This window comes from Carassius gibelio, chromosome A15 (genome assembly GCF_023724105.1).
Source record: "Carassius gibelio isolate Cgi1373 ecotype wild population from Czech Republic chromosome A15, carGib1.2-hapl.c, whole genome shotgun sequence".
Lineage (NCBI taxonomy): Eukaryota > Metazoa > Chordata > Actinopteri > Cypriniformes > Cyprinidae > Carassius > Carassius gibelio.
The window spans coordinates 14229182-14299559 of NC_068385.1; the positions used below are offsets into that span (position 1 = coordinate 14229182).

At 37.5% G+C, this 70378-nt stretch overlaps 6 protein-coding genes and 1 non-coding gene across 12 annotated transcripts in view; 1 reads left to right on the forward strand and 6 right to left on the reverse strand.

Moving 5' to 3' along the window:
- The first annotated feature begins 3064 nt into the window (after positions 1–3064).
- On the forward strand, positions 3065–14986 carry LOC128029523 (autism susceptibility gene 2 protein homolog). Of its 3 annotated transcripts, none has more exons than XM_052617349.1 (15): positions 3065–3210; positions 3297–4016; positions 4328–4375; positions 9943–10230; positions 10314–10507; positions 10627–10671; positions 11377–11472; positions 11764–11835; positions 11945–11974; positions 12074–12145; positions 12254–12383; positions 12894–12974; positions 13063–13116; positions 13218–13428; positions 13705–14986. In XM_052617349.1, the coding sequence occupies exons 4-15, from the start codon at positions 10134–10136 to the stop codon at positions 14813–14815; spliced, it is 2193 nt and encodes a 730-aa protein (XP_052473309.1). In that variant the 5' UTR covers positions 3065–3210; positions 3297–4016; positions 4328–4375; positions 9943–10133; the 3' UTR covers positions 14816–14986. The 3 variants fall into 3 exon arrangements, with proteins under 3 accessions (XP_052473309.1, XP_052473307.1, XP_052473308.1); XM_052617347.1 differs by having other exon boundaries at positions 3066–3210; positions 10314–10528; XM_052617348.1 differs by lacking the exon at positions 4328–4375 and having other exon boundaries at positions 3066–3210; positions 10314–10528.
- Positions 14987–15324: 338 nt separating this feature from the next.
- Positions 15325–20710, reverse strand: LOC128029524 (histone H4 transcription factor). 2 transcript variants are annotated; one of them, XM_052617351.1, is made up of 11 exons: positions 20436–20710; positions 20255–20319; positions 20017–20173; positions 19648–19874; positions 18593–18704; positions 18361–18513; positions 18172–18246; positions 16887–17007; positions 16653–16791; positions 16033–16157; positions 15325–15944 (listed from the first exon to the last, which is right to left on the reverse strand). In XM_052617351.1, the coding sequence occupies exons 3-11, from the start codon at positions 20165–20167 to the stop codon at positions 15536–15538; spliced, it is 1512 nt and encodes a 503-aa protein (XP_052473311.1). In that variant the 5' UTR covers positions 20168–20173; positions 20255–20319; positions 20436–20710; the 3' UTR covers positions 15325–15535. The 2 variants fall into 2 exon arrangements, with proteins under 2 accessions (XP_052473311.1, XP_052473310.1); XM_052617350.1 differs by lacking the exon at positions 20255–20319.
- A 1026-nt stretch (positions 20711–21736) lies between these two features.
- On the reverse strand, positions 21737–29764 carry LOC128028604 (microtubule-associated protein 6). Its single transcript, XM_052615870.1, has 3 exons — positions 28378–29764; positions 27418–27634; positions 21737–23242 (listed from the first exon to the last, which is right to left on the reverse strand). The coding sequence occupies exons 1-3, from the start codon at positions 29097–29099 to the stop codon at positions 23036–23038; spliced, it is 1146 nt and encodes a 381-aa protein (XP_052471830.1). The 5' UTR covers positions 29100–29764; the 3' UTR covers positions 21737–23035.
- Positions 29765–31402: 1638 nt separating this feature from the next.
- On the reverse strand, positions 31403–37001 carry LOC128029404 (52 kDa repressor of the inhibitor of the protein kinase). The gene is made up of 5 exons (XM_052617183.1): positions 36758–37001; positions 34893–35013; positions 34224–34331; positions 34016–34052; positions 31403–33794 (listed from the first exon to the last, which is right to left on the reverse strand). The coding sequence occupies exons 1-5, from the start codon at positions 36844–36846 to the stop codon at positions 31906–31908; spliced, it is 2244 nt and encodes a 747-aa protein (XP_052473143.1). The 5' UTR covers positions 36847–37001; the 3' UTR covers positions 31403–31905.
- A 1850-nt stretch (positions 37002–38851) lies between these two features.
- On the reverse strand, positions 38852–38923 carry trnap-cgg (transfer RNA proline (anticodon CGG)). Its single transcript has one exon. It is a non-coding gene; the product is annotated as a tRNA-Pro (tRNA).
- A 141-nt stretch (positions 38924–39064) lies between these two features.
- Positions 39065–55487, reverse strand: LOC128029281 (dual specificity tyrosine-phosphorylation-regulated kinase 1A-like). 2 transcript variants are annotated; one of them, XR_008187327.1, is made up of 12 exons: positions 54973–55469; positions 46402–46598; positions 45986–46078; positions 45575–45763; positions 45162–45309; positions 44752–45038; positions 44518–44664; positions 43311–43451; positions 42887–43190; positions 42651–42775; positions 40900–42560; positions 39065–39241 (listed from the first exon to the last, which is right to left on the reverse strand). XR_008187327.1 is itself a non-coding variant. In XM_052616965.1 (11 exons), the coding sequence occupies exons 2-11, from the start codon at positions 46519–46521 to the stop codon at positions 41970–41972; spliced, it is 2145 nt and encodes a 714-aa protein (XP_052472925.1). In that variant the 5' UTR covers positions 46522–46598; positions 54973–55487; the 3' UTR covers positions 39065–41969. The 2 variants fall into 2 exon arrangements, 1 of the variants encoding a protein (XP_052472925.1); XM_052616965.1 differs by having other exon boundaries at positions 39065–42560; positions 54973–55487.
- Positions 55488–58958: 3471 nt separating this feature from the next.
- Positions 58959–70378, reverse strand: part of LOC128028581 (CD166 antigen homolog A-like) — a 20861-nt gene continuing 9441 nt past the window's right edge. Inside the window, exons 2-16 of one of the 2 annotated variants that reach the window (XM_052615846.1) lie at positions 67430–67536; positions 66940–67144; positions 66772–66836; positions 66485–66572; positions 65974–66147; positions 65326–65450; positions 65085–65214; positions 64885–64997; positions 64629–64755; positions 64380–64498; positions 62785–62914; positions 61722–61751; positions 60807–60924; positions 60587–60700; positions 58959–60140 (exon numbers count right to left, since the gene is read on the reverse strand). In XM_052615846.1, the coding sequence (XP_052471806.1) occupies positions 60607–60700; positions 60807–60924; positions 61722–61751; positions 62785–62914; positions 64380–64498; positions 64629–64755; positions 64885–64997; positions 65085–65214; positions 65326–65450; positions 65974–66147; positions 66485–66572; positions 66772–66836; positions 66940–67144; positions 67430–67536 (1625 nt within the window). In that variant the 3' untranslated portion in view covers positions 58959–60140; positions 60587–60606. The remainder of the gene's footprint in view (positions 60141–60586; positions 60701–60806; positions 60925–61721; positions 61752–62784; positions 62915–64379; positions 64499–64628; positions 64756–64884; positions 64998–65084; positions 65215–65325; positions 65451–65973; positions 66148–66484; positions 66573–66771; positions 66837–66939; positions 67145–67429; positions 67537–70378) is intronic. The other variant, XM_052615847.1, reaches the window with a different exon arrangement.

The following is a 70378-nucleotide window of genomic DNA, read 5'->3' on the forward strand; positions in this document are numbered from 1 at the left end:
CACATAAACAAAGCTGAAGGAATGCACTTTGCCCCGTTTGATAGCTCTTTACCCACACTCCTCCTCCATCTGCACTCACGACTGCAGTGGGAGCCCGGCGATTATGATGGAAATCTCACAAGCCATTACCATGAAGAGGCTGGGCCCGATGCAGACAGCTTAATGGACTCATTTGTAATTGGTAGGGGGCAATGGCTAAGCTACCGTGGCCTTTGTGTGATCGAGTATAGAGGCATGCATGCAAATGTGACAAATGAATAGGAATTGAGCCTCTCAGGTTTTGTGCGGCTTTCTCCAGCTCTCCGTTCAGCCAGCGTGACCTTGAGAGGCAGTGCAGTAGGTGTTAAGAATCGTATAAAGAAGTGTTAACACTGGGCGCAGTGAACGGAAAGAAACAATTCATGAAGTCTGAAGTGGCAAATTCATTAGCTGCCATATGAATTGGTTTGGAAGGAAGCTGTTGTGCGAAGCCGCGAGGTACACATTGGTTATGAGCACTTCATAAGTGGCATCCGAATGCTCCATGGGCCTATTTATCGCCCTGCTAAGCGAGTATAAAAGGGCACTTTCTGTGCTCCCTGTATGTGCCAGCTCTGCGCAAGACCTTCAATCAAATCTCAAGACTTTTCATTCAGTGGAAAACAAGTCCCCACAGGTGATCGCTGCAGTTTTGTAAGATTGAAGATGATTTGATATGCAAGTGCATGACATATTTTAGATGTTTCCCGAAGCCATCAACGTGAGCTGCATTGTCCTTGGTGTTTTTTGTGCAGCATTGGGAAGAGAGCCTGTTCGTCACAGATGTCCAGGGAAAATTACACAAGTGCCTCATTAATGGATGGCTCAACAGTCTCTGGAGGTGGTCTCAGAGGCAGCTCTTTAATGAGCTGGGAACTCAAACACTGCCAAAGTTTACCTCGACCCTGCCTCTTGCGCTCGGGTCAGTCGGAAGAGCAATTCAATTCAGGGCCACTGAAGCAGAGGGGAATGGCCTCACGCTGATTTCTCTCGCGCGGCTCCAAAGGCAGGAATAATACACTTTTGTCACACGCATCCTGGGGAATTACAGCTCCTAATTTGATTAGGGGAGATTTGATTAACTGGAAAATGGGGATTTCACTAAAACTTTCACATGCTTAATTTATCCCTTGCCGAGCAGATGCAACATTGTGTCATCCCAATGAAAGGGCGAATGGGAACCCTATTCAGTGGTTAGACACTCTTTGAAATCCAAGAATATTGGTCTTTCGCCATGGCTCTCACAAGTCAAATGCCTTTGATTATCTCTCCCTGGAAATAGCAGCGGCTGTCATGAGAGTTTGTGTACGCTCGCTTGCGAAGACTACGTCGATCTGACAGCGCGACAGCATTTCGGTTTATGGACTAAAAACTCCTGCAGTGTGGAGTCGTTCCATTCCATGAGCTAACGGATCACACATCTTCCAGTACATTAAGATTATGTATTTCATTTCAAGGCCAATTGGCCCTTAGTAATAGTCTCAGAAGGAGCTTGCCAATACAGACCGGTGGTTATGGAGGACAGAAGATCTTCCAAAGGGCAAGTATGGAGGAATCCATCCCCATTAAAAATGATCTAGTTAAATCAGCTTTCTCTCTCAGGGCCATCGGGCCAAACGTGCTCTTTGAAATTAATAGCCAGACTGGAGCTGAAGGGCTTCGGCATCAATTTACTCCTCCTTCAGACAGAAAATCAGTGAAAACAACCAGGCCAAATCTGCACTAATGACTTTGCCTTTGAGGCGAGTATGCAAGAATCTTTCGGTGTTTAAAAGAAGACAGATGAAAAACTTGGGTGTGCTAATTCTTCATTTGATTTCTTGGTGTTTTAGGGACTTGGGGTGTGGCTAAAGCTGGGACAGATGTACGTACGATATCGTAAACCGATTCTTTGTCACAATAATTACACAAAATGATTTAGAATGAGCTACGAGTTAATACAAGCCCTCGTTCCACAACTCATCTTCAGTAATCACATCTGAGTCCAATTATCTGCCTTTGATGATGATGATAATGATACAATTTAGCAGTGATTTACTATTTTGTTAGTTGTACACACTGTGCGTTGGTAATTATGGTTTATGGAAATTACTTAAACTGTAATGGGACTGTTAAAATGTTACATTTTGTCTAAATGAGATTATGACGGAAAGTCGTGTGCAGTAATTCAATGATTTAAAACCTCGTCCCGAACAAAGTCCAGTTTGGGGGAAATTAATGTTTGATGTTATTTTTTATAAAAGCTGTTAAATACTTCGATTTGGGTGAAAATGACCATTCCTAACTATTAGCACTGGTATTGAAAATATTCATTTTGTAGTTAAAAGTAGGACCTGTATAGACAGGAGTATCCCATAATCTTTTAACTTGCATGTGATACAGAAAGGTCTATGAATATCAAACATTTTGAATGACACATTGCCATAGCCAGGATAATAAAGCACATCTATAACATCAGGCTCAGCTAGAACCAGTAGGAAGTGCATTGGCTTTTACTTGGAGCTTATAAATTATGAAAAGAGACCACCCCCAATCTTCTTCTGTTTGATGATATTTGATGGCCTGCATACGATTTGAAATCTCTCGTGTAGGTCTGTATAAATTTTTTTAACTCAAGCCCACACATCTGCCTCCAGACCCACAGATTGAGACGGATAGTCTTGCTGCCACTCGCATATTCATCCTCCTATGGGCGCCCCAGCGCGTGCAGTCAGAAGAAGGAAGCAGAAACTGTTTTTCTGGCAAGCTGAAGATCCCCATCCCGCTGAGGAGTCGCAAATCACAGCCACGTCCCAGCAGGAGGACCAGCTTCAGCTTGAACAAGGCCTTGTTTTGTTCAGGGCCTGTGAAATGCAATTAGAAACTCCCTTAGGGCCAACGGGGCAACGGGTGAATGAGACCTCCCTGCGGTCCTGGCGGGCTGTGTACTTTGAAGTCTTCTGCTATCTCCCCAAGAGAGCCCATCCCCGGTTCAGAGAGGACACCGCATTAGCAACGGAAGACATGAGGCTGAAGAGAGCAGGAGCGTTCACGTGCCTCCTGCTTCTAATAAATTATGTGATACATCTGTTGTGATAATACCCCGTCTTGTGATTTATCATCTCACCATGCCCTTTTCCCGCTGACATACACAACCCTCTGTCCGACGAAGAGTTTACGATTGGCTGATCTCACCAAGAATTCCGCAGCACGGTGTGCATGACATACACATTTATGTGATGCGTTTATACAAATGCAACTACTGCATTAAATCTCATTGTCCTTTTCTCACCCTACAGAAGAAGCAGGATGGCGTACCAGCACAGAAGCATTAATTGGAGCCGACACCGTCACCCAATAAGAGTGAAGTCTCATTTTTGAGGTGGAAGTGTCTCATCAGCATTGTGAACATGTCGCCTGTTCCCTCTGGTTATCCTGGGTCTGTAATTAAGAGGATGACTGTCTGTCCGCATGGGTTGAGCAGAGAGGAGGAGAGTGTTGTAATTGTTCTGTCACCAGGGTGCCGCTCTCAGGGCTGAGGAGGCGGTGGGAGTGTCCGCTGAGGGAGGGCTCAGGGGAATGCACGGTTCGCTACTGAGGGAGCATTCTCGAGCCGAGCTGAGTGAAGCCGGACACGCTCTGGAAAGGATCTCCTGTATGATCACAAACCTGCTTTGATTGGATTTGCGCTTAATCTGTTGGAGGTGAAGCAGCTCAAAGCATCACATTTACTGTGTTTGGAGGATTTTACTGGATACCGATTCAGTCTTTGGAAAGGATTGGCTCGGGACGGACATGTTCAACATCATACATGCCCTGATATTCAAAGGGTAAAAATAAACACTCCTAGATTTTGGAGGGACCTATCTTTTTTGTTTATACATGTAAGGAAGCAACTTCTGATACTGGAGTGACTGAACTCTGAAAAGCGTTGGATAGAAAATTGCATTATTTTGGATGACACTGAGAGGGGCGAGAGAGTTTATCATCCTCTTTTTATCGTATCATTGGTGTTTTGGGTAAGTGCTTCTAAAAAATCTAATAAACAGGTCTTCACTAATGTAAGATTTGATTTTAGGTTGGTTGTTCTTGCTGTGTATTTAGATATTACAGAGACAACTGAGACATGCCTAGAAACATTCGTGTGTTTTCTTTTTGTCCATGTGTTTGTTTCATGTTATGAAGCATGGAAAAAAATGTTTGTGCATTTGCTTTTAAAAAGCATTGGGGCTTTGAAAGAGTAAAGCAGCTCGTCAGGTTCTGCAGAGGTGAAACAATGTCCTCTTGTGGTTGATGACAGAATTTTTACTGAAAATTATTAATATTACAGGTTGCTCTGACAAATAGAGACAGCCCCCATCCCTCCCTCCAAATGAAGGTCAGTAAACCTCTTCACATTTCATAACAACCCCATTACTAAATATGCCTTTAGCATTGTGTTTATTTGCTTGATTAGTAGGCATTATATATATATAACACATATTGATAGGTTTGATAGATAGACTCAATTAACCAATGATAGTGTCATCACATCACTTCCTATTCCAATGAGTCAGAATCCTCTGGGAACCTCTAATGGGCATTTGTATGTCTACTTTTCTCTTATATTGTGTGTAGCTCTTATGTATTGGAAATAAATCTACTGACTTATGCAGCTGAACTGGTGTTGCGTTCAGTTAGATCACACGTGATTTGTGGTGCATATCTAAACTTCGTCACAAGAAATATAAACTAACCTTCTGGATGTTAAAGCTTGTCATATATTTTTAGATATCTGATAGGTGCAATTCATTGCTTTCATTTTTTCTATGCTAAGAATGTTTCCACATTTAAAGATTCACAGCATTGTGACATTTGTGTTCTGATATATGATGAATCACAAAACAAAACATATAAAAGAGATGTTATACTTGCATTAGGCAGATGGCATGATGAGAAATCCTCTGGACTGAGTGTAGGATTTAAACGCAATACCCTTAGAGCCAATTAGCCTCTTAATAACTTGGGGTGGGGGGTGGATTCAGGCCAAGTACATGCGGTTGATCGTTTCCTTAACTGGATAGATTGTCGATCACTCCCGAGCCAGCCAGCCCGCCCAAAAACAAGACATTATCTGTCATGCATTTATTTTTATAGGCACACTTACACATTTCAGTCATGAAGCATTCATGAAAACCACTTTTGTTTCTCCCTATGTCACTCATCACCATTTACTTCATGCAGTTTTTGCTTCTTAAGAGTGCTGAAATCAAATTGGAGGCACTTAAGAACTTAACCAGATTACTTTCATACAGGCCCCAGCAATAGTTAATGGAATGTATTTCTTTTAAGTCAGGGCGGCTGCTTTGGAGGCTCCTGTCTAGCACCTTTTTTGAGCATGGGCCTAGGTTTGCCACCAGTTTTCTGGACCGATGGGTCACGACCTCTGTCAAACTGCTGCTGTGTACAGAGCTCCCCATGTGCAATAAAGCTTTATGTTTAAGCACTGATCTTAAATGAAGGAATTTTTAGACTTTTATTCAGCTAAATCTGCAATATGATTGGCTGTCTAAGATAACTGAAGGATGTGAACACAAAATGTAGCAATGTTTTGAGAAGCCTGTTAAGCCTTAAGCCCTAATTTCCCTCCCTGAAGAACCACCCATATGCACTCGACTGTGTTTGGCCTTCTGTTGTTATGGCTGTGTATTGTAAACGCTAATATGAGCAGGATCGCTGAGGAGCTGAGTAATCTGTTCGCCCAACACTCGGCTGTCAAAAGTTGACAGCGTCCCTCAGCACTCACAGCCATAACATGTTCCTGCCAGGAATAACTGAACTGCTCTTCACAGAGCTGTCTTTGCTTCAGCCCACGATTCTGACCGATGTGCAGTGACTGGCCTGGATAGAGGGTTTTTCACGTTCTGGGGATGCTTGTTAAGGCTGTGTTAAGATTAAATGCTATACAGGGCCTAGAATGCATTTCACAGCCATGATCACTTTCAAAGTAGAAGTGAAACTATTCAAGGCCGAAGTATAATCTGTTCATCCCCTGTCCGTTAGACATAGGTATACATGTTAGTACAACGAAGTCTGTGAGATATGCAGTCAGAACAGAGTTGGCATTGTTCGCAGGGTAACCCGAGCCGGGACGGGCCCGAGCATCGGGGGATCGTGTTTAGCCGAGATCGGCGCTGTTGAGAGATCAGCGAGACAGCTGACTGTTTGGAGCTTTCAGCACAACTCAAATAAACACTTTGACTATCCAACTTTAGCATTCACTTTGCCCCCAGCTCTCACAGACGTCACCGCCGTGACTGACCACTGTGATAAGACTCACAACAAGCCCTTTATCATCAGTGATGTTGCGTTAAGAGTCTGAAGAACCGAGTATCTACTGTCCTCCACGCCGCTGATTGTTTAACAGGGGTTTCTCGGAAGCAGGAGGAACAACACATCCCACAGACATCAGGAGACATCCCCATCACTAATACCAGACTGAACGAAACCTGAGCGCTGAATAATGAAACCGGTCTACGCCGAGCACCACCGCCTGTTGTACTGAGTGTGGGAGAACGCAGACGTTTAGCTCACAGCATTTTATACATCCTTAGCCTGTGTCCTGAACTGGCCTTCCTCGTCATCTTTTGTGAAAGCGATTACGTTATAATAACAAGAGATGACTTGCTCAAATATGGCTGGAGTCTGTCATATGCTTTATATGGCCGATGAAATGTGGTTTTGGAGGAGGAATTGCACTTTTTTTACAAGCTATTTGGATATAAAGCTTTAAAACTGAAGAGAAAAGACAGAGGGGTGGAAATATCTGAAAATATTTTCTGAAAAAAATGAGATTATTATAAAATAAATCCATGGAATCACATATTCACTAATAATTAAAAAAGTTTTCCTGTGGTAAGCTCCTAATTTGCTGTTCATTAATAGTTAGTAAGGCAGTTGTTAAGTTTATGGGGTAGGACTAAGGGATCTAAAATATGGTTTTATAGAATAAGGCATTCTATGAGCTTTATAAGTACTAATAAACAGCCAATATGCTGGTGATATGCATGCTAATTTCCAACTAGTTAATAGTGAGAATTGGTCCTTAAAATCAAGTGTTACCAATTCCATTTATCCCAGAGGAAATACACTTTTATGGGTCACGGGATGTAATGAACATCTCGGTTGCATTCCCTTTAATAAGCAAGCCCTGAACATCTATGTGCACATATTTTAATGTTTCGCTAGAAGAAACCATTGAGACGTTGCAGAGATGTCATTTTTCCTATAAAAAGCACAGAAAACACATCATTGGCATTATGGTGAACTGTTGCCAAGTAGTGTTTATTGCTTACCTTTTTTGTTAAATAAAAATACTGAAACAAAAAAGATGTGTAGGATCCCACTTTCATAGCTAAAAATTAGCCGTATTACTGATTCCATCTATAAAATCACAGTAAGCATGAAAATCCTGTGCATACCACCCCAGTTGGCTTTCTGCTTTGATGTTTTAACTGGAAGCGAGAGAGACAGACGGATAGAGAGTAAGAGAGAGAGCCCGGCCGTAGAGAAAGTGTTGGCTTAGTCCGTGAGATACCCAACACCACAGACTGTGATCCTGCAGACAGACCGGCAAGTTGAGAATACAGAGAGATACTGTTCCCCTGTGTCTTATTCAAGAGCTGTTGAACGCCTGCTGAACGCTGCACCAGAGACAGCTCTCTAAACCCGCCAGACTACAGCCTGGACCGCCTGCAACGACACATTTCTAGTTCCTACACGATTCAGAGGTGTGGACCTATTAGAGTGCAGAAACAGAGGTAGGAGCTTTTTTAGCTGTTTTCAGTTGATGACTAATACTGAATGTAGAAGTTTGAGTATTTGTCTTAGCGCACTTCAGCGATACAAACCCACACTGATGAAATCTAACCACAAAGTGGTTTTGTCGAGATTGTTGAAGTGCCAAAGAGGTGTAGCCGAACAGATGCACCTTAGCTGAGTGGGCTTCGTTCACGGCAGGCTAAAAACTGTGTGGGAACCTGTCAGCACATAAGAACAACTGTTTCTCAGTTTGAGTCATCTGCCAACTGTGCCCTAGCAATAACGCACGTGACCCTTGATGCCACCGGATGATTTATGAGACGTCTCCCACCATCTGTGAGCGCAAACCACAGCAGGACGGCTACGGTAAACATGCTCATGGTTCGAAGATTATGAGGAGTTTTTAGGAGGGCTTACCTGTGCTCCGCCTGAGCCGTGCTTGTCTACTTTTGTATGCACACAAAGCTCCCTCAAATTCTCCTTCACGAGATTTAGAGCTTTCCCCTGGCACACTGTCAAGGACAACATTTAAAGAACCCGAGTGTTTAACCTCCAGCTAATCATGTCTTTGTGAGAATGGCGGGATTAGAGCATTGGTTTCTGCATGCCTGGAAGGGTTAGGCCAGTAATGGGCTTGATGAATGACAAAAATGGCTCGGGGAAGGGATCTGCCAACTGACACTGGAAGACAAATGTGCTGGTGGCCTGACAGCTCCGAAAAGAGGCTTAGCTTAATTCCTGACCTGCATCAAAATAGAGCATTACCGTGCCATGACACTAATTGAAAACAAGCAGTTTAAGCGAAACCAATCTTATAAACACAGGCCACACGGTTTCATTTCTTCGTTGTTATTGCATCGTCTGGTGGAAGGGAACCGCAGCACACGCTGTTCACGCTTTGATTAAACAGGATGCAAATTAGATTTAAACCCCAGTGCCATTATGACCCCAGGGTCTATTAAGGACTCTGTGCTTATTATTTAGCTTTACTCAATTAGTCTGTAACCAGTTGTGCCATGTGGCCTCTACCACTCATTACCGACTAGTCTGTTCTCCTCTCTGGAGACTTAAAGTCTCCTCCAGCATTCATCTCATTACAGATCTGGAAGTTTCTGAAGCATTGCATTCTGCAAGCTCCTTTAAACTTTTTTGGGATTCATGTTTAATGCGTTTCTCCACACATTTACTGTTCCCAGCGTTTGAATGACCCCTGCAGCTGTGTCATCCTGTTCAATACAAACAGGGATTTGGAGCGAATAAGTTGCTCCTTGTGTTTCCCTCCTCCGTGGACCCCTGGTGTTCAGGAAAGGCGGTCTACCCCTTGGAGAAGCTAGCAATCCATTATGGGCTCTCAAAAGACCTTTCACTATAGATACAGCAGCACTGGAGAAAAGGCCCAAATTGACAGCTCTACACAAAAGAGATTTACAGCTTTGCTTTATGTGCATGAGTGCTGTTCAAAAGGAGGTAATTGCAGCTTGTATAGACGGGCGAATCCTTAAGGGATTTCACCCCTTTATCACATTTGCATTCACTATTAGCGCCCCCGCCTCTGGGGGATCAATAAATGTCATGGTGAATCCAACATCATTTGCAGTATGGCAGTCATGAAAAGGCTAATGCTGTAAAAGTAGAGATATCCCTACTCTAATTTTTTTTTTTTTTTTTACAAGATCTGCTTCCCTTATTTTACACTGTTGTCTTTGCTTACTGGCCCTTACTTTTGAGTGGTATCGCTCATTGCTAATCATTGCTCATAAATGTGTGAGGTAATAGTCCGAGAAAGCTTATTATTATGTTGGTGTGAACCCATTTCTTCTACAGTGTGACATATTTATGACCTAAACAGGATATTCAGCAAGAAAAAAAATAATCAGGAATTGAGCACAAAGGTGGATACCAACATAAGTTAAAATTGCATACATTTTTTCCACAAGTGACTTTTCTTTTTTTTGTGGGGTTTAATTTGTCTTCTCAGATTGAAGTGGGCACAGAGTGTAGCATTATGACAGTGAGGTTTGCCAAGGCAATTAACGTAATCTTCTTGTACTCAAAGTGACTGAAGCGCTGTTGAGTATGAGGATTCTCTAACGATCATCTGGCCTAGTCTACCGTGTGTTGACTCAGTATTTTTTTGACCTGCAGGTCTTGCTGATGTCGCTAACACCACAAAGGCGAGAGCAGAAAACAGTGAGCACAATGCCACGAGGAGGAGACATTTAGAACCCAAGAAAGACTAAAGGAAACCTGATAGAAAAAGCTGTTTGTTATCACTTTTGGGAACTTGGAGTGCATCTGGACAAGTAAAGAAGAACATTGTCTCCAAACACCTCGACATGTTTGCCCCGACGACAGCCCTGCCTCCTCCTCCTCCCCTCTTAACAGGAAGTGCTCTGCCAGTGCCCAGTGCACCATCAACTGCTCCCTACACAGGTACAGCTGCAACAAACAGTCTGAAAAAATAAATTACATATCTTCTAGCTGTGCTCTGATTTGATCTGCCGCGTGCCCTCTAGATCATGACCTACTGCGGCAGGAGTTAAACTCTCGGTTCCTGGCCTCCCAGACTGTCGATCGAGGAGGCGCACCAGGTCCCCAGGCCTACCTGCGCACGGAATTTCACCAGCACCAGCACACACACCAACACACACATCAGCACACCTTCTCTCCCTTCTCCCATTCCATCATGCCCAGCCCAGCAGCACCACTGGTGCGTACCCCTGCCAGACAAGTGAGGAGAAATACTCATAATAATCAGGGTTTCAAAATTCTACCAGTTGCAGTGTACAAAGTTGCTAAGTTAAGGTCTCTTTATCGCTTTTCTTACAGTTTGACAAATACCCCGCTAAAGTGGACACCTTCCATAGACACAGTGTAAGTTATATTTCTTGTGCACATAATGGCCTTTGATTTGAGTGGCATTTTTCTTTTACTGAATTAATAAAGAAAAAAAAAAAAAAAAAAAACAGGTAATTGACTTTTTTTCCTCACAATTCTTTTTTTTTCTTTGCAATTCTGAGAAAAGGCCAAATTGTGAGATATGAACTTGCAATTGCAAGGGGAAAATGGTGGAATTGAGAGTTGTGGCTAGGCTTTAAAAAAATAAAAAAATAATAAAAAATGAGAATTGTGGGATGTAAACTCAGAATTTTGAGGAAAAACTGTCCGAATTGCAAGCTGTGAACTGAATTTCAAGAAAAAAGTCAGAATTCTGAGTTTAGATCTCACAATTATGATTTTTCCCCTCTCAATTACGAGTTTATATTTCATAACTCTGCATCTATATCTCACAATTCTGACTTTGTTTCTCACAATTCTAAGATGAGACAAAACCTGCAATTGTAAGAAAATTATTGTGAGTCATTACTTACCATTGTAATTTTTTATTCGGTGACAGAAGCTTAAAAAAAACTGAACTGTGAGATGTAAACTTGAGTTCAACATTGTGCTTCACTGAAATAGGGCCAATTTTGATTTCACTTTAAAGGCCAGAAACAGACATTCTTTTGTGTCCTAAATTAGCATGAACAGACTTTTGTTTCCTGACATTAATGACATTTTCCCGCTGTTTCGCTACAGTTGGTCCCGTCCTATCCGTCAGTAATGACTGGAATACCTCCAATGGTTCCACCTGCTGGACCATTCAGCTCTCTCCAGGGAGCTTTTCAACCCAAGGTTAGCCTGCCACTCTGTCTCTTAGCATTCTGTTTTGTTCAAAACCCACCATTCTTAAAAGGCCTTGACAACACTGATAGAAGCCTGTGAATAACTTGATTTTTCTTGAGTTGAGATGACCTCCCACAAAGAGCGAGCAGAAAAAATAAGTATATGGTTGAACCAGCCACACTTATTATTTGCACAAGAGAGAATGTGTACTGAGGAAGAACAGCACATCTTATGGATTTGTGATGATGATAATAATTTAAATAAATATGGATGCAGTATTCACAAATGTTGTATTTGCAGGCTTCCAACCCACTAGAGGTGGTGCCAAGACCAGGATCAGTGGCACACCAACTTTTACAGAAGGACTCCAGAGTAAGTTTCCATGGGTCAAAATCTGAGCCACACAAATCTTGAAATATTTACAGCTGTTCTGTCTAACATTGTAAAAATATAAGGATAATGTGTTTTTGTTTTTTTTTAGCTTCTTGACCCCATGTGTCCTAAACCAAAGGTAATGTTTGCATGTGATTATTCAACTTCATTATTAAACTTGTAAATCAGAAACTCAATTCTTTACCCATCATTCACTGCTTTTTTATATTTTTCTCAGAAACCTGGGAAGTGGTGTGCAATGCATGTCCACATTGCATGGCAAGTTTACCATCATCAGCAAAAAATGAAGGTAAGCACAAAATAAACGACTGTTCTTTTTCAAGATGTTAAATATGTCTAGTTTTGGTCAAGTTATCTGTAATCTGCAAGTTACCATTTTCTATTCCTGGGGTTACAGAAGCAGATGGAGCCACATAAGTTTGACTTTGGGTTTAAGCCTGAGTTTCAGAACAAATCGCCTGGCTCAAGATTCATGGGATTGCAGCCACGTGATTTACCCCGTCCCTCCACCATCCTCTCTAATGCAGGTAGGAATTACAGCATGGATCAAATCCACACTAGTCACTGTAATTTAGCCAAATATGATGTTCTTGGATCGCCAAGTTGTTGGTCCAAGAAATAACATCCCATCAACCAATTAGATTATATGGTTATGGTTTAACACTAGGTATATTCTTATCAACCTGCTCCTTTCCATTGATTTGAAGGTAGTACAGTCCTCCTGCTAGAAGGCCAATGTCCTACAGAGTTCAGCTCCAGCCATGATTAAACATCTGAGCTAATCAAAGACTTCAGGATTACTTGAAGGATTACTTCCAGGTATTTTAGGGAAGGTTGGAGCTATATTGTGCAGAACGCTGGCCCTTCGGGAACAGGACTGAGTTAGGAACTACTGTCAGTGTCAACATTAATGAATGCCCATGATATAAGCAAGCAGTGTCCTCTGATTATATAAAACATCAATTTTATAAGCTTTATAAGAGGAAGTCTGACAGAAACAGGACTGTGCTCATCTGTATTTGCATCTGTCTTGTTAGGTCCCACACACCCTTCAGTTTCCCCCTATGGATCCCCACCGCATACCCCAAACAATCTCAACAGTGTAGTCCCCAATCACGGTAAGACATTAGATCAACATTATTGCTCAAAATCAAAAATGTATTCCTTGTTGTGTAGAGTCTCTTAATAAGCCACTCACCTTTGCAGGCCTAAGTATACTGAGTTCATCTGCCTTTGGAGGACTAGGAAACCCATCAATAAGTAAGGACATCATTTATCCTCTCATGAAAGGATCTGCTTCTACTGTAGGTTTTTTTAAAAAAAGTAATCTTCCTCTGACTGATGATAAAAATCATTCACAGCACCAAGTGCAGCACATGGGACTAAAGATGGTAAAACAGTGCCAACTTCAAGCGGACCACCTGAGTCCTGGAACAGACTGCAGCAGACGCCCCCATCCTTCCCGACGCCCCCTCTCTGTTCAAGGCCTTCTGAAACTGAGAGAGCTCCCTCCATACTAGACAGAGCAGCAAATAAGAAAGATTCCCTAGAGAACAAAGATGACAAGGAAAGGTACGTACCAGCTATTTTTTTCTAGTCGGACAGAGTTTATCTTAATTTTTAATTAAATGCCTAAAAGGGCTAATTAAGATCTTCAGGATTACCTTAGGATCCTCTAGGCAAGTGAGTTTGGGCAGGTTGGAGATAAACTCCATAGGACATTAGCTTCCATTAGCAGGACTGGAGACCACTGGTCCTAAATAACCTACCTCGTCAGGAATTCTTGGAGATGACCTCCTGATCAAGAGTTCAAATAGATAATGTTTTTTTGTTTTTCAATCATTGCAGGGAACCTAAAGAGAAATCAAATGGACAGCATTCGTCCCCCATCAGAAATACTGCACTGGACAACAAACAACCAACAGAGTCCTTAAAAAGTTCCATTCGAAATGATCCCAAGGAAGAGGACCAGCCAAGAGAGAAAACACAAGCCCAAGAGCTTCCACAACAAACTCAAGAAACTGAGGAGCAAAAACACAAAGAGATCCAAAGTGACAAAAGAGAAAAGGACGTGAAAAGTGAGCAGCACCCCACTGATGACAAGCCGGCAGAAAAGGAGAGTTCATCACCCAAGCAGCAGAGAGAGGATCTCAAACGGCCAAACAGTGATAGCCAACCCTGGGAGCCAGCTGAGAAGAAGATTAGAGTCGAGTATGAAACCCATGCCAAAAGCAGCAAGGTGAGAGTGAAGGAGGAGAAGAAAGACGACCAGGACCGTGAGGTTACAACACACCAGAAAGTTTTGGAAAAAACATGGCAGGATTCCAGAGCCTCTGCTATTAACCATTCACCTCTTTCAACTATTCATTTGCCATCCTTTGGAATCGCAGCTGGCCACCCTGGTCTTGACAGAACTAGGCTGGTGTCACCTTTTCTGGGAATGGGACCATTACCTGGTGCCGAAAGGCTGCCTTACTTGCCTCAACACTGGGAGTCTATGCGGAATGTTTACCGGGGTTTAGATCTTCCTCGTAGGGACTCCTTGGGCAAGGACCTCTTAATAAGAACCGACCCCCTGCAACGTACCATGATGGGGCACCCTGCGTACTCACGAGAGCCATTTCTGCAGTCCATGGTCCTGGAGCAAAGGAGTCAAATGGAGGAACGACAACGCCTGGCCTTCCTGAGAGAAGAGAGCGAGCGATGCCGCCTACTGGCTATGCATCATACTGCACTGGATCCTCAACTACTGCCTCCAGGACTCTTCGCAGCCGCTTACCCCAGCACAGGGCTCCTACATTACAGCTCGCTCAGTAGGACTCTACCTGCTGCTTACGTACACACCCAACCACACCCACTTTTCCCAATGCTGGCAGCACGTCCAGGGTCTCCGAGACGGATGACCCCTCTCACAGACAGACCTGTTTTCCACCCGCACAGAGATACTGAGACTCGGTGAACTGGACTTCATCAGAATCTGATGGACTCGTGTATGTCAAGCACTTCATGTGAAACAAAGTGTAGTCATGAAATGTACAGTGAAGGAAATGTTTTTTTGTTGAGTTTTTTTCCCCCCAAAACAAAAAATGACTTTATTAAAATGACTTCTGAGAAAAAACGACTTTACTTGTTCTTTTTGAATGTTAATGATATATTTGAAATTAAAGGGATTAAAAAAAATATATAAAAATACACAACTATTTACAAGAATAGCAAGGAAACAATGGAACAATACAGCACAATATACAAATTATTTAACAAATATCAACACAAATTAATTATATGTTAGCTATTTATGTAAAAAAAAACTCATATTGTTCTTGATAATAATAAAAAATACACGCAAATGACAATATTTTAAAACAGAGCTAGAAATATCAAAAGGTAAAAATTTTGTAAAACACTAAGAAATAAGTGCTACATAGAGCTTTCAGAAAGAACATTTTACAGATATGTATTAGACATCTGAGATCATGTAAAAAGCTAAAATAAAACACTAGCAAAATGCTAGAAATAAATTTAAAAAAAGATGATGATGCCATACATCATCCTCTAAACTTTGCATTTTAGTTTATAATAACATAGATCAAATTTAAAATGCTTAATCTACTGAGGTTAAACAGGTTGTGTATTCCTCCACAGATTATCTCTGATGAAACTGTATTTGATAGGTATGAGATTATACCACATCCATTCCTAGACCTCTAGCCACTGCAGTCAGAGCTCTAACGGCCCCTGATGGCCCACCGGGCAGGGCCTCTTCCTCTGGATCCCCACTGACTTCAGTCACAGTGTTCAACACACAATACACAGATGTTTCATCACCTTTTAATCCACTGCCGTCGGTACACTCCAGGAGCTCTGAGGTTGAGGAAGATGAGGAAGGAGACGAGGGTGAGGAAGAGTGTTGGGGAGTGCTATTCCCGCTGTCGAGATGCACTATGGGCTCCTTGGAGTGATTGGTTGAACCAGCGACCTTACGAGGGGTGCGTTTTTCAGCCATGTTTTTGATCAACTCTTCTGTAACCTCTACAGTTTCATAACGCACCATGTTGAGCCGCAGATACCCATCCTCGTCCTTCTTGTACCTGTTCAACAAGCAATTTTTAGTACACAAAGGCAAATGAATAGCTCAGAAGAAAGTAAATACACTTGAAGATACTATTAATTGAATACCTAAAACGGGAGTGTCCAGATGGCCATTTGAGTTGATGCTTCTTTCGAAGGTGGAGGGTGAGAGTGTAACACCAAGAGAAGGTCTTGTCACAAAGGTGACACTTATACCTCGGAACCATGTTGTCCTATAGCAGACAGATATCACACGTTATTTTAAGGTAAGAATAAAAAGGGAAAACCGTGAAAAACATGTTCATTACTCAAAATAAAATCTAAAATGTGTGTGTAAAAGATGATTAACACAACTGAACACATCATCACACAAAAAAGTAAACAAATGAATCATTTTTAAAATGTATAAAAGTGAAAAGGTCAGTAAGTGAAAAAAAAAAGCAGAAATGCAAAGCTTATTATTAAAGCACTAAAATAAATCAGTAAAAATATTTTGATTTGAGCTGTACAAGTGCATAAACTTGTAAATTTAAAAAACCGACGAAAGTCTTTACACAAACAAGGCCATTAAACACTATCACACTAGTTTCATACTTCGCTATGGATGTGGCTAAATTATTTCCTGTAATAATCAACATTTTGAATCAAATGCTGTCAGCAGCGCTCAAAACGGTTCCTTTAAACATGAAACATGGCTGGGGTTATGGCACCCTCTGCTGCTGGCTGACCTCATGTACTCGTCTGTAGTGCTGGCTCATGGTGTGTGCCATGCGTGAAGAGTATCCACAGCCCTCTACTGTGCAGCGGTACGCTGCTCCCTCATTGTGTGTTTCCATGTGTCTCCGCAGATCATGCTGGTTCTTGAAGCTAAAAGGAAGGAGTCAAACCATTACATGTAAGAGATCTATTCTTCAGCACTTCACTGAGTGTATGTGGACAGTGTGCGAACTCTGAGCAGCCACCTGCTCTCACAGAAGTCACATGGGAAGGGCCTCTCATCGCAGTGACGGAATTTGATGTGGATCTTTAGGGTGGAAAGAGACGTGCAGGTCATGTCACAGAGAGGACATTTGATATGATTCACTGCAAAAACACAAACAAACAAACAAAAAGGTAGAAGAAACTGAGGATTATATATAACACAACTGACACTACTGGATGTAAACAAAGCTGAGTTGTATAAAGACATTATTAATACTGTTATTTTCTATCTTTTTTTCCATGTCTATCTTTAGTATTTTCAATAATATTCAATAATTCAACTGTATTCATAACTGAGGCAGTCCATCTGTTTTGTTGTTTGTTTGTTTTTTAGTTTTTTCTGTTCATCTGTACCTTTTATTCTTTCTTTCTGTCTGTTTAACAATACTTTAAAACCATTAATAAAATAATCAAAAAAACTGTAATTTTCGTGTTCATTACTGTGAAGCTGTTTTGAATCTGTGCGGAATAAAGCACTATATAAATAAATATGACATGACATACAAAGCATCTTTAAAAAACAAAACTATTTTTCAGATGTCTATTTTTATGAAGCATCCTAAATTTAGGGATGCATGACATTCTACCTAATAATCATAAGCTGATAATTATTTTCATCCTATAACTGATATAAAAATGTCATACTTAATAAATAAAAAATAAATACAGAACATTGAAACTAAAATCTATATTTTAGAATTACATTATAAATGTACATTACATTATAATGTAATGTAAAATCAGGAAATGTGCAAGCACAACTTCATATCCAATAAATTTAAAGGGGTCATGACTTGAGAAATCTAACTTTCCTTGATCTTTTGACGTTGTTGTACTATAAAAACATCCTGTAAGTTTAAGAGCTCAAAACTCCCTCGTAAGTCCAAAAACAGCTTTTATTGAAACCAAGCTCTGAAATGAATCGTTTCAGATTTTGCCATTTTATGACGTAAGTGCAGTGAAAGACCACCTCTGACCACAGTAAACACTTTTACTGTAAAACACCAATCTGACAAGATTACCACAACATCTTAGTAACTGTGTTCATTCTAATGCTTAATCTGCGATCACTTCTATGTAATGATTCATGTACAGTCAGATGTTCTTTGTCTCAAAATCATTTATTGCTGTTTATGCGTCATCAAATCAAGCCAGTGACTACTACACACTGTTTCTCTTAGTAGCATGAAAATACTGTTATTTAAATTGAAATTAAATTATATACAGAAAACGTATCAAATAACGCTCCCTTAATAATTGCCTCACCATGCTGACGAACATGGTCTCTCAGAAGCCTCTCGTTGGCAAAAGCTTTGTCACAATGTCCACATGTAAGAGAATCTGTAATAAAATATAAAACAACTACAGACTTAAGTGATATTTAATGGACATTCTTAAACATCGGAGTTGCTATATGGTCAGTGAGTGAAGAGAAACTATCCTTAATAAACTGACCTTCTGGTTCTGCTTGTCTCTGGATATGGTCGAAAAACTTGGTATTGCTGGAGAACATACAGCCGCAGGTGGGGCAAGCGACCAGCCGCTCCTGTGTGTGACTGCGCAGATGCTCACGTAGGCGGTACTTGATTTTAAAGAAAGCATCGCAGCCTGAAAAAAAAAAAAGTAAAAATTATTGACATAGGAACATTTGAAACACTGGTGAAGCATTCCTGCTTTCAGGGCCTACCTGACCAGCTGCAGAAGAGAGCCTGCTGTCGATCAGGAAGGGGCTGGAGCTCAGTGCAGTGTGCATGCATGTCAACATGACGGTAGAACCACTCAGGGTTATTAAAGGAGCTCTGATAAAGCAAAATAAATAAATAATAGATAAACTCATTGTATAATGTCTACGTTAAAGGACTAATTCAACCAAAGATGAACATTTGCTGAAAATATAGTCAACCTCAGGCCATCCAAGATGTAGATGAGCTTGCTTCTTCATCAGAACATTTTGTAGAAATTTAGTATTATATTCAATTCAAGTTTATTTGTATAGCGCTTTTTACGATAAAAATTATTTCAAAGCAACTTTACAGAAAATTAAGTTTCTACAATATTAAGTAGTACCGTAGCTTATAAGTGGTGACTGTTAGTTTATGTGAATATGACAGGAATTTTCAGAAAAAGTAATACTTTATATTATTTTCTCACCAATGGATCCTTTGATGCGAATGGGTGCCATAGAAAATAACATGTTCATCTTTCATTTTAAACCCTCAGTTCGGGCAAAAATACCTGTACATAATCCATAATAACATTTCATCCAGTGGAGAAAGTCCATCCCCTGTTGTCCTTTCAAATTAAAATCCACTAACATATTTATTTAGGACTGATTTTGTTTGTATTCGGCACTTAAAATGTGCATATTTCTCTAATGATTCAGACATGCCTGAATTTTTTCACTTGAGAAATCAACATTATAGAAATAGGACTTGATGGATTGGAGTCGTGTTGATTACTAGTAGACTACTGTGAGGTTTTTATCAGCTGTTTGGACTCTCAATTTGACGGCACCCATTCACTGCAGAGGATACAATGCTGAGCAAGTGATTTCTCTAAATCTGTTACTATGAAAAAAAAAAAAAAAAAATATATATATATATATATATATATATATATATATATATATATATATAATTTACCTACATAATGGATGGCCTGAGCACATTTTCAGCATATTTCAATGTTTTGGTACACTATTCCTTTAACGTAAAACAGAAATCAATGTGCTACAACACTAACATCACAGTGCTGCCACTGACAGACGAATCCCTCAGAAACATCCGGGACTAGGCTGCTGCTGTGAAGGTCCTGAGTGCAACTAGGCAGTTCGGGGTGGGACTCGAGAAGCTGAGTCCCAATGTATTTCAGCTTGCTGTGGAAAATGTGGAAATGGGCATGAGCGATCAGCTCACTTTGGCTTCCCATCGCCAGGAACTCACAGCCCCTCCATAGACACGGATAATCCTCTATAACAGACAAGATATCAGACAAAATCATCCTAATACATATGCACTGACTACGATTTTAAACCAATTCAAATGTTGTCACAGACATTGCATTAAAGATCTGCCTCATTTGCCTACATATGCATGCATTACAATGTCCTACCCAGTTCCTCCATTGCATCTCCTTCCCCAAGATGCTCTTTGAGATGTAGAGACATATGATCACTCAACTCCTCCATGCTTGGACTCTTGAAAGTACATGATGCCCACTCGCATGCCACCACTATTTTGGAGACATTTCTTCTTTTTGCCATCGTTACCTTTGAGAAAGCGAACAACTACATCAATGAAAGGCTTCAGTATACTAAAGATATTGGATTTGGTAATGACAACACTCTTACCGTGCCTTTAAAACAATTAACGTGACAAGACGTCAGCTCGTACGATGTAAACAAACGTTTAATTGCTGGTGATGTAAACAAGGTCGAGTTCTTGTTGTTTACTTCACGCTACACATACTAACAAACCTCATTACAACAACGTAATACACCAGAGAGGTTATGAATGATTAAAGTCACTTACTATGATGTTAATGAGTCACAGGCTGGTTTGAGGATCAGTTGCTAGTTCAGTTTCATTTATTAACTGGTGAAGATTTAGAAGCGCGAGCACACGTTCAAGCATCAATGTAAAGGAAACTCACATAGTTTTAAAATATACTGAGAAACCGGCCTCTGTTCATTAAAACTGCTTCGTTGTTTGGAAAAGTAAATTGCCTATAACTTCACGTCCGTAGAGCGGAGAGAGGAACGCGCGTGATTTGTTTGTTTGAGAGACGCAGAAGCTCGTGACGTGTGTTTCCGTGTCAGAGACAAAATAAAAGCCTGCCTGAATTTTTTTTTTTTTTAAATTAAAAAAGCCTGCCGAATCCTTTGGCTGACATGGGGATTACAGAAATATTCGAGTAAATACAGCTTTACAACTGTGTGGCAGTGCATTGCAATGTATTTTGACAGAACAAGAAAAAACATATTATGCAATTATTAGTAGTATTACTGGAGTTCAAAGACATAAAATTAATAAAATAATGTTAATTAAAATATGATAATAAGTAGTTGGAATTAAAAATGTGACTTTTTTGTGCTGTTCTCTAACTTTAGAGCTGGGATGTTGTACATTTGAAGAGTTTTACATTAAGAGTTCAGTGGAACAACTGTGTAAGAATATTTTTTTTAATTTGGAGCTACATTGTCTCATTGTCTTCATTTTCACTAAACCACACCCAGACAGTATTGTGCAGTGACTTGAATTAGCCAACACTATGCAGAGCTGGGGACTTGAATTATTTATTGAATTTTGTGAGGATGACCGAGTAGCTGCTTGGAGTTCTGTCCATCTGCAATGTTTCTTTTCTGACAATGACAGCCGGCAGCACAACCATCCCCATCTATGTTTTTAAAGTGTAAGATTCTTACATAAACTCACATATATGATTTTATTATGTCTCTTTAATATATATATATATATATATATATATATATATATATATATATATATGTGTGTGTGTGTGTGTGTGTGTGTGTGTGTGTGTGTGTGTGTGTGTGTGTGTGTGTGTGTGTGTGTGTAGTGGATCAGTTTTTCACTAGTGTGCTTCAGCCATATGTAGAAAATTCCCTTAAGTCAAAGAAACAGTTTTTATGTGGACATATATATGTATATAGTATAGTATAGTATAGAATAGTATAGAGATATATTTATGTTTTAAATAAATAATGACAATTTCCTGTTCTTTTAAAAGATTTATATTGCATGAGGCCATTTTCCATTAAAGGATGATTTATCATCCATGAAAGTTCAAAGTCACAAACCACATTGCAAATATATTGTTTTTACGATTTTAATCAGTTTCATTCAGTGCAAGCTCACACACAACACAAGCACATCACACTTAGAATTATCACTTGGACATCTGATGGCCCTGTGTTGCTCAATGTACAGGCACTACTGTTATGGAAAGCATAGCTTGAGGATAGCACCTAGAATAGTGTGTTCAGCACGTGTAGGACAACCCAGGAGGAGCTCGGGACCAAGAGGCTGGAGATTTACACTGAGAGGGCTCTCACCGCTCCAGACCAGATTGAGTCAGAATGATGATTAACATACAGATGACTATGAAGGGCATGCTTCTGTATGTCAATCACATGGACCTCAGCTGTATGCTTAGCAGCATTCTTCCCGATTCAATCATCCATATTACAGCATATGCAAGGAAAGCAGGCAGTTTTAGGTTTACATCAGTAAATTCTCTTATTACAAAGCATGATGCATATGAGAGCACATCTGAATGTTGCTTTATTGAGAGCAGAGCAAGCTAACCTTAAATATGTCTCCATAGCATAAAGCTCTACACCACATGGTTACAATAACACTTTAAGAGAGACCATGCCTTAGTTTTTTTTTATAAATGACTGGCACTGTTGTCGAAAGATCTGAAATACTCTTTTTGATTCTTAAAAGTGAAGCTGGATCATGTTCATTTGTTGAACATGGTACTCTTGTTGACTTGTTAGGCTCCTAACTGCTAATTTCAAGTGTAACACTGTCACACAACCTTTAAACATGCAGTTTTAGATGTTAAGACATTCTAGCGTTCATTGTTGACCATTTGTGAGGAATACAACATTGTTATAATCCAAATGTGTAATGACAAATATTACATCTTAGTGTATGAGCAATGCTATTGATGCATTTAATTAGAGTGGTTCTTGTACTTTAAATACAGTCCATATCACATTGCTTGAAAGAAAATACCCTTATTTTTGCACTAAATATTTTTGAATGCAAGAAAAAGCAAAAACCTTATCTTTTATAATAAGGCATTTTGGCCGTTTGCTCAGAGGCAGCATGCAACAAGGATCCGTGAATCATCTTTGCTACAGAGAAAGCTTTTGATGTATATGGAAAGGGAGCAGACACAGGCCAAAAGCAAATATAGATTCATAACAGACTGGACAGTGGCCACACAGTCAAGACAAATCAAGCAGACAAACCTTATTCCACTACAACATGTAGGTAACAACACCATCAGAGTCGGGCCATTAGAGTAAGGTCATGAACAAGGGGATGAGAGTCCTCTATTCCATATTATAGCCTCCTCAACCCCCCCAAACACAAAAGTGCACTTAATCTTTTGTCTCAGCTAGTCTGTTGATCATTTCTTTGCTTTTCTTAGTGACCCCTCCTTCTGGCTTTGGCTCCCGGTTGCTCACTGAGGTTTTCTTCTTGTCAGCTTGACTCCCAGCGATTGGCTTCTCCTTTGATTTTTTCACTGTTTTGCTATGGCTTGTTGTCTTTTTTGGTTTGGAAAGTAATATATTATGCTTCTCCACCTACAGAAAAAAAAATTGAGACAATTGTACATTATTTCAAACTGATATATACATACATATGCTATTCCTGTTTGTTTTTAAAAAGTAAACACGAAAAATAAAAATTTACTTTACTTTTACCATATACACTACAATTCAAAAGTTTGGGGTCAGTAAAATGTATTGATTGATTGATTGACTGATTCACTGAGAGAAAACTTTTATCAAGCAAGTTGATCAAAAGTGATATTTCTATTTCAAAAATCCAAAAGATTTCTGTTTTCATTTGAACTTTCTATTTATCAAATAATCCTGATAAAATATTGCATGGAAAAATGACAACATTAGAATGATTTCTGAAGAATTGTGGAACACTGAAAACTGCAATAATTGCAGCGGAAAAGTTTTGCCATCACAGGAATAAACTGCATTTTAAATGGAAAACAGTTACTTTGAATAATAATAATTCACAATATTACTGTTTTACTGTAGTTTTTTATAAAATAAATGCAACCTTGTTGGACATAAGAGACTTAAAGTATTTGAGTTTTTGAACAGTAGTGTAATGTAATTTGTCATTTTTACCCACAAACCTTAAGCACCTTCTGACCTTCTGACGGGCCATAGAGTTAGGAAACAAATAAATAAACAGGAAAAGTGTGTAATTTACAGTCATAACACGATCACTGGCTCTCCAGTGCACACTGTACATTTACAATGTCAATAAAATAATTTAGAAAATGTGAATCATGATTCAGTTAGTACTGTGGCATCCAAGTTAGTATCTCATGACAGAAATACGTGTTAGGATGTGATTGTGGACCTTGAATGTGCTAAATGCAGATGATGTGTTTAAAACAAAATGTAATTTGTTCTACAAACTCAAAAAAAGAGATGCAGTCATTTGTGATGAAAGCTTGTGTTTAAGCCAAGTCCTTTAAAGCAAGCTATCAACATTTGTCACAAAGGTTATATAGCATATATAATATGTGACTAGTTAACCTTCACTTTCCAATTATAGAACATTTCTGTTGTTTTGCAAGGTTTCCATATTCTAGCAATGTTGTGCTTTGCACAATAGCATTACCACAGTGGTCAATGTGAGCTTAGTTTTGATACTAATGGAGTGGAGCCCTATTAGTATCTCTTGGCACTCAACCACTTCTGCTCCATGTTTCTGAAGCCAGAAACCTTGCACAAATAATTTCTATACACTTGCAATGCAAACCAAAGAGAGCCCCTCTTGATAGTGAAGATACTACCGTTTCATGCAAAAGAAAAAAAACAGTGTTCAGAAAATCCTCATTGTAAAGGGGATTTAATCAGCAATGGTCCCACTGAGGATCTCTGTGATGGGGCAGCTGTATGGTGAAATACTCTAGATCCATGCTGTCCAAAAGAATCACTGAACACACCTGACTACAGAACAGAGCTTCTGTCACTGTCAGAACAGTCCTATGAGAGTGAGAGAGGGAGGGGCTACATCAACACATTACATGCACATCAACACTAAAAGACGGTCCTAGTTTAACATATTTGGTTTTCCATTAAAAAGGAATCATTTTAACCCAAAATGAAAAATCTGTTATTTTTATTTCCAAACTAGTATTACTTTCTTCTGTGGAAGACGACTCAAGAAATTTTGAAGAATATACTACTCAGGACTAGGGCTGTAAACAAATATTCTAAATTTGAATATGTATTTAAAAAACGAATTTTGAAGGTGAAAGTTAATATTCGAATAAAAAAAAAATGTGGGAAAAAAGGCCCGCGGTAGAAGAGGCGTGGTTGTCCGCTAGCGCGCCTGAGGGTTCAGGGACAGGTCACAGCCTCAAAGGAGTTGCACTGTCTGGCACAGCATCACTGCTGAAAGTTAACGCGTCTTCATTGAAGATGCTCGCAAGTGCAGAGCCCAACTCGACCGCAGCAGAGAAAGTGAGGTAAAATTGTTGGCCCCGCGAGATAAAGTTGTATGCAAGCTATTTAAGATACAGTTAGCATACCATGCTTCGACCACTAGCAAGATGAGATCACATCTCAGAAATGTGCACCTAAATGAGCATGGCATAATGTGTGGAACTCCAGCTAAACAGTCACGTCTTGACACTTAATGTTACTTTGCATCGCCCGCCGAAAGCTCTTTGTCTGCAACATGACAAGAGGCCATAGATAAAATAATTTCGTTCATTTGTAAGGACATGAGACCGATCAGTATCACGGATGGGGCACGCTTCGGGGAGTTCTGTCAAGCAATGGATCCGAGGTTTGATTATTTATCGTTTCATGTCAAGGAAAAGTTCCATGTTTACCACAGCACAGCTCACTCGGAGCATTCAATGTCAGTTCTATATGCTGTAAAACTTCAATTAATGTTAATAATATTTGTTTCAATCACTGAATGAAGCCTGCTATATTTGGGACAACAGTCGTGACCTTAAATTGCTTGCACAAAAATTTGTTTGTTCATTTAAACCGTTATGCGCAGAGAACGTGAGGGTGAGAGAGCGTGAGGTCTGCAGTCTTGGCCATTAGTTGATTTCCTTGTTTTTGTGTAGGTAATACATTGTCATATATTTGTTTATACTTAAATACACTATCTTTACAAGTAGTAATGTCTCTTTGTATTATTTTGGCCTGTTATTGACGTAATGCGCGTCATTGACAACATGCACAACCAGATGTTCGAATAGTTTGAATATTTGTGTATTTTTTAGAGGGAATATTCGAACATCATTTTTGAGTAATTTTGACAGCCCTACTCAGGACACAAACCTTAATCTATAAATCTTAATTCTTTACTTAATGTACTGTATGTAGGATTAACACAGAGTGGTTGAACTAGGTATTGGAGTCCAAATTCAAAATATTGGAGGTTTTTTCCACCTGGCCCCTCCTCCTCATATTTGACGGAGGTTGCCAGATTGACACCAACAGGAACGAAGGCACTTGACGATGAATGAAATGAAATACACTGTGTCTTCTGCCAAATGGCAACCCGGGTGCCGAGACACAATTGGGTGAACTGCCAATGGGCGAGTTTCACAAACCAAAACAGAGACCGACTTTCAGGCCCGGAAAGCACATTTTCAAAAGAGAATAACTGCCTGTAGCATTCTTTTTCAGATAAACAAGTGTGTTAACTTAGCATGTTTCTTAAATATCTGCAAACATATTATGGTTTAGTAGAGTCAAACTTACATACAGCACCTTTAATATTCAAAATGTTTTAATGATAGAGATTCTGAATAATAAAGCCCCTGATGTCCGTTCCATGAACAAATCGTTTCTATAAAGAAATAGTTCACCCAAAAATGAACATATTTACTCAACCACAGGACATCCATGATTAAAACATAGATTTGGAGAAATTTGGAAGTTTCTTACAAACTTTTCAGTTTTTTTTTTTTTCTGAAGTTGTGGGGATTACTTGTGGATTCTTGTGATGTCTTTATCAGCTGTTTGGACTCTCATTTTGACGGCACCCATTCACTACGCCACTTTTTGTATTTTTAAGATGGAAAGTCCCATACCCATGGGAGTTAATGGCATTGCAAATAGCAACCAGTACAATTCTTCAAAATGTCTCCTAAGAAAATTAGTCATGCAGTCAGTGATGTTATTGTTAACTAAAACTATTATACATTTTTCATTAATTAAAATACAGTTTGAAATATAACAAAATTAAAGTAAAATATTAGATGAAAAACGTAAACATAAACAAATGCTTTGAAAAGAAATTTTGCCTCCACAACTAACTGAAATATAAGTTTAGATTGAAGAGCTAAAAATACTTAAAACTAAAATTAAAACAAAAATATAAAATAAAATAAAACTATATAAATTTTAACAAAAAATAATAAAAATTACAAAAGCACATTAATTACTTAGAATTAAATCTGAAAAGAACTTTAATAGTTTACAAATAATACTCAAATAGCACTGCATGGAGTGTTATGGGGTAAATTAATGGATGAACTATCCCTTCAAGACTTCGTTTTTCTATCTCAGAACTGATGGCATTAGAGTGACAGATGTTAGAGGCTCATATTAATTAAATATTTCTGAAAAATTCATAATCTTGCATTACAATTTCACCTCTCACAGTACAATTAAGTTTCTGATGATAGCCCTCATATCTGAAATTATTGAGTTCATCACTATGGTAATAAAACAGGGCACCTGAGAAAGCATCCTACCTTGCTGGACTCTTTGCTTGGTTCACTGTACAGACTTCGTATCCGACGGCGATCCAGCAGCTTGTTGTCTGTGGCATGAGGCTTGACCTGCTCTCCTTTATAGGTGGCACTGTAACTGGTCTCCAGGTAGGTCTTCTCCTCCACTAGGGGTTTGTACTGAGATTTGGCTTTGATGGGTTTCACTGGTTTGACATCTCTGTAAGCCTTGAACTCCCTCCTGGAGAAACACAGACATTTTGTAAATTAATCTTAGGCTTAAATAACTACACATAGTGTAATCATAAGTGGTTTATGGTTCATTGTCAGAAAACTAAAACAAATAACATGACTAAAGATAACAGATCAGCAACCATAAGGTAATGTATATGCTTTGTTTAAATGCCATCAAAAATTGAGGTACAGATCTATTTAAAGAGAGTAAAGTCAATATACAGCATAATTACCCAACCAAAACAGATGCCTTGTAAAGAAATCAGGACAAACTAATTGGGACATTGAGGTCTTGTATTACAGCTTCATGCAGAGTGAGTGTGCACAAAATCATCTGAAGACTCTAGAATGACTTGACATATTTTGGTGTTAAAAAAAATAAAAAAATAAAAACGCTTCAGACACCCACTTAAGAGGAAATTACACTGGTAAGTTGCTGATAAAATGCAGATACACAATGCAACAATTAAATGAATGCAAAAGAATGATGCACACAAAACTGCTGAAATGAACAGTTTCATATAATATTTACTAAAAATTAATGTAAAAGTGATTAGACAAGGACATTGTTAGCAGATGCTGAAAACTAACCTTAGGATGTTCTGGGAACCAAAAATTGCTACCTAGGAATCAGCCAATCCCAATAAGATAGATATCGCCAGATAAGATATATATTGCCAGGCAATATGACCAGGTTTACTTGACAATGACAAAATTCATAAAAATGAAACAGATTTGTATTATATCTACCTATATGAACTTCCAGATGTGACTTCCTCCTTAATCTGCCTGTTGACAACATCTGCAGCAGACCTCCTCTTTCCCTCCACAGGAACATCTGGCTGCATTTTGATCCCCTCTGACACATGCTCTTTTTTGTCTAACTTCTTTCTCCTTTCTTTACTCTCTTTTTCGTGCTGTTTTTCTTCAATCTCACATTTTTCCACACCGGTCTCAACCTCTGAAGTGGCCTGCTCCTGTTTGGAGAACTTGCTCTCCGCCTTACAAGGTGCAGCAGGAGTGGGTTGTTTGGGGATCCACGGATGATCTCCTCTTTTCGGAACGGGCCACGGTTTGTAATCTTTCTGGTACTGAGTCAAGTTGTTGAAAGGGGTCTTTGATGGCTGATACTCGTTTCTGGGTTTGCAGCTTCGTTCCGGACGCACACTCCATGCTTTGAAATCCTGGCGCATCACAGAAGCGCCTGAGCCGTCTTGAGATGCTGCTGCAGCGGCATCAGCTGCGGCGAGAGTCGCTCTGGTCAACGCCTCGTGATGAGCGCCATGGGCAGGCTGGGATTCTGTGATGACCGGCTTTTGTGATATTAATGGTTTGGGTTGAGGGTGCAGATGTTGCACCTCGGCCACATCTGAATACTTCGTGTATACCAAAGGCACTGCAATGTCACCTTTGTCGAACTCACTCCAGAAGCGGTTGATGCAGCAAGCCCTGGTGATACAGGGCCATGCCATGATCGATAACGACGAGGCGAAGCCTTGAATCTTACGAGAAACGATTCAGAAATGAGGACTACAACGCATACAATCTTTTTTTTTTTTTTTAAATCAGAACAACTATGCTGTTTCCATTAAATGTCCCTTAAAATAAGAGAAATCCGTCCAGATTGTAGATATTCCCTGTATCGTAGCGCACGCGCTTGCGCACTTCTCTCGGCGAGTAATTTCGACGCGCTTGTTTTCTCTCAGTTACGGATGTACATTTAAGATTTCTTTATAGAAACGACACCGTCCAGGCGAGTCCGTTGACAGTTGTATGACAAGACACCGCCCCGGTTCCCGTGTTTCCTCGGAAATCGCTCGTGGTCTGCGGAGAGAACTATCACCTGCAGCCGTCAGCGTCTGTCCAGCATCGGGTGGAGACGCCGCTCGTTTAACCATTTCAAGACTGGAACACCTCCACATCCACCCACGACTTAAACCATTTCTACCAGCGAACGCTACATGTTTTTGGGACTTGTTGATCTGAAGACCGGTTAATAGCATATTACATGATATAAGGGTCTAAAATTAGTTGTTGGTGTATTTCACAGCTGTGAACTATAAAAACATATCATAATACAGATACAACTGCCATAAACAATATTTAAAACTTCTATTATTGAGATACATTTAATAAAATTGAGCACATGTGCTAAAGGGACAACGGTGTCGATTTTAACAAAATGTATTACTGAATAAATTAAAAACACTTACATGTACAAAATATTCCCGCACTTATATGCAAAAGGTATGTCATATACAATATCAAATTATGATATTTTATTGTTTGCAATTTTTTATTAGGTGTTATGGGCCAATTAAACATGACATGCATGTATAGTTTTAAAATCTGGGGTGGATATCGGACCCACCCTGCATGAATGAAGCTACATCCACTTTTCTTTTGTTCTTTTCATTCTTACATGTGTACAACATACCATCTAGTGGTGCCTGCATTGATAGCAGCATGTGTTGCATGTGGATGTGTTTCCTTGTGTGTAACCCATGGGGTGGGGCCCAGTCAGCTCAGTGCATATATCAGTGATGCCGTCAGTGCTCTGCATCTAACTTCCATTGCATCCACAATGCATGGGCAAACTGTAAAGTAATACCTTATCCCAATTCAAATACCATGTCAGAAATTTCAGAAGCAGACAAAGTGGCAAAAGTGACAAATAAGAAAAAAGAACTGACGTCATAAACCTTAGTGCAAGCCTTTCTAATGGATTTCTTGGATAAGAGATTATTTGCACACATGCACAATCTGTTTGGCCTGCTGTTCTGTATCCTCAAATTTCCACTCTTTTGTCTTTTCCCCTTAATCAGTGGTGGAATGAAAAGTAAGGCAACAACATACGTAAGGCAACAACAGTTTTTTTTTTAGTTTGAGTGCTTTAAATTTGCACGCACATGGATACAAACCCTCTTGAATCAATAAGAGACCTGCAGCAGCTCCTTGGGTATTTCAGGTTTGGTACGCTCTCATTAACAAACTTACAGTATGTATTGTAATTGAACCCACCCATCTATTGACGCTAGTTAAAAATCCTATATAATTGTTTTAAGAAAATACATGCAAATGCTGCTCTCTTCGGGACCAATGTGGAATTGACTAAATACAAACCAAAAGATGTTATCCATGCACTATAACGTTTAACATCACTTTTCAATTTATTTTATGCATTTAGCTTTTGCATAGCAAACAGGATTTATCGCATTTTCAAAATATTTACTAAACATTAATAAAGACAGTGATCCCGCGAAACCGATGGTGCTCACAAAATATAACTTTTGTTTCCATACACTAGTTACCACATTGTGTAAAAATTAAACAACAGAAGACAGAATGCTGTCTGCATGAAGCAGTGCTCTGCATCTTTTGTATTTTTATGCAAAACTCTTTAGTTGGATATCTACTGGAGCAAGACTAAAATTGATCTGGTTATCACCAACAATATTGATACATGAATGTCAAATCTGTTTCAGTTCCTGTTTTTCATAGGAATAAATATACCACTACATTTCCAAAGAGTAAATGGTAATGCTTCAAGTTTCATTTGTTGAAACTGGATATATACATTAGTCAGCATGAACTAGCAATGAATAACAAATGCTGTATTAATATTAACTAATGTTAATTTCAATGTTTACTAATACATTTTTTTAATTAAAAGAAGTATATTTTGATATCTTATGGAGCTATTAATATTTAATGGACCTGAAGAACTAATAAAGAACAGTTGTATTTTTAATAAATAACACTTAAGGTGAACAAATACTGTACCAAACGTTTTCTTACTTTTATTAAATGCATATCTACAGGGATCTTTTTGTAGCCACCAAGAAAATATAAAATGGGCTAGCCGCAGTAGTGTACACCTGTGACATTAGGAAGAATTTACATCCTTATAGAAGAATGCATCAAAAGTGCTTTCATTTTATTTACACTTTGGGCCACTTTATACAAAAAAAAACTTGTATTTAATGGTTGATTTTTAAAGTTTTTCTTCCGTCATTTATCAGTGAAGTCAAGAAAGTCGAGCAAACACAAAGCAAGACCACTCTGCAAATTGCAGATGCTTAACTGGTGAATCTTTTGAAGGTCCTCACAAATGTAAAAATAGTACTATATTTCGCCAGGGGGGGAAAAAAAAAGAGAAAATAAACAACTGGCATTGTGATGAAAAACAAAGGGTAATTTCAAATTAATTACACAACTCATTTCCAGCTTAAAGATTTTTGCGGTTGAAAACTTGGAGAGTCTATACATACACACACGTTAATCACTCTCACTTTCTTCTGGGTAAGTTTTTAAATAACACTGAACCATTTCTTCCAGGTCTGTTTTTATATGATAATTGATATTCAGCACAGCCAGATTCTTACATCTTTGGTTTACCGCAGTGTCTGTGAGGTAAGCTTGTAAGCGTCGTTGGGCGGTTTCACAGTGATTCCCATCTAGCTTCAGCACTGGCAACGTGGCTAATATTTTCAAAAATGCATTAACATTAGGGAAGAACTTGACATCAGAGTGCTGAAGGGTTTTGTGAATGGTGCATGGCAAGCTTACTTCCTTCCCTCTGTGTTTCCATTTTATCCTCCAACAATGTAGTTCAGCGGGCAGTGTGTCTGGATGGGGCAAATCACTCCTGTAAATGTCGGCATGGGTCTCCTCGGAAGTATTAAACCTCATTTGGCCCATGACTGCAGGGACGAGAGACAAGCACTTGAGCGCCTTGAGTTGATTCTCAGAGAAGACGTCCTTGACCTCCTGCGTGATGTACTCCATAACCGGCAGAGTAAGATACTCCTTAAAGAACGACTCCGCCTGTATTTCCATGGTCTCCAGCACCTGTTGCTTCCGAAGGAACAACCTCGGGACTTTCACTGGGATCTCCATTGCAGTCGCCAAACTGACTGCCTCTTCAAACCAGAATTCATGGTACACTTCAAGATTGTCCAATACCTCGTGCAATGAATGAAGTACAGCTGTTAAGCTGTTGGCCGCAAAAAACACATCAATGGTTTCTCCTTGTAGGTTCTTACCAAAAGCTCTGGTAAAAGACAATGCATTCTTCAAAATAACCAACGTCACAATGAACTCAAAGTCCGCCAAGGCCTCAGCAATGGCGTAAGCGTCACTGGTGATTTGGTCATTCCACTTCAGATCCTCATTGTCGTGTATGCTGTCCATGCACAGCAGAAGCGCCTCCATCAAATCGACGGCCATCTCAAACACATTATGAAGATCAGTCCAAGTTGAACGCGAGTCCTCTTTGAGAATGTTTTCTTTTTCTATGTTTCCCTGACACAGGATGGAGATAGCATTATCAAGTTCACTCTGCAGCAACGGAGATGCTTTAAAAAACGCATTCGTCTTCTTCAGAATGGACATCACATCTTGCACTCCAGTCAGTGGCATGCCGTTAGCAAGATGAACATTGAGTGCACAGGTGGAAGTGGGCGTGATCACCGCCATGGGATATTTCTCCTTGAGTTGGCCAGCGATGACCTTCATCTTGGTGCCAAGTATACCAGATCCCACATGCGCTTGTCCTCTGCAGTGCTCCATACTCAAGCCCCATCCCTTCGTCAACTGAGTCTCCAATCTCTCAGCAACGGCGACCTCCTCTCCTTCAAACGAGAGGAACTCTATGAATTCCTCTCTAAGAGTGTTTGCCTGGTCTACAAAGCGCAGGAATATGGGAAGGTGCTCTCCTTCTGGGAACTTTACTAACGCCCCTGTGATGATGGAAAAGAAGCGGCATTCTCGGACTTGCTGAAGGATCTCTTCACGGACAAATCTCTCGCAAACCTCCAGCAGCTGCCTCTGCTGGATGACCGAACAATATTCCTCATTAACAGCCGCTGCCTCAAACCTCCTCCGAAGATATTCATCACCTGCATTGATACGGTTCTCAATTAGCGCTTGAAAGTTACTATTAGTCAAATGCCGTTCCTCCTCCTTAGAGCGCATCTCATCTTCTCTTGCATTACTGAATGGAAAGTGCTGCCTTCCTATCAAAACCATGACTTCAAAGGAAGACCTTAAGAACTCTCTCAGGTCTTTTTGCTCAGGCGTCAGCTGAGGGATGGCGTCGGCTTTCTCGCTGTCATCCTGAGCATCACAGTCTTTTTTTGAGAGCAGCTGTTCAATTGAAGACTCCACTAAAGAAACAGACACACAAATGTTCAAAGCAATGATCATTCAGAGCTACATTTTTAATCAGGTTAATCAATTGATCAGTTTCAGCTTCACAGAGTGATACACAGTGGTGCCGTAGGCAAAGGCGAATATTAAAAATTATCTGCCCGCTAAATGTTGCAACTGACCAATCAGAATCAAGTATTCCACAGAGCGGTGTAATAATCAACGATATCTTACTCACATCTTCTTTCTTTGATTTTCCGAACCTCTTCATCTGTCTGAGTAAAACAGGAATGGAAAGTGTCACTTTATCACTACCATGCTAATTTATAGTTACATTTATTAACTTATTAAGAATGTGAAATATACTTTGGACTTTGAAATATGACACTTTTTTTTCGTTAAAAAAAAAAGTTTAATAAAAACAGCGATGATAAAAAAAATTCTACCAGAACTTTGATGCGTTTGCGATGTCTGCTGTGAGGATTGCTGAGGTGGCTGGTTAAATCAAAAATCGTGGGAATAGCAGTGTCCCTTAGTACTGTCCTGTAAGGGCTCTGAAAAAACAGTAACAATCATTATGGATTTTGACAGAAAACAAGACCTTTAAAGGGTTAATCCATCCAAAAATGTCGTTGCAAACCCGTAAAAGTTTTGTTCGTCTTCGGAACACAATTTAAGATATTTTGGGATGAAAACAGGGAGACTTGAGTCCCATAGACTGCCAAGTAAAAAAACAGTGTCAAGGTCCAGAAAAGTACGAAAAGCATCGTCAGAATAGTCCATCTGCCATCAGTGGTTTAACCGTAACATTATAAAGTGACAACAATACTTTTTGGACAAAAATAAAATAAAAATAATGACTTTATTCGACAATTCCTCTCCTCTGCATCTCTCCAAATCAGTGTAGCGCCAAACTATCTTAAACTGTGTTCCAAAGATGAACAAAGCTTTTACACGTTTGGAACGACATGGGTGATTAATGACAACATTTTTGGGTGGAGTAACCCTTTAAGTCTTTAGAGATAATATGAGAAAACATTAAGGTTTCTGTACTAAGAGTAACGTTAAATGCTTATAATCAAAAACAAAACAATTGACAAATTACAGTGCATTACAGTTTTGCATATCATGGCTGGTTCAAAGTGCTTGGCACACAGTCGGTAGTGCTTGTTCAGCTGATCCGGAGTTTTCTCCTCCAGATCTGCCCGGCGACAGTTCTCCACCCACAACCTACATCTGTGCAAATAAAGTTTTAATAAATACACAATGACTCATTTCTTGTATAACGCTTTTTGTAGAAAACACTTATTCACTTATTAGCCAGGAGAACTGAACAAATGAAAAAACACTGAACACTGCTGACGTTTATATTCATATGCTTTGTTGATGGAAACTACGGTAGCTGCTACATCATGGTGTTTTTCTCTCTCCAATTTAAACACTGGATTTTGATTAACAATATATATTTGTATTACAAAGTTAGAAGAGGTGAGATCTATTCAACACCTGCAATAAAACATCATAGTATATTACTAATATAATTTATCCAAATGGTATAATATCCAAGATACACATTTCTAGTAACTGTGCAGTTAATTCTCATATTGTATTTTCAGTTTTGGTATATTTGTCCTACTGAAAATAATAATAATAATTTAATTAGAAAAGTTATACTGACCTATTAACATTTTGTTTATATACATTGTGTGTGTGTGTATAAATCAATAATTACAATTTTAAGGATATTTCAAGTATTTCAGGTGATTTGTGGTATTCTGAATCCAATTTTTCTTTGTAAATGGCAAAACGTTCATCTTACTGATTTCAAAATTAAGGATTCATTAGAATATACTGAATTTTACAAAAAACTATCTTCTTAGTTGATAATTAAGTATAGTTATTTTTGACAAAACATCCCATGTTTCAGTTGTGACAGTAATGCTTTGGTAGCGACCAGATCACATGAAAGAATTGTACCTTGCATACTAAAACATTACTAAAATACTAAACTGCATAACTGTACTGAAATTTAGCTTATTGTCCCCAAATATGAGGATTATTTGTTCCTTTTTTTCCCACTACCGACACAATGATACAGAAACGCCACCAAATGTTTCGGTAGTGACAATATCAGATCATTTTGAACTTTTGATCTCAAAGATGCTAATCAGCACATGGTTAGCTAGCACAGTTCTAAACAGTTGTACACACATAAAAATGACAGGATATGGAATAACTCTCCAAAAAGTGTGCTTAACTGCAGGAAAAAACAGTGTTTTAGAGGTAAAATTAACTTAGCCAATGGACTAAAACATTCACTGTTTCGGTGGTAACATGGAAAACGTGGGACACTTTAACACAGTTTCATAATTTACAAAGAAAACATAAAATAAATATATATATTTTGTAACTTCACATTTTAAAAGAATTAAAAAGATATTTTGAAAAACAACAATGGGAAACAATTTAATTTTCAGAAATTGAAATGAAGGGGTTATGGTTCGGGGCAGCCACCTCCCAATAGAACGTATGCAATAAATAATGATTATTTTTATATATATTAAGCTTATTAATATTTTCAATATTTAGATAAAAGAAGGATCTTAATAAACATCTAAAAACTTAAATGCTTTTTAAACGTGTTTTCTGGTGGTGGGACAGCATTTTGGACAGATTTTGTAGAATGGCCCTAATTCAAAATGTTCAGTTAAGAGCAGAAGAACAGTCTACACTATCTAAACTTCTGTTAACAAGTGATTCACCAAAAACTTTAGCGAATGACATTATATCATCACGATGTGAGTGAGAAGCCTTGTACTGATATCGTATCGTGTCGAGCACTAATTGCACTTCAGCTCTGTCCGAGAGATCTTCAGCAGCTTCAGGAAGTACTTTCATTTCAGTCGTCAGGTTTAGTAAACGCCATCTAAACACAGAACGATAATATTATGAAGCTGTATATATATATTTAAAGCCATACCTCTCCGGGTCCCTCGGAAACCTAAAGAAAGCTAAATCGGACTGTGTGCTTTTCCTGGTACAGTTCGGAGCGGCACAGAAATTTGGCATTGTGCATTTAATATCTGATGAAAACCTTTCAAATCTTTGTAGATACTCTATTAGTTATGATGCCATTAATACAATCATCTCAACATTACACAAATGAACAAGGCGCGCAAGAATGAAACACTAGTATTTGTTGGCGTGCCAACCCACAATGCAATTCGTTTCGATCCCATAATGCACCAGCCATTTGGTAGCGATTAGCGAATCGTTCATTTGAGTCGGATCTTTTCAATGATTCGGTCGAATCCGTTCACAAACCTGATTCGTTCGAAACGATTCTCGAGTGAACAGCTCTCTCTAATAATCATACTAATATCAACATCTCGTGAAGTTGTGGATTAAATATACATGGCGCTAGTATAAGATTTGTAGTGTCGGATTTACTTTGACGTGAAAACTACTACAACATAGTACAACTAAACTATTATATCATTTTAAATGTTTCTTGTACCTAGTTCTGTCTTTGTTTCTCTTGTTTGAAACACAAAATTACCTTTTTTCTACATTAACAGTTCATGTTACTATGTGTTGCATAATCTATAAGTTCGAAACTCTTTTAATCAGATGTGAATGTTTTTCACACAGAAATAATGACTACACGTTAGTTATGTTTATTTATACAGAAATAAACATTTCTGTATAGAAACCGTTATAGAAATAGTTATATAATAATAATAATAATAAAAAGAAGAAGATTGTTAAAGCAGCTTTACAGTAATCAGAATATATGTACATATATATATAACCCCAAAATACAATGCTTAATCTAAAATTCAGGTAAAAAAAAAAAAAAAAGAAAAAAAACGAGAATTAACATAGTACTCATAGACTCACTGTGCCGTTTTCACATACTTTTCTTATAGCATACTAACTACTAATACATTTCTTCCGAATGTGTAGTTTTACAAGTTTACTAGCTAATAAAACTTAAATTGTGTGTTCAATAATTCAGTGTTGTTTAAAAGATTGTCATTCCTGTTTTAGGAATATTATTTCCCCAACAAATCTAAATTAACAAACAAAAATATATTTTTGCTGAGATGTGCGTCGTGATTATGTAATGACGGCATCGCGCAATGACGTCACAACATTGTTTAGCAAAAAAATAAAAATAATTCCACCTTCCTTTAGCAACTTCCTCTGAAAATAAGTTGGCAACAATTGATTCTCTCATTAAAGCCGTGTATCCTGTAGATGGCAGCATCAGAGACCGGACAATTATAAGCTCTTAAAATAACCTATTTTCAATATTTTGAATAGTTTGTTTGAATATTTTGATGATCTCAGACATGTTTGTAGCAACCAAACCATGTCTCTGTGCAAGATTCAATGGTCATTTGTGATGTTTTTGAACATTATTTTCTCCTCAAATTGTATCTAGATTTGGCAAAATAGAATGTTACTGTTCTGCAAATATGTGTGGATCGACAACAGCCTTAATTAACACAATGATTCAACGTTATCAAATTAAACACTCGTACAAATATACAAGATTGAATAGCGGTACTAAGCATAACGTACCCAAAACGCTAACACTATGCTACATTGTTGATTTGGAGACCAGTGATTTAACGGTCAACGAGCTCTTTAAATATGCCGCGTTATTTCATAACTACGTCATGACGTAAAGAATCACTGAATCCGAAACGATTTTTTAAAAAGAACTGTTCGAAAGAATCGATTTCATGCTCAAATTATTAACAGTCTCTAGGAATAAAAATAAGTCAAACAGCTATATGACACGCGTAACGTTACTAGAGGCGTTAGAATATGCTCATATTAAATGCTACAATCACAGATTCTCTCCTGTTTTCCGTGTTGTACAAAAAAGGTTCCCTGCAATGGAGTTTAAACTATAGAAAAAGAACACTGCTCATTGTTTGCGTATTAAATAATTGTTTGTAGTATACCTACTAATCAAACTGTATTTGTATATTTTGTATCCAGAATTCATCACGGCAGATTTACACTGAACGCTGTGAGTCAATTAATTACTGAAAGAAAACTTGGGCTCGTCCGGGATTTGAACCCGGGACCTCTCGCACCCGAAGCGAGAATCATACCCCTAGACCAACGAGCCGCGCATTATATAGACCAATTACCGCAATATACACTATGCAAATTATAGTGCAAACTTGATTTAACACGTTTGTCAAATTTTTGTAAGAGCTACAGGAAGAAATGCTGAAGCAACAAGGGGGGAATGAAGGAAAAAACCAAGAGCGCATAAATTAAGTTATTTTTATATATCATACATAAGACTGTTTGAATATAATACAAAGGGCATTTTCATATACACAGCAAAGTCTTGACTAGATCTTACAATCTGTGGACACGTATCCTTTCCCCATGGTGTTGAATTACATAGCGCATGTTGCATGAAAAGGGTCAAGAATATCTGAAAAGAAAAAGGCAGAAGAATGTTGAATTAAAATCCACGATCGTGTGCATCTGTGACTGAGAAAGGCGGAAACAGACCCAGCACACCATGAGCAGCAGAAAAGGTGTGGACATACATGAGTCAGGCCTTGTGTAAAGTTATAAACCCTACCTTTTAATGTTGTCCTGTTGATGGCAAATGCCTCTGACTAAAAGCAGTTTTGGTCCAATGACCAAGTAAGACAAGAAGGGTTTAAAAAATAAAATAAACAGATAAACAAACACGTGTCAAATGTAATTGACATACCAGCAGGAGCAATGTACCGAGTTCTATACTTCCTTTATTTAAAAAAATATAAATATATACATAAATTCTATTTCAACTATTAAAAAGGGGCTGCATTTCATGTAAACTGCACTAAATCAAGTCTCATTTAGTAACAGCTGAAACAAGTGCACGCTTTAAAAGTTTCTGTAATGTTTAGATTTTTTGGAATGTTTGTGTCAACTTCAGCAAACTGCACTCGAATGTTTATGTTTATACACATTTTGAAATCAAGCTAACATTCAGGTCAACTTTTTCATTTTTTATTTTGATTACCACTAGCCACTGTGAGATTTGTAAATATACTAAACATGATTCCGACTGAAAGTGATGTCTTTGTGAAAAGGAAAAATCTGCGAATGTGAACGCTGCACACTTTCTGGCAGGATAGTGTCCCACGGTCTGTGAAAACTGCTAGATTGAAAGTGACAGCAAACAGGGATCCTTTGAAGAATTTCGACCTAAAGTTAGAAACTAGGTGGTGGCGGGGGTCTCACAACCTCAGATATAAAAATCAGAGTGAGCAAAGCTATCCTTAATGTGACTGAATGGTGACTATAAACACTTATCCTCTTCAGAACATGCATGTGTGGCAGGCGTCACCTCTAGTTTCCCTTTGAATAGTACATCTGATGCAAGCATCCAACCAATCACTTGATAACAAATTCAACTCAGACTCCGAGTTCACAGTAGCTACAGTAGACTGCCTAAATAAATAAAAGTAGCCACTTAGATTTAAAAAGGTAGAAATTAGCATGTTCATCAAATTAGGTATAAAAGGCAGCATCACTGACTGATCAGGTAAATACAAATCAAAAGACTTTTCTCTCCTCAGAATAATTTGTGATCTCTCAGCTACTCTGTAGCCTGCAGAGTAACCATCAGTGTGGCTTCCCTCCCCTTGACAGGAAAAACTAATGAAAAAGGTAACAAACCGGGGAGGTTTATCCATATATTAAACCAATTTCAGTATTTTGTTAACATCAAAACACGAAGTTCATCAAAAGTTCCAGTTTGAGAGAGTATACAGACTAATATGGACTTTGATGAACCTTGGGCTGAAGTGGTGAACTGCTACATTATTTCTTACAGACACCTAGTGCTATAAAAAAAACTGCTTTGGTATATATATAAAAAAGAAAGACTGCAATTAAAAAAAAAAAGTAATGTGTGTAAAATTCACAGCATAATTCAAGAGGAGAAAAAAAGGCAGTCAAATAAATCTCATTACATGTCTTGTGTTCAACACAAAGAGACAAATTTATGCAATGTATTTTTCAATGGGAACCACATGCTTGACGGGAAATAAAAAGAGCAAAAAAAAAAAAAAGCCAATTAATGGGATTTAATACCTTCTGTGTGAAATCCAACCTCTTCAATTCTAGGAAGTCATGTTAGGGATGTTTGAGCAAGACCCTGCAATTTGGAGTCCCCTAAATGAGAAATCTGCTAAATAAAGGCCTCTGATTAACCATTCTCCTTCACCTTCTCGAACCAATTAAGGACTCTTTAAATGTTAAAAATAGAGGACAGCCATCATCTCTATTCCACACTAAAGTCCAGCTCCTTTTCAGTCAGTGTCCAAAAGTCATAAGGCCAAAGGGTTCTCGACAACAGCCCAAGATCCATCTGGATCTGATCCGGATCTGTCCCCCTCGTCGCTCCTCAGCGCACCTCCTCCTCGAGTTGCTGTATGTAGTCGAAGTCCTCCTGTCTGGAGGACTCCAGGCCTGAAGAGTACTGCACCTGCCGGTCTAACACCCGCTCCTTCTCACCGCTGGAGCTCCGCAGCTATGTGCTCCCTCTCGAAGAGTTACACGATACAGACAACACCAAATATCACTGCAAGTTCTGCTTCCTTGACACACTACAGGTTTAAACACACACAGCTCTTTAGAGAAGTTTCACTTAAAGGGTAAATAAAAGAACGACCAGCCAAATTATAATGTCCAATGTATCACTTGCTTGAACTAAAATGTTTTGCATTGCTTCACATAAAAAAGCTGTAAGACAGCTCTCAGCTCTGAAATGCTCACTGTATTGAATGAAAATAAGGGACAAATGGAAACAAATCTCCTAGTTTCCGATGTAACAGATGGTAAATAAGTACTGTACGCAGGCGAGTGAATCGGCAGATGAATGTCTCAGTTTCACCATGGTTCTTTTCAGTATTAATAACTTATCTAGAAATACACAATGTAAAATTATGGAAATACATATACTTTTTAAATACTCTTCAATTTGTAGCGGCTCAGTGATATCTCCCCTCAGAAGTGAGCAGCTTTTATTCTCTATGCACCTTTTGAAAAAAACTGAAAAAAATAAAAGAAAGAAAACAGGAGAAAACGAAAATACGACCGTAAAAAAAAGGGGAAAACAAAATAAGAAAAAAAAAAAAAATTCACACCCATTTCTGCTAAAGTCACGAGCTGGCCAGCGAGCTCTGCTGAACACAGACTCCAGTCATCGGAGAATCTTCCCTATCGATGCCTTGTCTCATGCCCAGGTGTCCCTCTGCTATAAAGTGACCAGGTCCTGTGTTTGTGGCAACAGGGTACGTGGGTTGCCCGGCCATACCAGTCTCTTGGCGAGGATTTGAGAAGGCACCCAAACCCATTCTCATACTCCCATTTTGACTAAAGTTCAGGGTGCTGGCAGGAAGCTGGCGGAGCTGGTAAGCCTGGTGTCCTTGGTGTCCTGTGGAAGAGGAAGATGTGGAGGAAGAGGATGCTGAGGAAGACAGGGATGTCATGGACAGATGACCGTGCACCACCTCCATGGAATCCTGGGTGGAGGCGCTGTTGCTGGGCGAGTTGTAGAGTCGCGGCCGTGGTCGGGTTGCTATGACCTGTCCATGGTGATGGTGATGGTGATGGTGAGGGGGGTGCAATGCTTTGGGGTGCTGGGGAGGCACATGAAAAGTGGTTTCCTGGACTGGATGAGTTTCTACAGTGACAGGTTCTGTTCCTACGACTCCAGGCCATACTACTGGCGGGTGATAAGGCGGTCTCGCCTGTACAAACGAGGAAAAACATTGTTCAGTCATGAACGCCAAACTTTGATTTGTTTTAATTACTTGACAAGATCGACCAGGTGGGCTCACCTGAGGGCAAAGGTTGTCACAGTCTATGGCTGGCATGGCTTTGCCAAAATGACCGCCGCTGTGCCGGTGGTGATGAGATGGATCGGATCTTGCTCTGCCACTGGTGCTAGTTCCAGTCGATCCTCCTGGAGCAGAGCAAATGAACTGCGTTAAGCTTTAAATCGACAAACACACTACTATCAAGCCAGTTACATTCAAGAGCTTAGAGACCAGAACAGATTCAGTTGTAGTAAAACCTGAGCTTGAGGATGTACTAGAAGTGGTCCCTGATGACTGCGACTGCTCGAGAGCAGGACTTGTTGACACACTACTGCTTGTGTTGGTTCCTTCATCCGTGGTCTTCTTGAAGAAGCTGTGCTGGAGGGCATAGTAGGGCTGAATTCTGGTCTTGGGGTCGTAGTCCAGCATTCTGAGAATGAGGTCCTTGAACTTCAAGTAGTCAGCTACTGCGTGTCCGGATTCTCCCACCCGACGACTGCCTGGTCCGCCACATTCAACTCCCAAGATGACTTGGAGCTTTCGAGACGCTGGAGGTTTGTACTGCTCACAGAAAAACAGAAAGATGTTCTAGCACAACAACAACAAGCATTCCCAGAAAAGCTGCATTAAAACTAAATTCTCACAGCAGTGATTCTACTTTAAAATATTAATGACACATACCCTTTTTCCGTCTTTGGTCTTCTTAATACTCCATGTCCCATCTGACAACTTCTCAAAGAACTTCCTGGCTTTTGGTGCTAGGTCCATAATGTGATTGGGTGGGATCCCAAGTACTTCAACAATTTTGTTCATTTGGTCCACCTTTCATTAAAAGAATAGGCTTGTTTTATCAGACTGCATTTTTTTCTATAACAGTCCTAATGTAGAATCTGACTCCTCTTTTCTGTACATACATTAAACAATAACTTAGGGGAGGGGTTTTCAAACTGGGTTACATGGCCCATAACCAGGGGTTCTGCAAAATGATTTGCTATTTGTGTTTTCCAGACTACAAAGTTACATTTTTTATCATCTGAAACGTTGTATAATTTATATTCCAAAGTGACTTGTATAATGCATTTAATTTGTTTACAATATGCAAAATGTAAACACTTCAACCCATTATGTGTGGAAAAAGGTGACGGACGACCCATGGGTATCTCTGTTAATGCGGTCTCTCCAGAACTGCTCTGAGACACTTCATGAGCATTTGACCGTTTGATTTGATTAAACCTAATGTCATATCACATACACAGAACTGTAAAGGTATTCACGTCAACCCGTCAAAATAAAAGTCTGGCTTAGTTTAAAGACAAGTTTTTGCCAGAAATGTATTACTACTGTTCAGCAGAATGTACATAGTCTACTACTACTAAAAAGAAACAAACAAATATTATTTTAAATAAATTTAATAGTTTTAATTTTAATAGTAAATCCTCTTTGTTTACCAAAAAATAATGTTTGCTTCATTTTCAGTAATTAAAAGATAAATTAAATGAATGTTTTATGCCTTCATTTTATATCTAGAAAAATTTACTGTAAGAAAAAAATGATAATATAAGTTTTTATGCTTTTAAATAATTAGACATGCTAAAACACAAAATTAAAGTAACAATAAAACAAAGAAAAAATTTCATTTCATAGGGCAAAAATTTGGGGAAAAAAATTAATGGATTTCAGAGGGCCCTAAATGCGGGGAGGGGGTCCTTGAAAATGTTTCTCTCCTGTAAGGGGTCCCTGGTTCCAAAAAGTTTGAAAACCCCTAACTTAAAATTTAAATGTAGTTGTCACCCCTAACACTTATTTATGGAGTTCAGGGAAACAGGAAACATAAAAATTTGAATTGTTCTAATCATAAATAATAATAATAAATCATAGCGCTCATTACCTCATTGGCTCCACTAAATAGAGGTTCTCCTGTATGCATTTCCACCAGAATACATCCCAGAGACCACATATCTATGGCCAGGTCATACGGCATTCCCAATAACACTTCAGGGGAGCGGTAGAATCGACTCTGGATGTACTGGTATATCTAATGGAGAAGGAATACGGAATTAATAACTTTAAGCATTCTGTGACAATTTCCACGCATACAAAAAAATAAGACGATTCACAGTACCCTTTGTCCCAGTTGGCAGGAGCTCCCAAAGTCCACTATTTTGATGGCACTTCTCTTGGGGTTACATAGCAGGATGTTCTCTGGCTTTAGGTCACAGTGGATGATGCTGAGCTCCGGTGTGGCGAGAAACAGTAGCGCTGTACACAACTGCTGGGCGAACTTCCGCGTCAGATTCAAAGAGACACCTCTGAAGTTCGTGTTCCGTAACAAGTCATACAGGTTGTACGACAACATTTCAAATACTAAGCAAAGATGATTCCGGAACATGAAGTGCCGTTTCAAATGTACTGAGGCCAAAAAAACAAAAAACAAAAAAAAGAACAAAAAAAAAAGTTTAGATTTAAATTTGAAGCAATGCAATGTATGCAAAGATTGTGAAATTCTATCAAAGACCTGAACAGATTCCTTACCTATATAGTATTTCATCTCTGTGTCATGTTTGTTCATGAGCTCGAGAAGACGTACTTCAATCTGAGCTTGATTCAGAAAGGCCTTCTTGTTCTTGATAATCTTAATTGCTACCCACTCTTGCTCAGCTCGGTCGTAAGCTTTTACAACCTAAAAAACAGCCATCAATTACATTCATAAGACAATACTTAAGTTTGGTTTACTTCCAAGATATTCAAAATACTCTGAAATAATGAATACACAGTGCATTATTTTGGCAGCTATGGATTTTGTGTTCTAAGTCCAAAACAATAATTTAGCCTCTATTTTGTCAGGGCAAGCGCTAATAATATCCCCATTTCCTACCATTTAAAATCTTGAAATAAGTTTTCTTCCTTTCCAAAATAAACTACTTAAGAGACTCTTGACGTCATACCTGTCCAAATGACCCTTTTCCAATTAAAGAGTCAATTTCATAGCGGTCCATCCATTTTTCCCCATTCTTGACAATGTAGTCATAGTTCTCATCATCGTAGCCATCGTTGAAGACTTTCCTCTCTTTCTTGTGGCTGGAGTCCTCACCTTGACCCTGTTGATGCCGTCGTTTCTTTTTTGCATAATACACCTAAACAAAAGGAGAGCAAGCAAGCTTCACAACATTAGACTCAATACAGAAGTCACTGAGCATTGTTGTGCTCAGAACTTTATCATTTATTAGTGTTAAAACTTGCTAAAATACTTTTCAGTGCATGTCTACTTATGATCAGTTATCATAATTTTGATCTTTTTTACTACTTTTAGCTTTAATTTATACTGTAATACTGCAAGGAAAACAAAGAAACATTACCTCATTGATGTGTTTGTAGGTTTTGATCAGGTCTATGGAGAGCTTCCTCAAAGGAGCTAAAGTGGGATCACGAAAGCTCTGGGGCATGTGCCTCTGCAAAAAAAGAAGGGAAAACGTGGATTTTAAATGTGACACATATATATATATATATATATATATATAAAATTATAAATGTCACATTTAAAATCCACGTTTTTTTATTTTATATATATATATATATTTTTTTTTTATTATTATTTTTTTTACAAATCCAAATACTTTTGATTAAGAGGTAAAATAATCCAAAGGCTAAGCGTCGAGTAACAGGAAGAATTAATTTTACAAAGTGCAATAATTGAGCGTACTTCAGCCATGTTTATTCACAATGCAAAAAAAAAAAATACTAAGTGCATAAACAGGAGCGGAGCATCCAGTACCTGGCTGGCAGTGAGTGCTTGTGCCTGATCACTGTATGGCAGTACAGTGACAGACTGATCTGTACTCTGCTGTTGACAGTCACTGTACTGCTGGTGTGAATGAGGCATGGGAGCAGCCATCTGAAGACCAGCAGCATGGAAAGAAAGAGAGGGTGCAAGCCGGACAGACGAAGGTTTGCATGCTGAGGTCTCTCCCCCTAAAAAAAAGTGAAGCTAAATTAGTGTGAGTGTTAGAACTAAATTCTCCTCTCTCTCCCTGTGATCCTTTGAACCGCAAACCTCTTTCAGACTATCCTTTTCTCTCTGCTTTAGGAGAGCAAAACCATCTCAGAGATTTTTATTAGGGGTGTAATGGTACACAAACATGACGGTTCGGTAGGTACTTTGATTTTGATGTCAAGGTTCGGTAAAGTTTAAGTACAGCAGGGGAACATTTTTATTTTTATTTTTAAACAGTGGTTTACTGAACAACTTGCTCTTTCTTTATATAAACTCAGTTTTAATTAAAACTCTACAATTAAAAAATTGACCTCAGCTTATGCCCTAATATAGTGAGCTTTTTATATTAGGCCTACTTTAAGGTTACATTTAATAACAGAGGCAAAACTTAAATTTGATTGCTATCTATTTCTTTAACAAAGGTCAGAACTCCTGTTATAATGTAGATTTTTGAGGGTGCACTCTTGTCATACATTAATCTATTACTTTTCCTACATAATTTTTAACAAAAAACATTGGTAAAATATATATTTTGGAGTCTTAGACCTTTCCAACGATACATAGTTTGTTAAGATTAGATTAGATTTCATTGTAATATAGTGAAGTAAATGTAGGCATCCCATATACGGGACGGGGTGACAGTTAAAGGGTTTAAAAAAAAAATAAAAAATAAAAAGGCTTCTTCATTGCCTTTTTCTCCATCATATTTTTGAAATCATCAGAAATTATTTTTCTAAAGTAGAACTTGCATACACATTTGAAAAGCCAGAAGTAAACGTCAGTTCTGCATTAGGATGATTATTTTTATTTAATACTTAATTTGATTTTAAAGTCACCTGAAATCACCTAAAAAGTGTTTCATTCATCCAATTAAAAAATTTTAAGGTAATGATTCACATATATATTTTAAGACAATAAGTTATTTATTTTTAATTGGCTCAAGTAAAAAAAATATAGATGTTAGGGCTGAACGATATGGACAAAATGTAATATCTCGATATCGATACGATATGACTACGTGTTCTTTTGCTAAGCACGACCTGCACAACACGTCACTCTGGTTTACATCGTCTTTTCTGAATCCAAAATACTTCCAAATTATGGAAGATGATTTATGTTTTGGCACCAAGTGAGATTCTGCACTGCCACCGGCCACATTATCTCCCGCACTCATTTCTTTCTTTCTAATTTATCCACTGTCTCTGTACAGTGTGCATAGACGTTGGAACAGGGGGGGCTGGGGGGGTGGCCAGAGACAGGCGCGCTCAGAGCTAGTGCTGTCACTTTTGTGAAAAAATCATTTTGGATTTTTAAGACATAAGTGTTCATTGAATCGATTGTAAAATCTATTTTCCATGTCAAAAAAAAAAAAAAAAAAAAAAGGTTACCTTTTTCAACGTCAAATAACGGACGAACTTAAAGAGCGCTGGAAACACACAAGTCAGCAATATTTCTTATTTATTGGCATGAACTTTCATGAAGAATAACAAACGGCAACAGGAGTGCAACATTCTCGAAAAAATATATATGCAGAGGGGACGACTGCCATAACAAAAGAAAAACATCACTGCAGGCTTCATTTATGATTTAGGCAATTCAAAAATCTCCAAGATTATTTTTAATAATTCAATCCATTTAAAAACACTGTTCAAAAAATGAAACTTTAAATGGACTTGAGAACAGGCCATGCGTGTTTTTTTTATTGAACGTTACCGACATATTGTAATGCGCAAAAAGGCGCAAAATAAGGCCATAACAAATTCATTGGACAGGAAAACAAGTCGATCAACATTTTCGGAGTCCAGAGCAGAGCGTTTTTTATTCACTATATGTCCAGCTGTTTAGAAGACGTGCTCCGACCGCACTGATGTCCCAGGGACACTCAGGTACAGCTGCGCAAGGTGGGGGTATTACTGCCAATTTCCACCACAAAAGCCGGTCGCTCTCAGCTCTCAGGTCCTATTCATAACTCCTAACTCGTCTACTGCACCGCAAGACTTTACATTGAAATCATTCGCGCGAATCGCGCCAGACGAAGAGGTCACAACTTTTCAGTGTTTTCAAACACATACTGTTTATTTTAGTTTTCAAACAAATAAATTCACATAAGTACTAAAAAACTATACATTTAGAGTTTATAAAATACACACTGATGTCAATGGAAGAGGTAATAATAATCCTTTCTATTATAATTCGACACGTTTTATTTGTGTAAGTAACTTCAATGTTTACTCTATTCTATTCCCAGTTCACCAGCCACTTACTTTTAAGTATTTCGGGATAAGTGGATGAATTCACATGTTGTAAACATAGAGGTTGTAAATCCAACAGATCCGATTCTCTGAACTGCTTCTACGGCACAAACGGCGGCGCCCATCGCGCATAGAGCTCAACTAACGCGATCATTATAAAGGTGTTTAAACAACAATATACTTCCACTTGCATGTATTTGACAATCGGAATATCAGCTATTTCATGCCATAACTAACACATTTGTGAATATTCTGAATAAAAAAGGAAAAATGATATAAAAGCAGATCATCATTCATTCAGAGCTGTTGTTGCTGCAGTGTGTCACGCGACAAGCAATGATGCGTTACCATGGAAACGCCGCCCCCCCTCTCGTGTGTGCGCGCTGGCTTTAGCGGTGCATTCAAGGGCACTCGTAAAACTGATGTTTGTTGTGACTGCCAGAGTTGTATGCAGGGCGAGCGCGGAGAGGGGAAATCTATATCGTCTATATCGTTGCTTTTTTCTATATTAATATCTTGAAAGTTCATATCTAGATATAGATACGATAACGATATATCGTTCAGCCCTAATAGATGTGAATCATTACCCTAAATTTTTATTTTTTTTATTTTTTTCGGCCATGAAAAATCGTGATCGTACATACCTAAATTATTTATCAACTGAAAACTTAAAATCTCAAAATTCATCCTTTAAAACCAGACATTGCATTACCATTACATCAATATCATGTTACAAAATGTTTTCATTCATGAATTATAAAAATGTAAGTTTGGAACGTGCACTATAAAGTCTTTGTTCAAAAATGTGAGTGACAGTTTAGGGGTTTATAATATAACAAGCTACACTTGTAAATGTAACATGTAAATTACCCATAATGCATCTCATCAGTAAAGACGCTGCTTTAATTAGAAGTATATCTCCAGCACTCATTTTTTTGTCACATACAGGGGTAAATGCAATGAAGTCAAAACTTTATTGTCAGGCGTTTACAGAATTTACAAAATATATGGTAGCATATACTAGCAATATAATATTATATAATATAATTCTAACATTGTTATTATCATTCTTATTATTATATACGGTTAGCCTTTATAATGATAATAATAGCCTAATATACACAAATATTACATAAAAGACAAAATATTTGATCAATCTCTGATAATCTCAGGTTGCTATGGTCACATGGTTTTGTTTATACTCTTGGATGTTAGACAAAACTAAACCAAAGATTTCTTTTTTTTAATCTTACAGTGACAGTCATTTCTTAATTCATGCCAGGAGTTATATAAATGCAAAACGAAGTTGAGATCGATATGAAACTTGAGTCGTAAACCTTTTTAATGATGCAAGTTATAGTTTATGAAGTTAATTGCATTCTTTTACATTGAAACTATCAGTAACTCTGAACTAATGTGAACAAAAAACAAAACAAAAAACTGCCGTCCTCCCTCAAGATTTTAAACACTGTTTATACACATTTAGTTAACCAAATGAAACCATACACATTTTAATGACCATCCCTTGACTCCACCCCCACGTCAAAGCAGTGCCAGAAAGTCAGATGCGCAGAAACGTGAAGCGCAAGGAACAAAACGGTATCGCAAGCACAAACCTGACTGAAACGCAAAATAAAAGAAACGTTGCAAATAAATTAGTAGATATAACCATGGAAAATATGTATTGCAAAATCATTGCTTTTACACGGTTTCATTTATATTTTGCAGTTCTTTATTTTTGTTTGCAAAAACCAAATTTATTTTTCTCGATACTTTCGTTTTCGTTTGCAAATTTAATTAAAAAATGTTTTTTTGCATATATATGCAGCATTATATTGACTCCATACTCTGCTTCTTTTAAAAAAAGCAACAATATATAAAACTAAGTTTCCAATGAAGTTCTGCTCGTGCACTGGTTCAAACAATGCTGTATGTGTTCAGTACACATGCGTAGTGTACCAAACCGAAAGGCCTGTACTGAAAATTTTTAGTACAAATGTGTGTACCGATACACCTCTAATTTTAATGTAACAAAAATTACCAATAGGCTTGTAGCACTAAAACACAATTGAATAGAAAGTGCATATATAATTAAGTACAAAAATCTATGGATTATGAATCTTGTTTATCAAAACATAGCAAAACACATTACCATGATAAATGCCAGAAAAAAATAAAGGCACTAACAATTAAACCGGACCCACTTTATATTAAGTGGCCTTAACTACTATGTACTTACATTTTAATTAATAATTTAGTACAATGTACTTATTGTGTACATACATACATGTTTTTACATTGTACTTATATGTAAAAAAAACTACACGTAATTACATCTGTATTTAATTTCTGTAATTACATTTATAATTACACTGTTGACCCATACTTTACACCTTAACCCACCCTTAAACTTACCCATACCTCCAACCCTCTCCCTAACCTTACCCCATCCCACCTCAATAGCAGCAAAAGTGTTTTACAATACAATATGAACACAATAAGTACATTGTACTTATTTTATTATGTAAGTACATAGTAGTTAAGGCCACCTAATATAAAGTGGGACCATTAAACCATAGTAACAAACAGACAAAATGTTTATATAACTATACATAAATGGGGGGTGGGGGCAGTTCTCGTCTCACTTTTCAAATAAAAAGAGAAAGATGAACATTGCAAATTTCATGTCAAGTACAAAAATATTTGGTCAGAAATCTGTCCCTTTTTAGCTGTAAATTGTGATAATTATAAAGACTTGTTCATATACAAGCATCTCTTGCCAGGCAACACAAAGCACCACAGTCACACAGAATCCCACCACTATTCAGAATCCCAGCAACAGCACCTAATTAGCATAGCCTATCACCAAGAAGATACAGTGTGATTTGGCAAGCCCATCAATGTTCAAGCCAATCACAGAAGAGTATGCAAATAGCCTACTTTTGTTGCCAGGGCAGAGCAGCTCCCATTTTCCAATAAGAAAACAAGAAATAAACAAGAAATAAAATTGAACTTTGGCACACTTAGATGAAGCATCCACCACATTGAAGCCTGACAGCAAAATAGCAGCTCAGACCCCACTCATGGTGTAGGAGCGGAGAATGATTCAGCTGACCTAACTGAGGCAGGGCAAAGAATTCATGTGATCCACAAAATATCAGAGGATGGAAACACTTCAACAGCCTTAAATCGAACGACCATTTCAAAAGACTAAATCAATTGGAAAAAACAACAACATTAATTTACAGACATTTTAAATTGATAATGTATATACATATACATATACATACATATATATATATATATATAGTGAATAGTGAAATTACATTCAGCCAAGTATGGTGACCCATACTCTGAATTTGTGCTCTGCATTTATATATATATATATATATATATATATAAATATAACATTAAAATATTGAGATAAATATAGGAGTATTTTTTTTTTGTTCTGCTAAGGCATATTTCTCAATATGATGATTCATGTTGTCAAGGACTGCATGCCGTTCACCAAGAGCAAAACTAATGTATGTCACAGTAAAAACAGAAACAACATAACATTCTGCACCAGACTCTGCATTCAGAGTTCTGTTTCTTTGTGGTTTATAAGCAGCTTTAGAACTTAGGGGATATAAGAATTTATAGGCCTGTATAAAAATTTATAAAGTTTGTAACACACAAAATATCTGAACAAGGCTTTGCAAGTATAAACATTAACTATGACCCTCAGAGGTGTATTTCATTATTCTGCTTGTCACTCAAATTTTACATGTTGTGTACAACTAAGATAGACATTTTATTTCTAAATCTAATTCAACGTCCAAAAAGGTATATTCGTTTTTTTTCTGTTTACTGATCTGTGATTATTCTGTTTTAAAGTGAATAATAATAATATAATAAATTATAAGATTTGTTTTTAACAACCTAAAACAATACTAACAAAGACTAGTGATGTATGTTTTGTAATAGCTAAATAAATAAAAAAATACATTATCTTCAGTAGCTTTTGACATTTCATTCATATTTTTCTATGGCATGTCTGGTTCTTATCAGGCCAGGTAAACATCACACATACAACAGATTCCCTGGACTACTGTACAGTAATTGATTGTGATCATTAAACGACCTTTTCACAACAAAAACAATTATGGCTTTACATCAATTAGATTTTCCAATTTATAATAAAGCGCTGTAACACAACATAACTGGTCCTTACTTACAGTGTAATCAGTAGTGGGTCAGCTCCCTGTAATTTATGGCTTTCAAAACGGCCAGTGACACCTTCTCAAACTGCAAAGTTAAAATGTGTTACATGTCCCAGAAATTATTTAACTTATTTGGTGAGGACCACAAGAACAAAAGTGTAAAGTAGGTACAGCAAACTGAGACCAACTTCACTCAAGTTATGACCAAGCCACAAAAAGAAATAAAAAAATACTTGTTGGTTTTTTGCTACCCATTAGATATTCAACTTCAAACTAATTTCAGAGTGCCTAAATGGAGCCATGCTAAACAACGTTCAACTTAAACCATCATTTTACACAGTGACATACAAATACTGAATTAGACAAACACTACCACAGGGATCAACAGAGTAAGATGGGCATAAATGCACAACTGTTTCAGCTTCAAAACAAGAACAGATGCAAAAAAAAAAAAAAAAAAAACTAACCTGGATGCATGATATCCAATATAATTTAATTTAATCTTAATTAGTTGTAAAACGTTTTATTCACTTGTAATGAGTGTTAATAAACGCATCTCCCCACATATCAAAATCTCATTTGAGTCCTACATGAACAGAAGGGCTGCAAACAAACTGTGATGAACAGACATCACAATAAAAGAGGAACAATATAGAAAAAATACAACTCATCTCAATACTGCGCATGTAGTGCATGCATTTGTACTTAGTTTTCTGATCGCTTTTTTAATTCAAAAATGAGTCACATTGGTTTTTACAGGTAAGTCTAGGTTTTCACACCTACTACTAAACAAAACCTAATTTAACCACACATACTCAAGTGTTTAATAAGTTATTCCCTAGGTTACATAAAGTTATAATTAACCTAAATGTTGACTAATTTTCTGAACAGATAATAAAAAAAGAAGCCCTCAAACAACACTACAGCAGATTAGTTGCATTTCAGCAACAATGAAACTCCAAAATGATGTCAATAAAATGGAAAGAAAAGGGATATTGGATTGTGCATGAAGCGTAAAGAGAGAGAAAATGAAAGCGTAAGCTACAGTACAGACCCTGGTTTTGGACCCTTTTGTGCATGTAGGCCTATACTGCATATCCAGGTAAATGCATACAAGTGTGACTGAAATAAGGTTTGTGCAAAACAACAAATAAACTGCATTACAGGAAAGAAAAAAAAGCTCCTGTTAAACTAGGACCACCGTCAATCACACTTTCAGACTGCTGTGGGAGGAAGTGACATTGATCTACCTATAAAATCTCAATAGAAAAAAGGCAACAAACCATGAGACTATTTAAGAGACTTTCTCTGTGCACGATGCACTCACATCTGTCCCGGATGTACTTTTATCATGTATTTAACAGTACCAAAGCTGAACCTTCAGGTGACACTGAAGGAAAACTCTCACAAACTGTACTGTACACCTGGTCAGAGACCATTATTAATCTGGAAAAGACGAAAGCATCCTTCTGAAAGCCCTTACACTGATCAACAAACTCAAATCTGAGTAGCGTGCCATCACGGTCTTCACATTAACTACAAAAAACTTGATTAAAAGTCACTTAGACGACTAACCAGAGTGATAGTGATATGTAAAGCGGGGGTTACACGGGGTTAACGTTACCGGTTAAACGACTGACAGATTGCCCTAAAACCTGAACAAATGTTCAATACTTGGACTTCGGGAGTGTAAAGACAGATTCCGATTATCAGATAAACTATCTGGCGTATGAACAAAGATCGCTAACTAACGTAAGGAAAGTTGTTAATCGGCTAACTTAGCCATCTAGGCCAAATCAAGCTAGCTTGTAGCTTCTAGCAAAAAAAGCGGGTTGTAAACAAACTTACAAAGGCCATACGAATCGCTTAGACTTCTACAAATGTCAAATACTTACCTTTGATGGTGTGATCTTCATTTAAAGTACCAGATCCAGAAAAGTGAGGCGACTGATCCAGTTTCTCTACGCTGCATCCGATGAGACACCGCTAATGTATTGAGCCAGACTGAGCAAAATGCCTTCCTATTTCATCTGACAGCTAAAACAGCGTCTTCCCGATGCGTTTTTGCCCATGTCAGACCTCATTTCTGTAGCAATCATGGTTTGTAAGTGGTAAAGTGGAGGCTAACGGCTAGTTAGCGCTCTTTCTCAATGACTTTAACGAACGCGGCTAACCAGCTAGCGCTCGGAAACGCGCATTGAAGATTATTCGCTACTGGAGAGGCGGAGAAGCAAATTAATTGTTTTTTAAAGCAAAATTAGTCGCAAAAAATATCGACGAAGTGCAGATATGATTGAAACAGCTATGTGAAAAGGTGGAGAAAAAAACACAATAGGTTTCTTGCGTAACCCCGGTTTTCTGATAGCATTAAGTGAGGTGTCTCACTATGGGATACGCCCCTTCCGCTTATTCCTCAGAAGACCTACTTCATTACACCAGCACCGATTGGCTGGCAGACGTGACGTTGTGTCTGGGCGTGGCCTCCTCAAACCTATGGTGATGGGAAAAACGAACCATTTCGAAGCTTCGAATCAATGGAACCAATTGCTTCGTAAAATGATTCATGGTTTCGAAGCGCTCGAAACACCCGTTTTTAAGGTTTTTATACAGTCTATGGAAACACCACACGTTGGTGACGCCTGCTGGTCAAAACTGTGTAAATGCAACAAAAACACGGACCAAAAAAATGCATAAAAGAGTCATTCCTGGTGTGCGGTAACATTTTGGCTTCACAAGTGTTGGAAAAAAAGTTACATAATTTTTTATGGGTTTTTTTTGCATTCTACCAAAATAGTGACATGTTTAGCTATTAGGAATGGATATTGGTCAAGCTCGGGGACTCAAAAATAAGAATTATGGGTAGATTGTTCAGACACCTGGCAATGAAAATATTCCACCCTGTTAGGGACATATAAATAGTTATCAAAACATGTTAATAATGTAAATGCTAAACAATAATGAGCTTTTCTTGGATGGTATATGTCCCTTATGCCAACTTATTATTTTTTTATTTATTTTAAAAATAATAACAAAAATAATTATTGATCAATAGAATGTCTCTTAATTATTAAGAACAGGTACTTTTTGTGCCAATTTTTATGGAGCCCCGCACATGAAATGCAAGAAAAAAATAAATAAATTGTGTGCACGATTTATATAATTCATTCCCTCAATGTACTAAAACATGCAAACAATTACTATTGCGTTCTCTCGATTTACTATTGCGTTCCCTCGATTTGCTAAATCGGAGGAAACTAGGGGTGCTCCTATCACGATTGGCCGATAGTTAATGCGCATCTCGTCAGTAAAGCCGGTTCTCTAATCAGCGGTTAATTCCATCAGGTGCGTGATTTCACATAGAGCAGCTGTTACTACATAGAGCCGTTGTTAACTGAGAAGATGCGCAAATAAACGCTGAAAATTAATGTGGATTTGCGCATCTTCTAAGTTAACAATGGCTCTGTGTAGTAACAGCTGCTCGATGTGAAATCACGCACCTGATGGAATTAACTGCTGATTAGAGAACCGGCTTTACTGACGAGATGCGCTTAATGATCGGCTGTTTGTGATCAGAGCACCCCTAAATGAAAGGAATAAGTAAATCGTGCACACAATTTATAAATCGAGTGAATGCAATAGTAAAATCTTGTGCACGTTTTAATACATTGAGGTAACGAATTAGTAAATTGTGCACATGATTCAGCCCACGATTTTTTCCTGCATGTCATGTGCGGGGCTCCGTAAATTTTTGCCAATAGGGTTGTAAATAATTATAAAAACGGCTTGCATTTCCAAATAGTTTATAAGCAGATTGATCAATAAATATTGAATAAAGTCATTTTCTTTTCTTCACTTACAAAAAATGTTCCTGTCGCTATATACACCCCATATTGAAGATCTGCTGGCAGATGGAGTATTCTGACAACAATTTTACATACCTTTTATTGACCTCTGTTATTTACTTGGCATTCTATGGGACAGTCTCAAGCCTCCCAGTTTTCATCCAAAATATCTTAAATTGTGTTCCGAAGACAGTTTTTTTTTACTGGTTTGGAACGATATGGGGGTAAGTGATTAATGACAAAGTTTTAATTTTGGGGTGGAGTAACCCTTTAAGCTTTTGTGTCAGTTTTCACAAAATGGCGCAAGTTCCAAACCTGCGCAGCAGACCAGTCTCCCGGACCCGAGACAGACTGAATATATTTCTGACCTTCCGATTCTTTGTCCCAGTGTTGTTTTCAGACTTTCCAAAATTGTCACTGCTACAGGAACATGACTGCATTATTCCGGCGGGAAGCAAAAACATTTGAAAGATTAAAAAAGCAACTAACAAAATTTCAACAGCCTGGTCTGTTGCTATGGCAACTGTCAATCAAGCAGTTGGGTGCCCAGATGTTCAAAGGACATTGCAAGTTTATCTTGATATGGTGTTTTGTCAGTCTTACCTGGCTGCATGAAAAAAAAAAAACTTTATGTAGGCCTACAATATGACTTTTCTCAGGTCTCATTATTTATCACTTTTCAGGCCTATTATTTTTTACAGCCATTTGATTGTCTGGGTAAAAATGCATTTATTGTGATTTGAGGTAATATTGATTTTGTTTTATTAAACCTGCATAACTCAGCTGCATATATGAATCTTCAGTTGGTCATTACAGCACCATGGACAGCAACAGCTGAGGAATAAAATAAAAAAAAGAGACTGAAGTGGTAACCATTGGAATACATTTCTACCATTCTTGAATTTATATAAAGAAACAGTATACTTTACAGTGAACTAAATCCCTAGCGTCCAGCTGTCCTCGCCAACTTGTTTTCTATGAGCCATCAAATAATGTGGATGACAATATCAAAGTGCCTTAACTTTTCAGATGAGATGGATTTGGATTATTTCCAATCCTTTTTATGGGATCATTATTATGGGATTATTATGTCTGATCCTGATGGCATGGAACAATTATTTTAAGGTACCCAACCATTTCTATTGCTCTTTCAACTTATAAGTAGCTCTTTCCTTATAATCGTCTTCTATTTTCGTCTTTGTAACACTGCAAAATAAAAATTAGCATGGTGTTAAAAAATATATTTATCAAGATTATTAATACTCTCACTACTTGTAATGTTGTCAAACACATCTACATTCAGTCATGAATGGTGAAGAAATTAACAACCTTTACAGAATTTAAGAAACATTTTATATTGTCCAATTTTAAATGTAATTAAATATCCATCAATGATAATTTTGTTGTCATTTTATTTAAATAAATGTTTAATGTCTGAGACCTGGATGGGTACAGTTGAATTTGTAAAGTTACATGCTTTGATCAATATTGATGTAATGTGATGAGTGACAACTGAGCAGTCAAAACCTAATGGAATAAAAACTGCAGTTGTGAAATTACAGGACAAACAATGATCATAATTAATCAAAAGTTACAATAAATAAATTCATAACGTTACAAAACCTTTCTTTTTCAAAGAAATGCTCTTTTTAACTTTCTACTCATCAAAGAATCATGGAAAAGGTATCTCACAGTTTCCACAAAAATATGAAGCAGCAAAAACAGTTTTCAATATCAATAATAATAATAATAATAATAAATATTTCTTAAGCAACAAATCAGATTAGAATGAATTTTCGAAAGATCATATGGCACTGAAGACTGCAGTAATGGCCGTTGAAAATGTAGCTTTTCATCACTGGAATAAATTACATTCTAAATTATCTTAAAATAGAAAAAAGTTATTTTAAACTGAAACAGTATTTCGCAATAATCCTATTTTTAAAGCATTTTTTGATTAAATAAATGCAGAATTGTTGAGCACAAGCAACTTTTCAGAAACAGTGTAAAACTGCAGTATATAACAGAGCATACAAAAGAGAAAAAATAGTAATTTTCTAAAAATGTACACTTTATTGGAACTAAGTGTACAAAACAATGGTCAGTATGTACAATACTTGCATGGCCACATTTAACCTCTTTGGTTTTGACAGTGAAATGCAGGTACAATACACTGAAGTGTGGAAATGCAGCAACCACTATGCAAACTGAAAGCTTGAATTTAAAATCTGCAAGTAAATACCATTAATTGTACTGTAACATTCAACAGCAACAGAGGTATATATATATATATATATATATATATATATTGAGAAAAACTTACTAAAACTAGCTGATTTAATGTCAAAACACTGGCATTTAGCTAAACCTCAACAATATAAATAAAGCAAAAACAAAAAGAAGTTAACCATATTTACAAGTAATGCATGAACCAGATCACATACAATTTAGCGGTGAAACAATGAAATATCAAAGGACACACAGAAACAGGTGATAATCTGAGAAAAGAGTAAGTGTCAATATATACATTTTTCATTGTCCTGAAAAAAGGCAACATAGGAACACAAGTGTGACAGTAAGAAACCAATTTAACATGGTTTTAAGTCTTTGAAATCTGTATGGTATTTCCAAGCAAAGGGCATAGTTTTCATTAAACAAGCATCCGTTTCTGCAATATTCTCTTACCTCAGAAATTACAAATTATGTAATGTCCCATTTAGACATTTTAACTTCAAATTGTATGTCACAGTATTTATTAAAATCCACATAAAGTCTAAATTATAGTAAATAATGGTCTTCTAAATCCAAATAAGTGCAATATTGGCATATAATTTTGCTCACTGACTGACTTGAATACTAGCCAAGTGCTCCATATAAACGTGAATATCATGCTCCACATCATGCCACAGATTATGTACTGTGTGTAATTAGGGCTTTTTCCAGACGGTTCAAATATGAAACCCACTAATATGAATGAACACTTTACAGACACAGGTTTCTGAACAGGCTTGTTCAGAATGCATAAGATTCACATACTTTACAACATACAGTATTAATTAAATCCCTACCACAGGGGAGGCACAGCCACATTAAGAAAAGATGGTGGATATGTAACTGACACAGCTACTCTGGTCCTCCATTACAGCTTCTGATTATTTTTCACAGATTTCACCAATTTTTCACTCCTTCTAGTGGAAAAAGGGATTTCATTCAAATGAATCCTAAGGGAAGACAAGATTTATAAATATTTAAAAATATACATATGACCGGAAGGTCTATAAAAATGTATATATGTGACACAAAACCAGTCTTAAGTCATTGGGATATATTTTAAACAATAGCCAAAAAAACATTGTATGGGTCAAAATTATCGAATCATTAGGAAATAAAAAAGTAAAGATGACGTTCCATGAAGATATTTAGTAAATTTCCTTGCTTAAAAATCATTTGGACAATTTGGAAGATGATTTGTTTTTGTATTTTGATTTTTTTGCACCCTCAGATTCCAGTTTTTCAAATAGTTATATCTCTGACAAATATTGTCAGATCCTATTAAACCATACATCAATGCAAAGCTTATTTATTCAGATTTCAGATTATGTATGAAAATATTAACACTTAAGACTGGTTTTGTTCAGTTGGCTTCAGAAATCTTTTGTTGTCTCACCCTGAATGGCTCCTTTGACATTACACGTCAGCTTTTTGGCTTTGATTCTCCTCTAGTTTTTTGCTCTCTTCCGCTGAACCATCTTCCTTCTCTCCAATTTTCCAGGATCCTTGCCTACATCCAGATTAAATGTTACATAATATTCCACTTTGAACAAATCTGAATGACATAAGCATAGTGCAAATGTGCAAAATGTGATGAATGGTAATGTCTTCAGTACCTGAACTTCTTCATATACAGCCAGTAGGCCAGTCCTATCGCCAGAACTGCCAGCGTCAGACCAACAACTATGCCAACAGCCAGAGCCGTCTGGTCACTGTACTCATCTTTCTGATCTGCTTAAGAAACACAGAGATAAAACATTCAGAATAGGATATGAACTGGATGAGTACTTAAAGGGATAGTTCACCCAACAATCAAAATTACGTCATTAATAACTCCCCCTCATGTCGTTCCAAACCAGTAAGACCTCTATTTATCTTCAGAACACAGTTTAAGATATTTTAGATTTAGTCCGAGAGCTCTCAGTCCCTCTATTGAAGCTGTGTGTACGGTATACTGTCCATGTCCAGAAAGGTAAGAAAAACATCATCAAAGTAGTCCATGTGACATCAGAGGGTCAGTTAGAATTTTTTGAAGCATCGAAAATACATCTTGGTGCAAAATTAGAAAAAACTACGACTTTATTCAGCATTGTCTTCTCTTCCGTTTCTGTTGTGAGAGAGTTCAAAACAAAGCAGTTTGTGATATCTGGTTCGCGAATACAGTAGACCGTACACACAGCTTCAATGGAGGGACTGAGAGCTCTCGGACTAAATCTAAAATATCTTGAACTGTGTCCCCGGGTTTGGAACGACATGAGAGTTATTAATGACATAATTTAGATTTTTGGGTGAACTATCCCTTTAAATAAACCATTAAATAACTAAAATGCTGATGGCCAATTACAATATTTGTCAGGACGCTGGGCATCTCAGCAACTTTGATTTAGTTTTCTTAAAAAATACAGACTTATTCTTTTACCCTGTGCACACAAAGCATTTATTAAATTGAGTAAAGACACTGTCCCCTCTTCCCGTTAAATGCAAAGCCATACACAGATCAGACCTGATTGTATAACAGTTCAGTGTCTTACCTTGTTTGTCCATTGCCACGTCCTCATCAACTGTAATCACATATAAAGTCATATTAAGTTCCATTTGTTTTGAATTCTCATGGAGTGAAAAGTCCATTGCATACAGAACTGGAGAAATTATACACGCATCTAAATTCTAATAACAAAATGGATTAAATGGACATTTGCATGTTAATTCGTACTTTTTCCCAAATAACCCAAATGAAATGGCAATGCACATAAATACAGGAATCCAGATGCTTACAGCTGTGGATGGTTTTATAATAAAACACATTTGTCTAGGGTTAGCCAAAAGATTTCAGTCATGTAAAGTGAAAGTATGTGTCAGAGAAAAGACCAGCATCCCGACAAACAGAACAGAAGAAGAGAAGGAAAGGTGACCTCAAATAAAGATACAAGAGTTTTTCTGTTGTATTATGTTCTCATGTTATATTACCGAAGCTTGGAAGGTAATGCCCACCAAATCATTTAGACAAAACTTTAATTACTTCTTTTTAAATTGTATTTAATATTAAATTGTAAAATTTTAAGGCCAACACATAAAAGCTACTGTATTATTATAGTTAGTATAATAACAATTTACAAAAAGGTTTTATTTAACATTACTTAACATGAACAACAATGACTAACAAAAATAAAGCATTAATTAATCTTAATATTAATTTGAACATTTAGTAACATATAACGATTTTTTTTAATTGTAACATCTTTTTTAATATTAACTATCATCAACAATTATCAGTAAATACTGTTACATAAATTTGTCAGTGTTGGTTAATTTTAGCTCATGCATTAACTAACAGGACCTCATTGAAAAGTCTCGCCATTATTATTTTTGATGCAAAGTAAATTTAAAACAAATAAACATGATCTTAGTGGGATGTGACTTTATATATATGATAAACATCCTTTCAGATGCAAACTACATTTGCAATAACAAATATTTGGTTCTTTAACAGTTTTGTCTTAATGATTTTAAACTTCTAAACAACTTAAAAGAAAAATCTTGTGATGCACGAGGGTTCAGAAGTCAGATAAGAGAGTGGACAGAAGTTCCACTTACGTGCAGACACATTAATGCTCTTAATGTCAGAGCCCAAGACATTGGAGGCTGTGCAGGACACGGTGAGATTGTCCTTTGGAATGATAGTGATGCTGTATGTGACTTTCCCATGCTCATAACGACTCTCATCCTGCAATTACAGCATGTAACATCCATTAAATGACATCAGACTTAAACATTACTACTGTATTCATGGCTATGACTATGGCATCAAGCTTTTTTGTAAAGGAATATAACCACCACTAGAGAGCGATATTGCTTTGTGCACAAGTAAATTCTCTTCTAGGGAAGCTTATGCTTAGAAAGAGGTAGACTACACACAGGCAATGAGGTAATGCACTTCTGACATCCAAGGATTTGCACTGACAGATCAATTTGTACCAATACAAAACCACATGATACAGGAAGTATGTAAAAGCCTCATCATTTTTAATAGCTTCCTCTGTACACACCCACTTCGGCGAACGAGTCGCCTGGTGTGTTTGAATAGTGACCTCATTCTGGTGCTTAAAGATATGAGTTATATAGCTGCTTTGTTTAACAACTGACATGTATGTTGTCACTGTGAGAACATCTTTATCAGCTCAAATGTGCTGCTGGCTTATTCGTGTTCTTTCATTTTTGAAAGGAGCATTAAAATCTGGAAGGTGTATTCAAAAAGAGCCATAACAAAAGCTTTACGGAAGGCTCAGTATCAGGTTTTAATAATAATAATAATAAATATTTCATATTTATAGGTAAAAGAGCTGTTAGACAATACATTTGGTTAATACACAGAAATACTTAATTTTAAGATGTAAATCATGTTAGTTTTCTTATATACCAGCATTACAAATCACAAGAGAACATAAATGATTCCACTCCATTAAAAAAAAAAAAAATACATTTTGCCTTGTCCCTTGGTGGTGTGCACTGAATAACATGAACACCTGGCAAATGGCCTGTGGGTTTTTTTTTTTTTTTACATGAAAACAGACAATTTATTAAGAAATATTACAGGTGTGTTTTGTGTGTGTGTGTTTTTGTCCAAAACAAAGCATCCTTTCTTGGGAATATCATTTTCATTTGCAAGAATTTCATAGGTTTTTCCTGTCCTCAGTTTCACTTTATATCATATTAGTCTTTTGTTAAAATCTTTTTAACTAATACAAGTCAGCTCCCTGTCACATCATCATCATCATCATCATCATCATCATCATCATCATCATCATCATCATCATCCTCATTCTGCTCCAGAAAGTCATTAGGTATGAGCATTGGATTTGATGCATTCTGTGTTATGTATTTTGTGGTGTATTAGGCAATTTCTCTAATTCTAAAACATTTCATTCTCTTTGATAAAATGGCATGAATCTATGACAATAAAAATATATAAATCTCAACTTCAAAAACAGATTAAAATCATCTGAAAATCAACAACACTGTTTAGAAATGGTCAGTATGTAATAATACTGCACAAGATTACTGCTCTCATTGTATTTTTGATCAAATACATGCAGCCTTGGTAAGCATAAGAGACATTTTAAAAAGTGCTAAAAATGACTTTTTAAAAGGTAGAGTACTTCATAATAATGTGTCAGATAGTTCAGACTTACACTTGTGCCATTGACACTCCACTGTACTGTGGGTTTCGGAGAGCCTTCAGCCACACATTTCAGGACCTTGGCCATGTTATCACCATGCTCCTTGATCAGGTTCTTAATGGCTGGAGGACCTGCAAAAACACTCATGCCATCATCCATCAAAAAATGTTTCTCTGAAACCTTTTTGAACTGTGCTCAACTGTTAAAGCAGTTTAAAATTCAACTTTATTCAATTATATATGAACTGCACTGCAAACTTACCTTCAACTACTAATTCAAATGTCCGTGTTTCCTTGAAGCCAGCCATGGAAACAACACACTCGTACATGCCAGAGTCTGAGTATGTCAACTTGTCAAACTTGGGAAGGCTATTCAGCTTGACATTGCCCTAAAAAGAGTTTAAATGTTTCAATAACTAGAAAGTAACAAAAGGATTCATTTTTAATAGGGACGAGCAATCATGAATGCCATGGTTTTCAAATGGCATATATTTTACAAAGAGACATTTATTTTCTACCTTCTTCCAAGTTGTTTCTGCCACTCCTGAAGCTTTAACATCTACAGTCACCTCCAAGCTCTCACCAAGTTTCTTAACAATTTTACCAGTGGTGCCAAGGACCACATCCAGATCTTTGAGCAAAGAGAAAGAGAGATGATAGTCGTGTAAGGTATGTCCAAAAAAAAAAAAAAAAAAAAAGACTGCAAGTATTTCCTTACATTCAACTGTGATGGTTACAGAAGCTGCAATATCCTCGTTGTCCACTAGTGAACATTTGTAATCTCCAGTGTCCTCTCGGGAGACATTGGTCAAGGTGTACGTGTTGGAGTCCACACTATTTTTCTCTCCCTACAGATAAAAAAGACCAGTTTAGCAGTGGCTTAAGTAGAAAAGCAGTCTTCAATTTTCTGACTGAAGGCGAAGGAACGGAGAGAAATATGAGCTACAGAGCAGACTTACGTCGATGTAGAAGTTGAAGCTAGAGGGTGGAGGGTTTCCGTCTGCTGTGCATTTGAGGATCACACTGTCCCCTTCCTTAAAAGGACCCTGGGACACAACTTGGAGAGTGACCTTCTCAGTAGGGTCTGTGGAGAGAGGGTATGTGTAAAACAGGGCCCATGCAGATAAAAGCACTTCGGAACAGCTTCTTATGAGCCAGAAGAGGCCCTTCAGCTCAAGGGTTGAGGCTTTGAGAGTGTTTTCATGGTGAGAACTGCTTTTGAGAGATAGCGTTGGGGCTAGTACCTTCACTAAATAGCCAGAGGCAAGACAAAACCCCATTCAACATCTACAAGCCCTGCTCCAGAAAGGCCAAATTACAGATCTTAAATGGACGAAATTCAACGACCCATTTGATTCCGATAAGGCCTCTTTCTTGTGGCTACTTCAGATGGAAAGAGAGTCATTCTGAAGAATCCAGTAAAGTATGTTCAACATTAGACCATTAACAACTTCAGTTTTGAATACGTTTGCTCTCAGCGACAATGTTTGGAACTGAGTAATGGAGTAAAGTGGAAGTGTTAGGATTAAAAACGTGCTAAAATGGCCCAAATAGGAACAATGTTAATGTAAAGAATTTCTATAAAGAAGTATATGAAAGAAACGTACAGTTCACAGAGAAGACAAGAGGTGAGGAATCCATGTTTGCAGACCAGATGTGCTGAACCTGACAGGTGAACTTGGCATCGAAGTCTCCCTTCACTGCTGTATACTCGAGGGTTGAAGTTGTCGTGGACAGTCTCGTCTCTTTATCAACATCCAAATTTGTGTTGATTTTAATGGCTGACACGAAAACAGAAAAAGAAAATGATGATCAAGGGAAATTAAATATAGTACCAAAGAAAACAAATCTCTTTGATCATTTGGAACTAACTGTCACGCTGTTCCAAACCCATATTAGTTTTTCTAATTGGAACACATATGGAGAACATCTGAAACACCTTTATGCTATTAATATTGTGCTTTTTCATAGTTTTCATTAAAGTTTTTTTGCAAATGCATGGAAAAGAGCTTAGAAAACAGTCTCTTTTTCTTTTGTCATACAGATTTGGAATGAACTAAGGGTGAGTAAATGAAGGCAAATAATTGGATGAACTATAACTTCCACATTTCACTCTACCTGCTCCATCAGTCACAAGAGGAGTTTTATTCTTGAACCATGTGATGTTGGCAGCTGGACTGGCACCTTCAGTACTACACTGTGCTAACTGAAAGGCAAAAATTAAAACGGTTGTGAAAAGGAAAAATTATTTTCTTAATGCTGATATTCATCATATATGGCGCATACGAATTTGTTGAGTTTTAAATGCATATTCAAGCTGTATTCACTGCAAATAACATTTTATTCTGTTGTCCTGTTTATGTGTATATGATATATAAACCAGAAATAAATTTCACACAGCCTACCATTGTCGGTTTGCCAACTGCCATTGCAGTCGTTAGGTTTGTAATCTCGGGTTGCGATGGAGCCTCTAAAAAAAAACAGAGGAAACTGTTGAAGAAAGTAGTTCATAAATGCATCCAACTATGAAAGCGTTCTAGTTTTTGGTCAGTGATGTTGTGTACAATCCTTACTGTAAATGGTCAGTTGAACAGGGTACTCTAAAATGTCTTCTTTCCCCACAGCCATGCAGGTGAAGGTTCTCTGGTCGACCATGGTCACTTGTGTGATGACAAGGCTGAAATCTTTTTTAATGCTGACTCTGTTCTTGTAATTGACATCAGCATGAATACTGGCATTCTGATTCTGTTGTTTCACCAGGATGTTGCCATCTTCGTCCTGTTGTGCAAAAAAAAAAAAAGCATGTTTAACAAAGACAATTACAACAAGTGTTAACACCGTGGCTCTGTAGTGCTCTCAAAAAAATTCAGCCAATTTTGAGGGGTTCTAGCCATTTAGCTAGGAATAAGAGTAGTTTGTCTGAACAATAGCAGAAGAAGAAGTGGCAATAGTTTTGGGGAAACCTGTTTGGAAATAGTTGCAATTTTTCTAATTCTAGTAAAATTTCACATTGCCGGTTTAAAATGAGCCAAAATAAATAAAAAGAGTGAACCTCAAACTTACATATTTCCATTTAACAAATTTGACATCTGTTTCCTTGAGTTGCCCTTTGTTGCATGGGATTTCAATGGTGTCTCCATACTTGCTGGTGAGAGTTTCCAAACCACTCACTAAAATGCACAATAAAAAATAAAAAAACTATTACAAAAGAAAATCACTGTAAATACAATGTGTTTGTGAAGTCATCCTGTAAAGGTCACATGCAATACATAGCAGACAAAACCTTAAGTGAACATTTTTGAATACAAGTACACATTGTGCACATGAACACATTCAAATCATATTGTTATAGGGTTGTTGTTTTTTTGCAATTACATTTTTGATTGAAACTTAAGAGGGTGTTTGCAGTAGCTTTTTATTCTTACCCTTAATATTTTAATATTATTTGAATGAACAATTTTGCCTGGCTGATTTGCAGGATGATTTGATATTCAAATTCCAAGCACTCGTGTTTTTTAAAGGTCAAGAGTCTGTACTTTACTGATAAACAGTCACTAAATACTACAAGAAATTTAGTATTTGTCATACAGTTTAACATTATGGACAGGTAATAAAAACAAACTCCAGGTCATACATTTTTAATCTAGATTTTTTTTATATATATTGGTGCGTTTAGGGAGAAAAAGAAGCAACCGTTTTCTCTGCATCTCATTTTTGACACTACAGCTGCGTTTGATGGACAAATAAATTGTATGGTTTTTCAATCATGACTCATTACACAGGAATTTAACATGGGCTTCACCCTAAAACTAAATATTCAAATTTCAAATAAGGATCTCAAAACAATCTCTAGACAAACAGCGAAGCCAGTTCAACTGGTTGTTGTGTCACAGCTGCACTTCTGAGAAAGGGTCGCCAACATTTGGGATGGATAGCTCTCAACAGAATGTCTGATAATTGTAGTATGAGATAAGATTGAGACAAAAAACTGAATCCTTTCACCAAAATTCCACCGAAACGCATCAAGAAACTTAACCTAATGCTTGACTGAAACAACTTGTTTTGGATTTTAAAACCGAAGAAAATCTCTGGCTGTTGTGACATGTTTAATGAAATAAAAAATATATACTATAAGCTGCGAAGAAATTCCCTTATGAAACAAAAATATATTGCAGTATATTGGAAAATATCATGTAATATATTAGGCATATATTCTTATATATATTTATTTTTTCCAATATATTGCAATATATTGAAAGCGGCAATCATTTGTATATTTTGCAATATATCATATAATATATGTATCATCAATATATTATGAAATGTATTCAAATATATAAAATATTAGAAAATAAAAAGGGAAAATAATATATTACAATATATCACAATATATTTTAAGAAATATATTGGTAAATATATTTTCCTTTCGTAGGGGTTAGCTAGCATTGCTAACAATTATGATTATAGAGCTATTTCTAACATTTTGTTACATTGTTACATTGTATTTTGAATTCGTGGTTATATTTTGTTTTCATCTGAAGTTTTAGTAATTTTTATTAGGTGCTCTAATATTACTACTTAGCTTTAATTTTATTTTAGTAATTTCATTACTTATTTTTATATCAGCTTTATTTCAGTTAACAAAAATTATCTTTTGCATTTTAGTTGTCAATAACATCACAGTAGAGTACAAAAAAAAAATGTATTTCTCTTTTATAGTTTGTCCTAAACCCTTTTATAGTTTGTTGGTTTACCCCATAAGAATTCTGTCTGTTTTTCACATGATTTATAGTTGTAGTAGCAAGAAAGCACAGAGATGCCGGCTGAAATACTAAAAGAGAAAAGGATCGAGTGTCGCCGTGCCCTCAGAGCTTCCAAACCAGCACCAGGTGAAGTAAACAAATGACACTGCCCTCCCAACCCCCTCATGGCCCTGCTGCTCTTTGTTTCATGAACAGGTGCCGCTGCAGAAGCTTCTTCATGCACCTGTTGTTAAAACTCTCCATTGGAAACACTCTTGATGGAAAACATCCCACAGCCAGCGGCATGGTATCAGATCAGTTGCTGAAAGCATATGGACTGCAGGGCTTTCAAGTGTTTTTACACTCTTAAGAGCAATGCTCAGTGAAAACAGTGCTGACGGTGTTGTTGGGTTGAGACCACACTGAAAACTGAGAATATAAAATCGTATTTAAGCCTGTAAAAGTTTTTGGATTTTGAAAAAGAAAGTAAATCTAAAATTTACATTTTCATTGAGATTTTTAGGGGGGAAATAAATAAAATAAATAATTACAGTTTATGAAGAGTAGAAAATGAATGTTTTTGTCTTCATTGGGATTGGGGTTGAATGCTTTGGGACATTTTTGGAATTTATTCTCAAGAGGAGAGCAGGTACCTGGGACCAAAGAATGAGACACACAAAGGGTGCAGTTCATTCTAAGATCAACTTTATTTTGCACGGTGCTGCATTTTCAGAAGTGAAAGACAAGTCCGTCTGGAAAATACAAGCTGAATAAGCATAACCTCATTTGGCAATAATCAGATAATGTTTTAGTCTATCACATAAAGATCAGACAGGTACACAATGTCCCAAGACAGGGAGTGTTTGAGGGGTCAAACAGAATCTCACAGTAATAAAATAAATTATATTCCCTATCCTCTCCCAGATATACCACTGGCAAATTGTTTTTCAATTTTTCTTTGCATAAACACCATTAAAGCGATGAAAGCTTCGGATCCTTCAATGTTTCTCTATGGCACTGAACCCTAAAGATGTCAGAGTTTCGCTTCCTGTGCAACTGATACTCGACTGCCATTGGCTTCTCTGCGTTTGAGGGGAGGGGCTTACCGCTAGGTGAATTAGGAGGCCAAGCACTACAGAAGCAAGCATCAGACCAACTGCAGAAAAGTAATTGAAGCCATTTTAATATGATTTTAGTAAAAATGGCTGAACATTTTAAGTACAACCAGGAGTTATCCGAGTTATTGGCTTATCACGTTTGACCAATAGGT

Excerpts from the sequence above, each read along its gene's own strand:
- LOC128029404 (XM_052617183.1), bottom strand. The coding sequence starts at position 36,846 with ATGCCAAATTTCTGTGCCGCTCCGAACTGTACCAGGAAAAGCACACAG. Across the intron at positions 35,014-36,757 it reads TTTCCGAGGGACCCGGAGAG|ATGTAGGTTGTGGGTGGAGA; the intron begins GTATGGCTTTAA and ends TTATTTGCACAG. Across the intron at positions 33,795-34,015 it reads GAAAATCAAAGAAAGAAGAT|TGGAGTCTTCAATTGAACAG; the intron begins GTGAGTAAGATA and ends CTGTTTCTTTAG.
- LOC128029524 (XM_052617350.1), bottom strand. The coding sequence starts at position 20,167 with ATGGCAAAAAGAAGAAATGTCTCCAAAATAGTGGTGGCATGCGAGTGG. Across the intron at positions 18,247-18,360 it reads GAGACAAGCAGAACCAGAAG|ATTCTCTTACATGTGGACAT; the intron begins GTCAGTTTATTA and ends ATTTTATTACAG. Across the intron at positions 17,008-18,171 it reads AGACCATGTTCGTCAGCATG|TGAATCATATCAAATGTCCT; the intron begins GTGAGGCAATTA and ends GTGTTTTTGCAG.
- LOC128029523 (XM_052617347.1), top strand. The coding sequence starts at position 10,134 with ATGTTTGCCCCGACGACAGCCCTGCCTCCTCCTCCTCCCCTCTTAACA. Across the intron at positions 12,146-12,253 it reads ATCATCAGCAAAAAATGAAG|AAGCAGATGGAGCCACATAA; the intron begins GTAAGCACAAAA and ends CTGGGGTTACAG. Across the intron at positions 13,429-13,704 it reads AACAAAGATGACAAGGAAAG|GGAACCTAAAGAGAAATCAA; the intron begins GTACGTACCAGC and ends CAATCATTGCAG.
- LOC128028604 (XM_052615870.1), bottom strand. The coding sequence starts at position 29,099 with ATGGCATGGCCCTGTATCACCAGGGCTTGCTGCATCAACCGCTTCTGG. Across the intron at positions 27,635-28,377 it reads ACATCTGGAAGTTCATATAG|GAGGGAGTTCAAGGCTTACA; the intron begins GTAGATATAATA and ends GTGTTTCTCCAG. Across the intron at positions 23,243-27,417 it reads CAAGCAAAGAGTCCAGCAAG|GTGGAGAAGCATAATATATT; the intron begins GTAGGATGCTTT and ends TTTTTTCTGTAG.
- LOC128029281 (XM_052616965.1), bottom strand. The coding sequence starts at position 46,521 with ATGGCTGCTCCCATGCCTCATTCACACCAGCAGTACAGTGACTGTCAA. Across the intron at positions 45,310-45,574 it reads GAAAAGGGTCATTTGGACAG|GTTGTAAAAGCTTACGACCG; the intron begins GTATGACGTCAA and ends GCTGTTTTTTAG. Across the intron at positions 43,191-43,310 it reads AGACCAAAGACGGAAAAAGG|TACAAACCTCCAGCGTCTCG; the intron begins GTATGTGTCATT and ends TTCTGTGAGCAG.